General features: G+C 43.5%; 2 protein-coding genes across 2 annotated transcripts; both read left to right on the forward strand.

Annotated features, from left to right (window-relative positions):
- Positions 1 to 15951: 15951 nt before the first annotated feature.
- Positions 15952 to 52128, forward strand: LOC147888423 (UBP1-associated protein 2C-like). Its single transcript, XM_087392550.1, has 7 exons — positions 15952 to 16071; positions 16177 to 16337; positions 17117 to 17237; positions 17494 to 17637; positions 50769 to 50965; positions 51133 to 51208; positions 51431 to 52128. The coding sequence occupies exons 2-7, from the start codon at positions 16195 to 16197 to the stop codon at positions 51797 to 51799; spliced, it is 1050 nt and encodes a 349-aa protein (XP_087248676.1). The 5' UTR covers positions 15952 to 16071; positions 16177 to 16194; the 3' UTR covers positions 51800 to 52128.
- Positions 52129 to 67430: 15302 nt separating this feature from the next.
- On the forward strand, positions 67431 to 69341 carry LOC147888424 (BTB/POZ domain-containing protein At5g41330-like). The gene has a single exon (XM_087392696.1). It carries the CDS (start codon positions 67711 to 67713, stop codon positions 69103 to 69105), a length of 1395 nt encoding a protein of 464 aa, XP_087248822.1. The 5' UTR covers positions 67431 to 67710; the 3' UTR covers positions 69106 to 69341.
- The last annotated feature ends 2748 nt before the right edge of the window (positions 69342 to 72089 follow it).

A 72089-nucleotide genomic window follows, 5' to 3' on the forward strand; every position in this document is an offset into this window, starting at 1 on the left:
CTAATACACCAAAATAGTGTGTGTGTGTGTGTGTGTGTGTGTGTGTGTGTATGTGTGTGTTTTTTTTTTTGGGTAGAAAAAGTAGTGTGTATTTATTGCCTTATATCATGTCATACATCAAAAAAGGATAGCACCATAACTGACTGTTGCTAAAAGAGCCCTTACATCCTAAAGATCAACAAAAGTATGGACTCCTAAAGAAGACATCTCAAGGATGAAATGAAAAGCTGGAGGTATCTTCCTTGAAATTTAAGGCAGCAATAGCAGAGATGTCTGAAGGTGTCCCTAGGCAACAGTAGTGTCAGTAGAATGACCATGAGCAACAGAAAGGCCCTGTAGAGGGTCAATAGACATGGGTGACAGCTAGGTAAGATCAGCAGGGATAGGAGTATTCTGAGCAGAAGAGCCAGAGCCATGGATCTGGGTTTTGGCTCTTGGAGAGGAAGCTTGAGGCTATTTGGATGAGTCAACAGCCACAAAATGGGAGTTGATGGAGAGGCTCCCAAAAGTAGAAGTAACCTGTATGGAACCAGTAGCAGAGCAAAAGTAGAGGGAGCTTTGCTTGTAGAGGCATGAGAGTTGATCCTGGGGAAGAGGGAAGGGGTTCACCAGTTGTGGCAGATCTTCTTTGAAGAAAATGAGGAATCTTTGCATGATCATGTGAAATAAAATAGGAGAGCTTGTGTTTGGCAATATCTGCACTTAAGCTTTGATGTTCAAGGTTGTATGCACTAATGATGAAGTCGATTCTCCTTTTTTCCTATTCCACCATGCAGCAAACATAGCATCAATAGAAAGATCTTTATGATTAAATTGGAAATTATTCCTAGATATCCAATGAACCAAAGTGCATGGGCCCTGATGATAAACTAAGGCTCAATGCCTTATCGTACAAGCATCTCCTAATAGAATAGCTTTCCAGTTAATAGGTTTACCACATTCCATCTGAATAAATTTCCATACTTTCCTGGCATGAGGGCAAGCAACAAAAAGGTGGAAGACATCTTCAATAGGGTTTATACATCTCATACACTTGCCATCCCCTTTGCCAATGATGAGTCCTCTTGAATTAGACCAAACAGATTTATGAAGTATTAGCCAGGTAAGGTAGGTTATTTTCTCAAGCACATTCCTAGTCCAATTCTGTGGAGTCTATAGTACCATTTGGTTCTATCATCATTCAACTTCCACCTTTTGTTAAGGGTTTTGAATAAATCCTCCATATCAGTAGTAGGGGTTGGGATGGGTAACTTTGATGATCCAAGTGGCAGACAGATTTTTGGCAGCAAAGGAGATATCAATCACCGCTAACCCCCCTTCCTCTTTGGGTTTGATACAAGATTCCCATCTAACCTTAAAGATTTTGTTAGAACCCCCCCATAAGAAGGATCTACATAGCTAATAAATCTGTCCAGGCCAGTTTTGGATGGAGACCAACAAGATAGATAGAAGATAATAATAGGATAGAGACAATGATTAAGAACCATTTTCCTACCTGCCAGATTTTCTTGGAAGCTTCTCCATTTGTCTAGTTTTATTGGAATCTGCCAGTCCCACCTCTGCTTCATTGTGACATCAAATTCCATTGGTATCCCCAAGAGTCTAAAAACTGTACCTTTTTTTATTCATGCATCCTAACTATTGGAGGACCCCCTAATCTTCCCCACCGAGAGTAGCATATCTTGTTTTGGAGTAATTAATACATGAACCTAAGGCTTGACAGAAAACCTCAAGGCAGTCCATTACATAGATTACATCTTGATCAGTGTTTCTAAGAGTCAGAGTGGTGTCATCAGCAAACTGTTGGCATAATAATTGTTTACCATTATTGAGTTCAATCCCTTTCAGATAGCTCCCTCCTATATTTCACTTCTAAGGATCCATCCTAGAGAATCTGCAGCAATTGCAAATAAAAGAGGAGCTAGAGGGCAGCCTTGTCTGATTGATCTCTTGAGGAAGAAAGGGTCACTTATAATACCATTAACATTGACTCTAGCAGTAGCATTAGTAAGCAAAAGCTTAACACTAGAGACAAATAAGGGACCCATATGCATATCTTGTAGAGATTCAATGATAAAGTTCCATTCCAACCTATCATAAGCTTTATCAAAGTCCACCTTAAGAAAACAGATGTCCTGTTTGGTTTCTTTAGCATACTCACACCCTTCCCAGATGTTGATGATGGCTTCTAGAAGGTGATGTCCCTTGATGAACCCTTTTTGCTCTGGTAGAACCCAATCCTTCATTTTGGCTTGAATCCTTAGAGCTAAAGCTTTGGCAAATATCTTGTAGCTACAGTTTAACATTGTAAGGGGCCTCCAATTCTTTAACTCATCCTTAGGGCCCTCCTTAGGGATCAGTTTTATAATTCCTCCATTTATATGAAGGGGAAGACAACCTTCCTTGGCACTTTCCTGCCATAAGAGTAAAAGGTAAGGCCCAATTAGTTCCCAAAAGGCTTTGTAGAATTCAATAGGAAGACCATCTTCCCCTGGAGTCTTCCCATCTGCCATAAAATTTACAGCTTCTTTCAGCTCTTCTAGACTAAAGGGTGTTTCTAGATAGGGGAGGTCAAAAGTTTTAATAGCCTTATCCCTTATTATTTGGCAGAGCTGTCTTGCTCTCTGGGTGTCCTCATTTGGGGGGCAAGTGTTGGAGAGTAAATCCTTGAAGTGGTTCTGAATATACTCAATATTTTCCTCAAGATTGCTTAATTGAGAGCCATTTGGTCCTTTAAGAAGAGGAATCGCCTCTTGACATCTTTTCCTTCTGATAATTCTGAAGGTTTCCTTAGTAGGCCTGTCAATCTTTCCTGCCCACCAATCTCTGCATCTTCATCACCCTCTCTGGCTTTCTGCTCTAAAGTGCTGAATGTAATCCATCCTTTGAGCCCTAATTTGTGCTCTTTTGTTTTTTTGATGTTCTTAAGATATTCTGAGTATCCTTGATAGCCAATTTGTGATGCTAATGTGTGCTTAGAGAAAGCTCTATGCCAGGCCACCTTTATTAGTTTTTGTACACTCTTAAACTGAAAGAGTTTAGGGTCAGCTTTGAACCAGGAGGGACTCCTCTCCCTAGGTTCAAAATCACATCTCAATAAGATGGGCTTGTGATCTAACAAACTTAAATAAGAGTATGTTACAACTCTTAGAGAAAGCTATCTGTATAAGAGGTTTTGGGAAATATAGAATCTATCAAGTCTAGCCTCCCTTCTATGCTCCCCTATCTGGCTGTCACACCAAGTGAACTCTTTGTTATTACTGACATCAACCATTTACCACTGCTCTTTACAGTCTTCCCAAGCAAGTAATTTAGATCCTCTAATGCATGTGCCCTTCCCCTTCCATCTATCTGCTTTGCTCTCTACCATATTAAAGTCCCCCATTATTATGCAATTGCCATCTGGGTATTGTAGAGATTCCCATAACTCCCTCCTATTTGAAGCTGAATTGGGAGCATAAACAGAAATGACAAAGATATCAATTCCTTTCACACAACATTGCAGCATTACCCATCTGTTGTGAGCATCTGTAATGACTTGAGAAATACAATCCTTATAGTGAGACAAAATACCTAGAGCTATTCCCCCTTTGCCATCCTCATGAGAAGTGAAAGACCAAATCCTTCTTCTATCTATTACTTGTAGCCTATCTTCAAGAGTAGACCTACTTACTTTGACTTCTTGTGCTAAAAAGAGAGGTGAGAGTGAGTTAGCTCTTAGCCAAAAAGCTAATTCTTCGCTCCTACATGGATCCATTAATCCTCTGACATTGAGAGTCAAGAAAGTCAATGATTTATCTAACATTCTTCTTCTACCCCTTTTTAGCCCTGGGGTTAGGGCTGTTAACTAGCACTATGGCTACCTTGGATTGTCTTCTCTTATGCTGAACTACTGTGAATGTCTTGCCTTGACTAGTGTCTTCTTGAGAAGGTATAATATCTCGAGTGTCCTTTCCTAGATCATCCTCTGAGTCTTCTTCACTAGCTTTTGCCTCTTCCATGGCATCTTCCCTATTAACATCCTCCTCAAATTCTTTGGACCAACTAGCCTCTATGACCATGTTATCATCTTGGTTGACAGTGACCTCCTTCTCCAAACTCTCTTGTTGTTCCTTGAGAGGATCAAAGAAATTTTTATTGATTGTTTATATCTATTTGTTGTCTTTTTCACTCCTTTTATTGGAAATCTGGCCAGTAGACTGGCCCTTAATAGGAGGGTTTTGGGTAGGAGGATCCTGTTTTGTAGCATTGGCTTCTAGCTCCTTAACTTTGGGTCTCTTTAGAGGATAGTTCTTGACCACATGTGTGGACAGACCACACAAAAAGCAAGAATGAGGGAGATTTTTATAAGAAAGGGGTTGTTCCCTAAATACACTACCATTTCTATTAAGAATGGTAAGGGTTTCAGGCATCTCTTCTGCTATTTCCATTTTGATGCAAATCTAAGGATTTCCTCTAGGGTTGATAAAATTTTATTGCTCTACTCCAAGGACTTCTCCCAGCCCACTACATAAGGAGGGAAGCTGGTTACATAAGTATAGAGGTAGGTCTGGGAGCTCCACCCACACAGGAATCTTGGTTGATCTAGGCGAATCAGGAGAAAAATCTTTGGACCACCACTCAAGATATAAGGGCTGATTCCTAATAGTCCAAAGACCATTTTGCATGGCTCTAGAAGCCATTTCTGGCTTCTCAAAAAGAAAGACAAAAAAGCCTTTCTTGAGAAATCTTACATTCAAAACATTCATACCTTTCCTAATCCAGTTCATCCTAATCTAGGACTTAATGAAAGTAAGTGGGGGGCCTTACTTCAAGTAGAAAGCCTACTAAAGCATGACTCCTAAGCTAGACTAGAGAGTCTTGAAGTAAATTGTCATCCAAGAAAGCCTTTACTGACTTACCTTCTCCATCTGTTGGATTCTCTCCATTAGCATTTTGTGCTCTGTCCTCATTTAGTTGTGTAACATGCCGAGGTTCTGTGATGCCCGATGGCAGGAGGTCTTTAGCTTCTTCCTCACCGGTTGAGAGTGGCCTCTTATCATCCATAGTCTGCCTAAGATCATCTCTATCTCTTCGTGAGTCCTTGCTAGAGGAGCCTCCATTGGGAACTTTGTTTGTTGCACTTGGTCGAACTCCATTGTCTCTTGCTTTATCATTTCGAATGGTTCCACCTTCACGTGGAAGTTTGAAGGCAGAGCTAGCACCGGTGCCTGCAGCTCCTCCTTCACTATTGCTGCCTACTTCTCCTCACTGGAGAGACTGCATGATGTCTGCTTTGTGTAAGTATCTGGCCACCAAGGTCCCGTCTACATTGGGAGAGCCAGCAGTAATATGTGTTCCCAGGGGGAGGCTGAAGAAGCCACCCCGTGGCTTCTGATCTGCATGCACATAAGAGGGGTGCATAGGTCCTCCTCTTCCATGGTGGGATATTGAGCAAGCTCCATACCTCAAAGTTGACGTTTCACGTTCCAAAAACTGATTGGAGACAAGAGCAGGAAAGTGGCTTTCGTCTGCTATATTGAGGTGGTCTGGAAGCTGAGGCAAGTGGGTGTCGACGTCGCTCGAGAAGTCAGACAAGAAGTCAAATTTGAAAAGGCATTGAGATAAGTCAAAGGAGATGTCAAGTGGATTGATGGGAGTGGAGGAATATGGACGGAGGGATCTAGCATCACCCTCATGGTCTCTGTCTCATTGTCACCATCGTCTTTAGTCTCCATCTCTCCTTCACTTGTTTGCCTCTCAAATTTCTTCTTCCCCTAAGTTTCCTTGTTGGACTGCTACCACAATCCAAGCTATGCATCAAAAGTTATAAAAATTTAGTGTTTGTCATGCATGACATAGTGACTTATCTAACTTGTTTGATACGTAGGACTTTCATAAGAAGAAGGATCAAGTGCCAGTAGGGCATAGCCATAGTCATCCCACTGCTTCAATGCCTCTTCAATGATAAGCTGGTTTATGGGAGTAATTCGTGGCGGCGGGGGTCATGGACCTAGAACTGTGGTGATGGCAATGGCATGTTTTGAGCCCATAGTGGCTCTTTGTTGGCCAAAGGGGCTCCTTGTATGGCTAACTAGCCTTGATTATATTGATTTGGTAGTGTCGATAGAGACAACGGTTGTCTTTGCTAGTACATGGGCAGGGGCATTGACTTGGGTTATCTACATTGTGAAATCTCGTGTGTTTCCCCATCTAGCACAATAGGCATAGTAAAGTGATGGCCTTGCCCATAAGTGAGGGCACTCATTTGTAGGGTGATTTCCCATGCATATTCCACACCACACATTGTCTCACCTCGAAAACAAGTGCATATTTCTAGGGCCTTCTCTACTTAGCCCACCCTTGGGCTGTTAATCCACTTGATTTAGTAGATCCGTGGCTACCTCATCTATGTTCATGCCCTTAGCCACATGAGTGGAATCCTTTGCCTCGATGGTGCTAATTGTCTTGCCAGTATGAGACAATTTAGAAGGAGAGCCAAGTGATTTTTTCAGTTGTGCTTTATCTTTCATATTGTCATCTAAGAGCATTGCGGTCTTGCTGCACAGTTCAAAGGATGTGGGATTTAGGTTGAATAAGTGATCGTGCAACTTGGCATCCCTTAATCTAATGAGGAATTAAGGTAGAATTCATTTGTCGCTCATCCTCTCATGTGGTTCACAATGGAAATTTATGTGTTCAATCCTAGCAATGTATTCCCATAGGGTTTTGTTGAGATATGGTGCCATGAACACATATTAGAGGCTAAGGTATGGTATAGGAAAGAATTAAAGTAGCCACCGTAGGTGCATGATGTGGAGATGTGGATCAAGGATATCCACAATACCAATATCAACAACTATCAATGTTTTAAGACCACCATGTTGTAGTCCCACTAGTTTGGATTCCAAAATTTTAATCCATTTTGGTTTTCAAGAAATCAAAAAAAAGTTATGGAGTGTGCCCTCAAATCGGTGTGCATCACTTTAGCTCAACATTGGAGGCCCATTAACCCATACCTAATGTTCTCATTTAGGTGTGTCCTTGGGTTGAGGAGAAGCTCATGTAGTGTCCTTTTGAATGATTACTTGGTTGCATGTATGTAAAGAATAAAATTTTGATGTTTTTGAATAAATTGCTAGATCTTGTACTCTTCAGGATGCATGCTTCTCATGTTCAAGTTTGGAAACTTGAAGACAAAATTTGTCGAATTCCGTTGAGCAATGCATAAGTTATGGGTCATGCAAGATACCTATATACAAAAAATTCCTGGAACCTCAACAAAAATGGCTACACCCAAGTAAACAATGACCCTGATACACTCTTGGATAAGCCATCCATGTAGGTAGTGTCTCTTATATCCATTCGTGTCAGAATCATCAACACATAAGACTGATGGCCATATTAAAAATTACCTTGGAGAGGTCCCTGAGGGAACCATAGCCTGCACATCAATATGACGTTGTTGTAGGGCCTAGTATACTCACCCATGGCAAAGCCATGAGAGTTTATGAAAAACTTGCAAGGCTAAGAAATAAAGAGTGTAGGGAGGAGTTGACACATGTAATATCGGCTGAAAGGTAGAAGATGCCTATAGTCAATCCCATCTCCATTGCCTCTTAGACAGAGTGTTCCTCCCTTGGCGCCAGGTTTAAACCTTCATCCCTTGCAACCAGAGTGCAAGAGGAGTAGGCTACTGGGGTTGGCGATATGTGCTACCACTGAATTAGAAGTCGATGACAACTCTCTCGCAACAATGAATCGCAAATCTAATCTCTCACAATGGAAACTGCTGTGGTGAGATCTATTTATGTAGCTCAGTTGTTTCGGCATCCAAGACTGTAGAAGTTCCACGAAAAAAACTTTGAATGGCCCTTGGTGCAACCAGGACAACCCTCTCACATCGTCACCAAATTGACCCTAGATGGCACTTTTTCTAGCCCCCCTAGCGCTTATCGCCGATGCCTCCAGCTTCTCCAATCAGGCTCTTCTATTTCCTACTCCCCCAATATGTTTAACGACGTATGTGAAGCCTTGGAGCTCCTCTCTGCTGCAGATCATCTCCTCCTCAGAGAGTGCGCTGAAGTTTGCATGCAGTACCTAGCTACCGTCCCTTGGTCTTGGGCAGAGGAGACTTCCATCTGGTCCATGGTTTCTGCTCTAGGTTTGGAACCATCGACTTGAGAAAGGTCGACGCTGAAGAGGAGCTAGACTTTGTCGATGCGGAGAAGTGGTGGTCTCATCATCTGTCATACGTTTGAAATCCCAAGTTAGTCGCCCAAATACAAGAAAGTGGTCTCTTCCTCCCATCATGCTCCATTCAGGTTGTTTTCGGAGCCGACGATCGAGAGCCTTTGGAAGAAAATTCTGGCAGAAACGTTTGCACCCCAAAGGTTTGGGAAAATGTTCACCACGATTTGCTAGGCCATGGAGGACGGAAGTAGCGAGCTTCCACGGTTCTCTTGGTTGCCTGCGCATTTACCAGGTTCAGCTTTGCGATGTTGATGCTACGAAAAGGATAGATGTGGCAAATGACTTCCTGACCCCACTTCAGAATCCCAGGGGCAAATTTTCATGCCACAGACCCCCGTCCCCTCCGCCCCCGATCTAAACCAAGTGATTGTTTTTACCGATTGCTTTTGCAACCAGTTGAAACCATTTAGTAAAATAGAATGGGAGAACGAACGCTGCCAACCGAAGAATTCTCTAAAGACTGGCTTTACGAAGGCATCACACTGATCGGGAACGTTGTGCAGTGTTGAATTCAGCGTGAGCAGGAGTGGAAGAGTAAGGGCCTTGCAGCATTTGCTCTAGCAATTTGGGTGTCATGCTTCCCTTGTAGCTCCGCGGCTGTTTAGTTGTGCTTCTGCTTCTCATATAATATAAGGCTTAAGCCATTCTTTGAATTTATGGACGGTCTTTCAAATAAAAACAAAGCTTCGAATCATTACTTTATTAGACATGCATGTGTTATTTTTTGGGCGTTCTTTTATTAGACATACATGTGTAATTTCTTTACCCGTTCCTTTAACAATTTGCTAGCGTAACGATTTGCTTTTTAAAGTAGATAAAATTTTTGAGATAATTTCTTGTTGTTGTTCTAGGTTTGTGATTCAACCGAACATCCGCAACGACAGTAGTTCGCACGGATTCTCAAGATAGTAAGCTCATCAAGAACCAAGCATTCAATAATGACTTCATCAACTAGCACGCAAGAGTCTAGCAATAAACCAAAGCTCAAGGCCTCAAACAAGAAGAAAATGGAGACAATTAAAAAAAAGAATCTGCAAGCTCCGAAGAAGAAGAAAATGAAGTTTGAGAGTCAACCCAATAAGCAGAATTACCGTAATAAAGTTCCTTCGTCATATCTTGATGTCTGTCACCTATATGGCGAAGGAAATTTTGACTTTCCTTGTATGTAATCGAGGGAAAAATATATACGCTTGTGTGTCGACGATGACGAGCCAAGCATTACAGATATTGAGCAAAACTACTGTCTATGTTGTCTATATTGAGCAAAACTATCGTCGATATTAAAAATTTTGAACATGCTAATTCAATATTTGTTAAAAGTAGTAAGAACAACATTGTTCTTTAGATATACAGTCCATTTTCAATGTATCTTTTTGCGCTTTGCAAAAGGATACCCATTTATACGTACTAAATTTGACTTGGATATCGCTTTCTCGCAGTGCAGTACAAGACAAACGACTAACATTCAAGTACAAAATCAACATCATGTACATTGACGCTACGTCTTTGTGAAGCTACTAGACGCTACTACTCTCAATGCTTAAAAAATCGATGCCCAAGGAAGGGCCCATTCCCTCGAATTATAACTCTTTGGGGAAGGAAGCGCGCCGCCTCCCCACCCACATATGTGTGGTTATTATAATTATACTATATATTATCAGACGCACGTCTTTCATTCCTTGTTCTTATGCACCTTCTTATTGTTTCATGATCTCACTTTATTTCATTGCATTGCTTGAGGTTGTTTTGCTCTCCTCCAAGTTCCAATCATCTTAGCATTCTAGCAGTAGCAGGAGAGAAGGTACTTTATTGCTCTTTAACTTTGTCACGCAATTGTTATTGAATTCTACAAAATTAACACAGTACGTGTGCGATATTCATTTCGCCTAGAATGTGTACTGATTAGTTTAACAAATCCAAAAAATTTAACTTCTATGCTTGCACCTGCCGATAGGATAGCTACACATAAAGTGCCTCAAACATGAGGCGATCGATTATCGAGAGGCATCACCTTGCTGTACGAAGAACGTTTGAAATGAAAAAACATAAACTACAGCCATCGACAAGAAACTGGCTCTTTCTAGATCAAACACTGGCAAACTGGAATAATGATTGCTCTCAACGAATTAAAAAGCTCCAATTTTGTGCTTCATGTGGAAAGTGTGAGCTTTGGACTCGCAGAAGTCACAAACTTTCACAATTCTAGAATGCGCTGGAATCAAACATAGTCCCTCCTTATTGCTTCTCCAATATCCTAATTCATGTGCATGCAGAGAAAGCACATGGTGACCTGGCATCACAAATGTTTTGCAAGGGGTACGTCTCTCAGCCTTTTCAAAAGCTATACTCAGTTCCATATGAGGTCGAATATATACAAGGCATCCTTCGCACAAATGTCTTCCACATGCAGATGCTATCGCTATTAGATATCAGTATAAATATCACCAAAGTGATGCAGTCATTGGTAGTAGGGCAATCGACATCAAGATATTTGTTAGATAATCCTCTCATTTGCTGGAATCAACAAGAGCAATTCTGTCAAAACACTGAACATTTCTTGACGGCCACTAGAGACATCCTCTCTTTGAATCTCGCGTCAAACCCGTTGTTAAAGCAATACAAGACAATGCTGGAAAGACCTCATCCAAGACTAGGGATCAGTGTCGTCTTGTCAGATGCTATCCCAACAACACTAGAAAAACGCTCTGCCAATTCTCCATTCAAGGCGATGGGTGCTGCACATGAAAGCAACTACTTGTCTATATTGGAACGCATTGACCAAGTTCCCAATAAATTACAGTTCTCCAAGCCTGCAACTAGAGAGGTTGGGTCGATCCTCGTACATACAGAAGAAAATCCAAGGGAGCAAGCGGTTGTCGCCCACAAGAAACGGAATGATTGAAGGTGAGGAGCTGACGATCGAGAGTGCCCTCTTTCCATTTCTTTTCCCTTTCAACCATGGTTGGCACGATGGATGTCTTTTCTTCCAAGAGTATTTAAAAATGAGGGTGTCTACATTCCTCTCGCTATTCACATTGTACAAGCCATATCTCTTGCTAATGTATCAACTCCATCAAGCATTTGGTGTAGCAAACGGGACACAAACAACTATCCTTCAAAGAGACATCGATCAAAAGCATTGTGAAAGACCAAATGCAACAACTGAGGAGTTGATAAGAGACATGATCAAATTCAAGATCCCAGCAATAATCCCAGGCTCTCCCTCCTGGCATTGAAGAAACCTGGAGGATCTAATGGCAATGGTGGATCAGTAGGGTGTACCGCATATATTCTTGACATTAACGGGCTGATGAGGTTATTGACACACGATGGCTAGAGTTCGACAATCTCGAGCAACTTGTAAAGCAGTACAACCCAGAGGTCACTTGGAGAGATCGCCCTGTCAAGTGTGCCATGATTTTCCACCTCAGGTTGCAACATTTCTTGCACCAATACATTTTTAGCAGCAACGGCTTGCTGGGAAGAGTCAATCATTACTTGATTAGGTATGAAATCCAAAATCATGGATCACTTCTCACGCACACATTATGCTATGGCTCCATGATGAAACTATGAAGGTTGGTGCAAAGAAAGCAGATACATTATTGCAGCAATTCTTGCAAGCGTGAACCGCAGATTTCAGGCAAGTGCAAGTATGGATTTCCATTTAATGACCATCCAAGCACAAAGCCATTAGTAGATCCAAAGACACATCGATGGTTGTATTTCCACCCAAAACAAAAGCATCGAAATGTCGTCCCATATCATGCTGCAGTACTGTTACTATGGCAAGGACATATGAATATTCAAAGAATCACAAATACCGGTCTGTCGTACTATCTGGTTGAAGTATGCTATGAAAACAAAACCGGTAGGTAGATTAAACCAGAATCTCGAGGACGCAAAGCGACTGGGCCTTGACATGCTAGATCCATTGAAGCTAAAGATGATCTCTGCATACATCTTACCAAAGCCGACGTCACTAACCGAGGCAACATTGGCATGCTTGCAAGTACCAACAATCCATCGTAGCAAAGCTATGTATTGGATTGACTCCTCCCCTCCGAAGCTTCGTCAAAGATACTTGCGAAACTATTGTGTCGCAAAATAATGTATCCAATTGACACTTACTGCGCGCACCCGACAGTACTAGAGCACCTCACATTTCAACAGTATTGGAAATCCTTCACACCCCAAAAGAAATGAAGGCATGAGAGAACTCATGCAACGATGAAGGATTTATTCGAGAACTACGTATATCCCAGCACACAACTTGTACGCTTCACCGATTACCATCCCACCCTTTGAGGGCTTCTTCTTCAATGAGTTGCTAAAGAAGATTCCCTTTAGGAATGAGAACGAATTGCTCTTGACATCCAATCAGACAAGGTTGTACTTTTTGGAATGTCACATGCATGGGATTATCCAAACAGAGCAAGACATCGATACACTCATCTCAAATTACTGTAAGATTCATATGCTTGTCAATGAGACAAGACAACAAATTACCAACATGATCTTGCAAAAGAGCCCTATGCGAGCTATGGATGATACTTCTCTAATCATTTACGAGGATGGGAGTGACAACACACTCGAGAGGAGCCGACGAATTAGGATTCTGCAACTACTAGATGAATTCAAAGGCATGGGAGATAGTACGCTGACAGAAGATCAAAGTGCTATCTACAAAAACATCTTCGAGACAGAAGGAGGGCTGCACATTGTTTGCGGAACACCAGGCTCAAGTAAGACATTCATGATCAAGTACATTACATACAATCACGTTCTACAAAAAAAATCCATAGTTCTGTCAGCGACAATTGGTGTTGCAACACTACTCTTGAGCCGCCTAGCAACAACAGTCCATCATCAATTCACCCTTCAGAAGAAGAACGATATGTTTCATAGTGCACTTGCCAATTCTGATGAACGCTACTCTACTTGACTTGCAGTAGACACAATCATGATCAATGAGATATCTATGATGATGTCCCAAATGATGAATGTGGTGGTTCGACAACTATGTGAGGTTTGCAAGAACAGCACGCTAGACCCATATTAGTCTAAGAAGGTGATTCTTTTCGGCGACATGCAACCACTGCCACTAGTATGCAAATGTAGGGTTGCTGCAAATGATTATTGCTGAAAATGCCACATCAGTAATTCGCCCTTTTGGAGCATGGGAAGATTTCACTACATGCACGCCTCCATACGGCACTTGGAAGATCCAAATTTCAATACATTCTTAAACATCATTCGCACAACACCACCAACAGAAGAGCAGATCGAATGATACCTCAGTGGTTTCATAATCATAGAAGAGGAGGTAGCAACATTCATGGACACAGACACGACTATTCTATGCACTCACAGATAGGATCTACATTGATTTAATGACGCAATATTGACATCACGATTCACAGGCTCCGACATCATTCCAGTCCAAGTCGTGTCAAATGCCACCAACATTGATGAACTACAAGACTGGATCATGGACCCAGATTTCCAAGAAGTTCCTCATGTGGTAATCGGGGCAAAAATCATGCTAACAGAGAACATCAACTTGATGATCGGGGCGACCAATGGAGCAACAAGAACTATTCAAAGACTGGAGTGGGACGAAGCAACATCCACATTGATAAAGATACATGCTATCCTCTCCTCGACAAGAGAGCGTATAATCCTTAGACGCTCAAAGCACACTCGAAGGGTCTTGAATGGAATGTGGTACCACAAAACCACATTCCCAATCACGCTTGCATACGCCATGACTGGCCACAAATCACAAGGCGCAACACTACAAGGGAAGGCAATAATCATGATACGACAGTCGTTTGCTCTAGGACTAATGTATGTCATGCTCTCTCGAGTGACTACTTGTCAGAATCTTCGGATCTTGCATGGCATAAAATCGATTGACTTTTTAGCGATGCCATACATCACACCACCTGAATACATGAGCAGTTTCTTTTAAAAGACAATAATATCCACTCTTACATTTCCACTAGCAATTTGCTAAGAATAAAATAAAAAAATAACTTATATGACATTCCTTGTTTTCACAGATCAAGCAGCCCCCCCCAAAAAAAGGTGACGTCAAAGTTAGGGCTAGCGCAAAAGAGGTAAAGCGATATGCTTTAAAAATTCCACTTTGCTACAACAAACTAAACATGCCTCGACGATATTCAACAAATTTAACCTTCACTACTTTGCAGCTCTTCCAACAATCTAAAAGAAAGGCAGTACAAAAGATAGATGAACAGGAACGTGCCTCCAAGACACAAAAAAAAGAAACAAAGATATTCTTCAACGACAAACAAATGTGAAGAGCTAACATAGCAGGGATACTGCTGGCAGAATACATCTACGGATTCAATTCTCACGAAGAACATCATCCACTAATGACAAGAGTGACCCGGATCTTGCTAGATAAACCAAGAGGGTCAAACAACCTCGCAGATGGGCTAATTAAGCACATTATACAGAAACTCTCACATGGAAATGAATCAGCCAACGAAGAGATGACTCGTTCCATGGCGTAGACGCTCCTTGATAAATATGCCAAAGGAATATCAACTTATTGCATGATAATGCTATACTTTGCATTCAACGTCACATCGAAGAGCTCTCCCAATTGGACAAGCAAGAGGTGGATACCATACTTGAGCAATTCAAAGACGTATACGATATAGAGGCAGGTCAGTGGCCAAAAACTATTGAGAAAGTGGCATACAAGGTAGACCCCAAGTTCACTGAAGAAAGGCGGAAACAATCTTTCCAGCACCAACAAAGATCAAAACAGAAGGTAAAGTAGAGTTTACATAATTGTCTATAAAATTGCTTTCATAACAACATGAGATTAAACTAACACTTCTCTCCATTGTATCCACAAACCTTGCAGAGATGTACCAAAGTGGCAAAAACGAAAACGACACTTCGGTAATGAATTTTATCTACTGCATCACTTGTCTTGACAACGGAAAGAAATACATTGGACAAACTACAAACGCCGTAAAACGACTACAACAGCACAAGACTAACCCGCCGACTAAAATAATCGATGATGTATGCAGGTACGCACCATTTGAAAGCCACTTCAAGATGGACATAATAGCGTCGACTGCAAGCAAAAAGGAGGCAAATATCTTGGAGCGCTTGCAAATTCTACGCCTATGAACAACATCAACCTCTAGAGGATACAATAACATAAAAGGAAACCCAGCATGCCTGAGGAAGTATTACTACTTAAAGCGGAGGAAACTTATTTGAATGCATTTTTGGGAAAGCTTGAATCGAACCTACATTTTTGTTACACCGTTACACATCTTTTACAAATACATTGACTAGATATCAGCAATTTCGGCTACTTTTCAATAACTCTATTTTTTAAATGACCTACATTGATCTTCCATAATTCATTGCTATATAGTACATTATTTTTGGAGAAATCTTTCGTTCTTTGGTCTATTGTGGAATCGGACTATCGTACAAACAAACAATCTTTATCTTAACTTTCTTTCAAGCTTACTGTAATTAAATTATAACTGAATTCACAAAAAAAAGTTAATACTCAATGTCTACCTACGGCGGATCTAGTTTTTTTTGGGTTCTTTAACACACCCACTCGCCGTGGTCCTATGAGGGGCACCCGCCCTAGATAGGTGGGCACGGGGGAACAGCTCTAGTAATACACTCACACACATGCTAGGACATCGCAAGATTTGAATATGAGACCACTAGGCCAAAGCTGTGGAGGTGGAACTCGCTAAGTTAACAAAGCTAGTGCTGTGGGACGACCTCTAAGAACTCGTACATCTTACCCACCTACATTTTGTTGAGGTAGGCCATATGTACTCAAACATGGGCAACAAAAGTTTGAACTTTGAAGCTTGTGTGAATTAGGGTTCCGGAGCTTGGGCATCATCCCCTCCATTTGTCGATTAGGTTTTGCAGAGCTTCACAATGGATTACCCCCTCGAAGAAAGCAAGAAGCGTAAGCTTGAAGACGACAGTAATGGCTCTGGCTTCCCCTTGTCTCACGATGAGCTCAGAAAGCTTTTGGAGCCTCTTAACAAAGATCAGCTCATCTCGCTCCTCATTGATGCGTAAGTTCTCGTTTTATGACTTTTGTTCCTCCTGCCTTTTGCGCTTCCGGAAGCTCAGCTGCTGCTAGCAGTCCAGACGGCTTTTGCCTGGTTTTTGGCCTTTACAGTTTTTTGAAGTCGCTGACTCGGCCTTTGGTGTAGGATTCCGTTCTGAAGTTGTGCGACACATGCGTGTGTGTGAGAATGCGGAGGCTTCACATGTGCTTGACGTGTGCATTCATTTAGTGTTTTACTCTTGGAACGCTCTGGCCTGGAGGCCGACGGGAAGTTTCCAGTCGTAGTTGGCAGTGTTGTCAGTTTATTGATTGTGCCGATTGATTTCTCGTATTTTGTTTCTTTTCCTTTCCATCTGTTGATTATGCATAGTGCTAATTTTCATGTCTACCGATCAGGTATTCCCTTTAGTTTGAGATCTGTAACACCTATTTCTAGAGCAATATATGTTTGCCTAGAGTTTTGGCATTTCTTATATGGTTTTACGTTTCTACATGCTGCTTGAATTTGGGGAGGGAATTAGGATAAGCTGTTTATATCTCTTATCCTCTCCTGTTGAGGTTTGCATCTCAATAGACTAGGTGAAGATCTATTGGCCTCCTTCGAATGAGTTTCATACCGTAAAATTTATAACTGGTCTACAATATATTATGCGTGACAGGCTGACGGTGGCATTAGTTGATGGTGGCCAATGGATTCCTGCTTCTTATTCTGAAGCAGACTTGCGTGTGTTTTATAGTCATGATTGGATTGACTGTGAATGCTTGTGTGTGGGGATCGTGCAGAGGGTCTCAATACCCTACGGTTGCAGAGGAAATTAGGGATGTTGCAAGCAAGGATCCTGCTCATCGGAAGCTGTTTGTGCGTGGGCTGGCTTGGGAGACTTCTTCACAGGCTCTGCGTGATGTGAGTGCTTGGATGGTTGGTTTGTTGTTTGAGCTGAGTTTGTCATGCTACCCTCACATCTTAGCCTGCGTTGTCTAGTTAGTTTATTTATAGCTGAGGATGCTGTCACAAGGATGCAGTCGTTATGGTGCTTTGGGCTTGAATGAAATGAATTGTCCGTTTCTGGCCTGGTATCACGAAGGGTAAAGTCTTGTTATGTGTGTTTGCAAGTTGTTTATCTGAGGTATTGAAAATTGTAATGCAACTCAATTTCCAGGCCTTTGCTCAATATGGTGAAATAGAAGAGGGAGCTGTAATTGTTGATAAGGCAACTGGGAAATCTAGAGGGTTTGGTTTCATTACTTTCAAGCACATGGATTCGGCTCAGAGAGCTTTGAAAGAGCCAAGCAAGAGCATTGATGTAAGTAAACCCTATCATTTTTGTTGGAAATTTTCTTAGAACAGCCTGAAATTGTCTCTTGATGAGAGAAGTTCTGTAGCACGTTTATTAATTTATTTTGGCAGTGTTAACCATTTGAAATTTCCTCCATTTTTACAACGACAAGGTTAAAGTAAGTTATATGAGATTGGACTTCTCCCTGAAGACTATTTGAGTAATATAGAAAGACTTGAGAATAGTTTCCAAGCAAAGAATAGGTACCATGAGGGTGGTTTTAACCTACGTGCATGAGACATGCAGCCACCTTTGGTGTGCGTCATACTAACAATTGATTGTGTTATCGTTGTCATTACAGTCCTTTTTTGGAGGGTGTAGGGTGTACTGTACATGCCAGTTTTGAGTTGGTAGATTAGAGTGACACATGGTGAAACAGGGTTGCTACTAACTAAAGCTATTTTTCAGCCTGTTTAGCTCAAATGACAGCTCTAGGCTAGCCTAGTCACCTTTAGAACAGTTATGAATAGCTTGGATTAGAAAATAGGCTAGATCCATTACTTAGTAACAGAAATACACTTGCTGGAATGTACATTGCAGAAAGTACAATGCTGAAGTGAACATAGAAGTACCTTTTAGAACTGCGAAAGAGAGGATGAGAGAGTAAGTCAGAGGCTGGACTTACAATGGGTCTGTGAGGGGCTGCAAAAGGACAGAAAATGGTTAATTCCATCTTAGAATTCAGCTTGAGCTGAGAAGCCCTGGTAGAATTCCATTTTGGCATTATTACAGTATGGAAATCAAGTTTAGTACAAATGGGGGGGGGGGGCATGCCTCTTATAAGAACTAGGGCAGGCCAAATTATAACTTTATTTATGGGATGGTAAGCCCACACTGCCATGTGGTATCAATCTCGACCCTCAAGTACAAAGTACAAGGCTAATAAAAAGGCCACCACTTTTATTACAGTCCTGCTCACCCAAAAAGAATTTCTCCTCAAATTCTGAAGAGTCACTGTAACAGAAGTGGAACACAGTGAAAAGAGTAAATGGGAAGGGATCATAACCGTGTATCAACATTGCTGGTCAAACACCCCCCAAATTCTGTGTCACCTGAGTAGATACGGCTCCACTATAAATGAGGGCTGCCAAGAGGATTCATTCTTCCGGAAGGCTCCTCCACTTGATGTAGTATTCCACGTATGACTTGTTCTGATGATGTGGTCTCTAAATCCAATGATCCTCTCAGGTATGTACTGAATATGGCCTTCCTCATCCATGGGATGCAGCTTCTCCATGACCTGATCTGTGGTCCCCTTCAAAAGGGATACATGGAATACATTATGAATCCTGAAGCCTTTCTTTAGCATGTCAGTGAGAGGAGCAGTAATCTTGGCAAAGTGCCTAATGAATCTCCTATAAAAGGAGGAAGGCCAGCAAAATCCCTCAACTGAGTAACATTTGCTGGTTGTGCCCATTCCACAATGTATTTCACTTTGTTGGGATCCACCCTAATTCCATTGCTGCCCACCATGTATCCCAACTACTCTACCTTATTTGCCATGAAGGTACACTTACTTGGCTTGGCAAAGTGTTAGTGAGCTCTTAATACCTCCAAAATTTGCTTCACATGTGAGACATGGTCCTCCTTTACTCTTGCTGTAGATCAGAATATCATCAAAGAATACCAAAGCAAACTTGTAGAGGTAAGGCTGCAAAATTTTGTTAACGAGGGCCTGGAAAGTGGTGAGGCCAAATGCCATCATCCTAAATGGATACAATCCCCTTTCAGTTCTGAAGGCCGTCTTCGGTTCATCCTTCTCTTTCTACCGAATTCGATGATACCCAGATCTGAGGTCTATCTTAATGAAGAACTTAGCTCCCTTCAATTCATCTAGGAGATCATCAACCCTAGGTATAGGATATCTGTTCTTTATGGTCATTTTGTTGAGGTCCCCATAATCAATGCACATCCTGTAAGAACCATCCTTTTTATTCACCAAAAGGACAAGTGAGGCAAAGGGGGACTGGCTGTGAGTAAAAAATCTCTATCCAATAGCTCCTTCACTTGCGTAGCCATCTTGCAACAGGACTGCTCCTTGCTGATAGTAAACACACCCAAATTCGGTAGAATATGCAGGAAGGTAGAATAGAGCAGTACCTTATGTTTTAGGAAAAGGGTAGGGGTAGAAGGTCATGGGCTGGACCTGCAACAGAGACTTGTGAGGGGCTGCACAAGGACAGGAGGAAATCGATCCTTTTTAGAATTCAGCTGAGTATTGAACTCTTGCTGTAAGTTCTATTTCAGTAATGAAGTACAAGTCATGAATTGTCTTGCCAAGTACAACTAGAGCCCTTATATAGGTATGGCCCAGGGTAGTACAAAGCAGTATTGCTTATGGGATTACCTCCTAGGATGCCACGTGGCAACTTATGGTATCCCCTAAAAAAGAAGAAAACACTTACAAGCCAATAAAGGCCTTTCTACTAACTTTTAGCCTAAGTAAAAAGTAACCCTCTGTTACAATCCTCCCTCCTCAAATAGAAATTTGTCCTCAAATTTGAAAAGGCTGTAACCTGGACATACAATGCTCCTTGTAAACCTGAACAGCTCCATTCTGGTCATATCAACTGACAATGAAGTTTCTCAGTCAAATAACTCCCTGTAGGCATGCTGATCTGTAAATGGATCATATTATATTCCCAAGAAATCAAGCAATTGGGTGGAAGAGCTATGCTGTCCAATATAACAGATCTGATCATATAATCCAGTGAAAGACATGCTGATCTGAGAAAGGATAGTGAATGCTGGCTGCAGCATGTCCATATGTGCTATATAGCAAGACTTTGTATAAATGGATGCTCAAGTACGTGTGGGTGTGTGGATTTGTATGTGTGAGAGCATATTTTTATACTATGGTCTACACCCACTGTTGGGCGCTGATGACGTCAGTGGGGATGTCATAGTAGCTAGTCCCTGCTATGCATGATGGAGTTTATGGTTTTCAACCTTGTGAGTGACTATCATGAGATTGAAACTGCACTATGTTGTGTTTTTAAAAGATGAGTTTGGGAATGTTCCTGGATTTATCTAGGTATATGCTTTTGCCGTATTAGCAGACATGCAAATTTCACCTTGTGAAGTTTTCGTCCAAGTTGCGGCCTGCTGGTATTGTGATAATTCTTTCTATCTTAAAAGGTGCGTTGCCCTATCAGCTAGATTTAGATTTAGATGCTCGTTGGGGAGAGACTAAAATGAAAATGTTTAGACTTCACAAGCAGTTGTAGCTTGAATGAAGAGATTTTGGACTACCTTTTGATTAGCCTTCTCCTTTAGTGCTAGCCTTCATCATGGCTGAGTCTGCCCTTCACCTCCGGAGTGCCGACAGAAACTCAGTACGAAGACTTTGTATAAATGGATGCTCAAGTATGTGTGGGTGTGTGGATTTGTATGTGTGAGAGCATATTTTTATACTATGGTCTACACCCACTGTTGGGCGCTGATGACGTTAGTGGGGATGTCATAGTAGCTAGTCCCTGCTATGCATGATGGAGTTTATGGTTTTCAACCTTGTGAGTGACTATCATGAGATTGAAACTGCACTATGTTGTGTTTTTAGAGGATGAGTTTGGGAATGTTCCTGGATTCATCTAGGTATATGCTATATAGCAAGAGAAAATCAAATCTGCTCATAAAGAGTCAATTTTGGCCATAGAATTCAGCTAAGCAATTGAGGGTATTGCTCCACAATTGTAGATGGCTGCCAAGAAGACTCCTCATCAGGTAGACCTCTCCATTTGATAAGATATTCCATGTAGGACTTGTTCCTCAACACATGATCTCTAAATCCAAGGATCTTCTCAGGTATATACTCAATTTGGCCCTCTTCATCCATGGGAGGTAGCTCTTCCATAACTTGCTCCTTAGGTCCCAAATACTTCTTGAGCAGCGATACATGGAATACTTTGTGTATTCTAGAGGATGGTGGAAGCTCCAACTCATAAGCCACTTCCCCAACTTTCCTCAAAACCTTGTAAGGTCCATAATACCTATGAGCAAGTTTAACATTGGTATTACCTTCCAAGGAGGCATGCGTAGACTTATGTAATCTGAGAAATACATAATCCCCTTCTTCAAAATGAAGCTCTCTCCTATGCTCATCAGCATAATCCTTCATCCTTGCTTGGGCCCTTACCATATTATCTTTACATTGCTGTAATAGAGCAGTCATGTGAGCCAAATCATCCTTGGCTTGCTGGCTTGTCAATGCTTGATCAATAATGGTTGATGGGACATGAGCTTTACAGCCAAACATGGCTTCAAAAGGGCTCATACCTATTGAAGTATGCTTGGTGGTATTATAACAAAATTCAGCTAGATGCAACCATTGATCCCACGATGCTTGGGTATCAAAGCAAAAATGTCTTAGATACTCTTCCAATCAGCGGTTAACCCTCTCTGTTTGCCCATCAGTTTGAGGGTGATCTGCTGTACTTGGGGTAAGAAGTGTTCCCATAGAACTGAAAAGCTCTTGCCAAAAATGCCCCATGAACTTAGCATCACGATCACTCATAATTTTTTGAGGGAGTCCATGTAATTTAAACACATTCTCCATGAATTGCTTAGCCACCTTGGAAGCTGTAAATTGGGTCTTAGTAGGAATGAAGTGGGCAGCTTTGGTAAGTCTATCAACAACCACAAAGATACTGTTCCAACCCTTAGAGGTCACTAGTAGGCCTGTAATAAAGTCCATGCTGATATGTGTCCAGACTCCATTTACCTTGAGGTATAGGTAGAGGTTGTAGTAGACCAGCTGGCCTCAAATTCAACTCCCTGTTTTATTGACAGGGCTTACAGCTTTGAACATAAGCAAGAACATCCTTCCAAAGTCCCTTCCAGTAAAAACTCTGTTTTACCTTATCATATGTCTTGTTGAGGCCTATATGCCCAGCCATAGGAGATGAGTGAAATTCCTGTAAGATTAGCAGCTTATAGGAGGAATTTTCAGTAAGAAATATTCTATCATTATACCACAAGAGCCCATTGTGCAACTTGAAATTGAGATATTGCTGACAGTCAGGATCTTGCAAGTCTTGGAACATAGCAGTTGCTTGAGGATCATTGAGATACTCTTCTTGAATGCCATGGATCCAATCTTTATAAACCTCAGTAATAGATGATAAAGTACAAGCCCATATCCTGGAAAGAGAATCTGCCACAATATTTTCTTTGCCCATCTTGTAATCTATGTCAAAGTCATAGTTTTGCACAATGGATAGCCATCTCCTTTGCTTGGGTGATAGAGAAGACTGAGATAGAAAATATCTGAGAGTCTTATGATTAGTCTTGACCTTGAAATGGCTGCCATAAATGTAGTGGTGCCACTTTTTGATTGCATGAAGTATTGCCAACATCTCTTGGTCATAAATGTGGAAACTTGACTCCTTGTCATCCAATTTCCGACTTTCAAAGGCAATAACTCCATGACTCTACTTTAGGACAGCTCCAATGCCCCTTCCACTAGCATCAGCCTCAATTATAAAAGGTTGAGAGAAATCACGACATACCAAGATAGGCGCTGAAGTTAATGCCTCCTTTAATGCTTCAAAGCTCTTATTGGCACTGTCAGACCATTGGAAAGCATTCTTTTTTAGGAGATCAGTGAGAGGAGCTGCCAATTTGGCAAAATGCCTTATAAACCTTCTATAAAATGATGCTAGACCAAGGAACCCTCTCAGCTGGGTGAAATTCTGAGGTATAGGCCAATCCTTTACACACTTCACCTTGCTGGGATCCACCTTAATGCCAGTACTGCTGACAATATGGCCCAAATATTCCACTTCTTAAGCCATGAAAGTGTATTTACTTGATTTGGCATACAACTGGTGTGTCCTCAATACTTCCAATACTTGCTGGACGTGCAATAAATGCTCTTCTTTTGATTTGCTGTAGATCAATATATCATCAAAGAATACCAACACAAATTTATAGAGGAAAGGCTGCAATACCTTGTTCATTAGGGCCTGGAAAGTTGCAGGTGCATTGGTTAGACCAAATGCCATCACTTTGAATTGATAAAGCCCACGTTCTGTCCTGAAGGCAGTTTTATGTTCATCTCCCTCCTTCATCCTTATTTGATGATAGCATGACCTTAAGTCAATCTTTGTGAAGTACTTTGCCCCTCTAAGCTCATCCAGTAGATCATCAATTCTAGGGATAGGAAACCTATTCTTAACTGTCATTTTGTTCAAATCCCTGTAATCAATACACATTCTAAATGAGCCATCCTTCTTCTTGACCAATAACATAGGAGAGGCAAAGGGTGACTGACTGTGTGCAATAAATTCCTTGTCAAGGAGTTCCTTTATTTGCCTTGCCACCTCTTCCCTTTCAGCTCTACAAAGTCTATATGGAGCTTTGTTGATTGGCTTAGATCGTGGCTCCAACATAATTGCATGATCCAGATCTCTCATGGGAGGGAGATGGTTAGGAAGATCAGCAAATACATCAGAGTATTGCTGTAATAGGGACTGCATGTCTTTATCCTCCACTAACAACCCATTACCTTCTTAAGACTTGGTCGCATAGACTCCACAAACACTTTTGAGGTCTCTGGTCATTCTTCTTGCAGATATTAAGGACAATTTAGGAGATTGGTGACCCATCAAAGTGATGTGCTTACCTTCATAGGATGATCATCATCATCATCTGAACCTGAGTCTCCATCAATTTGGGGATCCACAGGTCTCTTCCCATCATAAATTTGGCTTCTCTTGAACTGGTCCAACCTTTTATTAAAAGTGGCAGACATGTTCTGCATCCTTTGGTCAATCCTCTGATTATTGGTCTTAATCTCATTAGTTAGCTCCTTGAATATCTGTAGCATTGGGTCCATACAATTCTTTATGACCTGCTCTTGGTTAAGGGATGTTTGTACTTGAGGAGTTGCTGCCAAATCCCCTTGAACATTGCCAACATGAGGATCATTGGGTTCAGAAACTACAGTCTGATCATCAATTGCTTCCTTCTTTGAGATGGGATCAAGGATACCCATTGTCTGCTTACTAGCTTGACCTGTAGACCTCTTTACAGGCATCTTTAATGACTCAAATCAAGAGTAAATGCACTGTGGGTGCCTGCTTGTTTGCATCAGTAGGACCATCTTTGACTAAGGATATGGCCAATAAGGTCCTCTCCCTTAGATTGTAATTTGATTCATATAACTCAGCCAACTGCATGGCTTACTTTGAGTTGCCACATCTGAGGCAATACTAGGATGTGGTCCATGGACGAATAGAGCAAGTTTCCAAAACTGGCTAATTTCAAATCATACCATTTGCCAATATATTGATCTCTGGCTAGAGGAGAAATAAAAGTTTGAAACATCTCTCTTTTGAATCCCTCCTAGGTATCAATCACCACACCATCCTGGTGCAAATGCTTTCAAATCTTATTTAGGATATAGTAAAAAATATATATACCAAGTTGCGGCTTGCTGGTATTGCGATAATTCTTTCTATCTTAAATGGTGCGTTGCCCTATCAACTAGATTTAGATGCTTGTTTGGGAGAGACTAAAATGAATGAAGAGATTTGGACTACTTTTTGTTGTAGTTGTAGCTTGAATGAAGAGATTTGGACTACTTTTTGATTAGCCTTCTCCTTTAGTGCTAGCCTTCGTCATGGCTGAGTTTGCCCTTCATCTCCGGAGTGCCGACAGAAACTCGGTACAAAGACTTTGTATAAATGGGTGTGGGTGTGTGGATTTGTATGTGTGAGAGCATATTTTTATACTATGGTCTACACCCACTGTTGGGTGTTGATGACTGTTGGGGTAAAGGCACTATGGCCACCCAAGTACAGTTAGTACACTTAAGTACAGTTAGTACTTTTATTTGTTAAGTACACTAAGTACGGTGTACTTAGTGTTGTAACCTTATCCTTTCATATAAAAAGGTTGACTGTGTGCTAGGGGAGGTACACACACATACTTCTTATCCCCACACTCTTGTGTCCATCCTGCTCGTGTGTTGGTGTGCTCTCTCTTTCTCACTCTCTCCCTCACCACAAGTGGTATCAGAGCCTGCCTACCTTTCTTCCATTCGTCCAGCAATAGCGCCAGCAGCAGCCTGATCTACTGCACTTCGATGTTAGCAGCAGCATCGATTTGCTGCTTTCAGCAGGGTCGGCAGCATTCAGCGCTGCCAGCGCCATCAGCCATCGAGGCCAGCCGTCGCCAGTAGCAATGCTACCAGCGACGCCAGCAACATCGCTACCGGCGACGCCAGCATAGGTGACGCCAACAGAGGCGACGCCAGCAGCGACGCCAACAACGACGCCAACAGCGGCGTCGCCAGCAGCAGCGCCACATAAGCGACGCCTTCAAGGCCCAGCGTTGCCCATACATGCGACGCCTTCAACGGGTCGCCAAGTTGTGGCATAGGTGACGCCACCAGCGGTCCGACAAGTCGCCACATAGGCGACTCCTCCAACGCACATCCAAGCCAGCCCGCCAAGCCTACGAGCTCTCGCCAGAATTTCTTCAACTGCTCCGACAGTGTTATAGGTACAGGTGCATCCTTCGAGCTCATCGTGAGCATTACTGGTACTGGGGGAAACAGATAACTGTCTATGCCTAGTGTGTGAGGAAATCCTCAACATTGAATTGCAGAATCAAGGGGCTTTTGTAGCCAGTGCCAAGTATTGGCTTGTATACGCACGCATTGCGTTTATCCTCCTATTTGGAGTTGATTCTTGCAGGATTCGTATGCATTTGTTGATCCACGGGACAGTAGAAGCTGCATTGAGTACTACATTGTAGACTTGAGCACTGAATGTGCCAGTCAAATTGGGGGTTTTGCAATTGGATGCATATCAGTGCTGGGGGAAGCAATTTAAATGCCTTACAGTGGTCAGTGAAGCAGTAAATGCACTCAAAATTCTGAGAATTTTGCCTCCAGTCAAGGGGCTTTTGCTTAAATCCTACTCTAAACTGTGTTATACAGTTTTAGTGGTATCTTGAAGCTTGAAGTTAACAGGTTTGAACAGTCAAACAGTCATTTACTGATTCTGTACTTTCTGGTACAGTCAGGTACTGTTCTGTGTCAACTGTGGGGCTGATTACAGTCATTGTACAGAAGTACAGAGTGCAAAATACACTGCTGTTTTTCACTGTAATTGCAGGGCAGATGCTGCTTTAATATCAGAGTATTGCTGATTGTACAACAGTGCATTTAATGATGCAAACACAGTTGCTGTTCGGATACTGCAGCAAGCAGTAAACAGTTATAATTTTCTGTTTAATTGGGAGAAATATTTGCAGGTGCAGTTCCTGTTGTTCCAGGAATTAAACTTTTTGAGCACAGTTCAAGTGCCTGTGTGCACTTGGTTTGCAGGGAGTCAGGCACCCAAGTGTGGGTTATATTTCTTGCTGATTGTAATGGCTTCATCCTCGGAATCTTCTCTTCTCAATATTAAAAAGTTGCAGGGTGCTGCTAACTACCCGATGTGGAAAAAGGTGGTCCTGAATGTGCTAATTCTCAGGCAGTTTCATGCTCCTATTATACACAAAGGTGTGAAGCCCACTGGCACATCTGATGATGCTTGGGCACTAGCTGATCTGTCAGCAAAGTCCATAATTGAATTGTCACTCCATGAGAGTGTTGTTTGGAATGTGGATGGTGAAAAAACAGTCTGGGGTGTGTGGAAAAAGCTACAGGACACATATGAGCAGCAAAGTGTAGCCACAAAGATATATTGGTTGCGCAAGTTCTTCAATCTGAAGATGAAGGAAGGGACCTCCATGGATGCACATCTCAATGAGTTTAATTCAATTGTCACTCAACTTGCAAATCAAAAGTATGTGGTGGATGAGGAAACCAAGGGTATGGCACTCTTGATCTCTCTTCTTGAAAGTTGGGATACATTCACCACAGCTGTAACAAATGCTCTTCATGCTAAAGTATGTAATCATGCTGATATTCATGCCACCGAGCTGCCGAATATTTCTATGTGGCATAGCCGGATGGGACATATGAGCATTAGTGGAATGGAGCAATTGGCTCGCCTTGGCTACTTACCGTCTCTTAAATTTTCTGATTTAAAGTTTTGTGAGCACTGCATATATGGTAGACAGTTACAGTGTCCTCATAAAAGGAGATTAGGACATAAAGATGCTCAACTTGAGCTTGTGCATACAGACGTGTGTGAGATGCCTAGTCCTTCACTTGGAGGTGCACGGTACTTTGTCACATTTATAGATGATTCCACAAGGAAGGTGTGGGTGTATCCTCTTCGATTGAAGAGTGATGTCTTTTCAGTGTTCCAGAAATGGCTTGCTATGGTTGAGAACCAAATAGGCAGAACACTGAAGGCTTTGCGGTCAGATAACGATGGGGAGTATATGTCTAATGCATTCAATGCATTTTGTGATGCTAGAGGTATTAAAAGAGAACTCACTGCTCCTTACAGTCTAGCGCAAAATGGCACTGCAGAGCATATGAATAGAACCATACAGGAAAAGTCCCGCTCTATGATGTCACATGCTGCTTTACCTCATGGATTTTGGGCTGAGGCTGTAAAAACAGCAGTACACCTCATCAATAGGTCACCAAATAAAAGACTAGATGGCAGAGTGCCAGAGGAGCTTTGGATAGGAAAACCTCCTTCCTATAAGCACTTGAGGGTCTTTGGCTGCACTGCGTATGTGCATATATGCAGAGAAGATCGCAGCAAGCTTGATCCTAAGTCTCTTAAATGCATTTTTCTTGGATATGGTGACAGTGGTGAGATGGGTTACCGCCTATGGGATCCTGTGAATAAAAAGCTAATTCGCAGCAATGATGTCTTATTTGATGAGTCATGTATGTTTAAGGCAGTAGATAAGCCTTCTGATGCTACAGAGGTTGACGTTGATGACTCGGGACATCCTGTACAATTCAGGCAGGCTGCAAATCAGCCACAACAGCAGCGTAATCAGCCAATACATGATGCTGCAGCAGGTCCAAATGGACAGCCCGCAGTGGCGGAAGATGTACTACGGGACATGCCACCTTTAGAAGACCTCCCAGGCATAATTCTGCAGCCTGATTTACTGGAACAGCCACCTGTTTTAGGTGAGCAGCAAGTTGGACAGCAAGACCAATGGGTCCGAAGGTCCACTCGACAAATGAAACCGCCAGACAGATTTGTTCCAGGAGCAGATTTTATTATGCTTACAGACTGTGGAGAACCTTCCTGTTACAAGGAAGCCGTACAAATGCATGATAAAAGGCTATGGGAACTAGCCATGAAGTCTGAAATGGACAGTCTCCATAAAATGTATAGGGTAGATTATGGCAAGATACTCATCTTTCATATGCCAGTCTCCAAGTATAGAGTAGATTCATCTTTGAAATGTATAGGGTAGATTAGGAAAATTCAACTTTCCTCCTATGTAGTAATCATAGTCTCTCCTGTGTCCTAAGAATCCTAAACTCACATGTGCATTGGCACTTGTGCCATTATCCTACTTCCAATAAAATCAGTGGAATGCCAATCTACATGTTCAATTTGTGCAAATTGCCATGAGTGGAGAATGGCAGTGATGCCAATCTCATAAAGTCACACTTGGAGCTAAGCCAAGGTATAAAGCCAGGTTGGCTGCCAAGGGCTTTAAGCAGGAGTATGGCATCGATTTTGATGAGATCTTTTCTCCAGTGGTTAAGATGACCACACTCAGGATTGTACTTGCTTTGGTTGCATGTGAGAATTTGGAATTATGCCAAATGGATGTGAAAACCGCCTTTCTTCACGGTGATCTTCATGAGGAGATCTACATGCAGCAGCCAGAAGGATTTGCAGTCAAGGGGAATGAGTCACTTGTATGCAAGCTTAAGAAGAGCCTTTACGGGCTGAAACAGGCACCAAGGGAATGGTATAAGAAATTTGATACCTTCATGAAGTCCCAAGGTTTCAGGAGAAGTGATGACGATCATTGCTTATATACCAAAAGGGCTGCAAATGGCAGCTTAATCATTCTCATTTTATATGTGGATGACATGCTTATTGCTGGTAAAGCTCGTGAGGAGCTTGATGACCTTAAGAAAAGATTGCATGAGGCCTTTGATATGAAGGACCTTGGTGATGCAAATCACATACTGGGAATGCGGATACGGAGAGACAGGGGACAGCGTTTGTTGTATTTGTCTCAGACCGAATATATTGGCAAAGTATTGCACATGTTTCATATGGAGGGGGGGAAGACCCTTAGTTCTCCATTGCCTCCATATGTGAAACTCAGTGCAATGGACAGCCCACACTCAGATGATGATAGGGCTGAAATGGCCAAGATTCCGTATGCTTCAGCTTGTGGCAGTCTCATGTATGCCATGGTTGCTACTAGACCTGATATTACGTTTGCAGTGGGAGTGGTTAGCAGATATATGGCAAATCCAGGCAAGAAGCATTGGAATGCAGTGAAAGGTATCATGAGATACCTAAAGGGCACACAGGAGTTGTGCATATGCTTTGGCAAGCGAGATGCAAAGGTTTATGGTTATGTGGATTCAGATTTTGCTGGTCATCCAGATAACCGGAAGTCTACTACCGGTTATGTTTATACATTCACTGGAGGTGCAGTGTCATGGATGTCAAGGATGCAGCAGTGCATAGCCTTGTCTACCACGGAAGCTGAATATATGGCAGCCACAGAGGCATGCAAGGAGGCCTTATGGTTATCTCGGCTAGTGGGAGACTTGGGCATTACAGGTGATATTCCATTGTTGCATTGTGACAGTCAGAGTGCTATTCAGTTGGCACACAATCCTATCTTTCATGCAAAGACAAAGCACATTGATGTGAAGTATCACTTCATCAGGGAGGTAATAGATGATAAGCTGATTCAGCTTGTCAAGATTCACACAGATGATAATCCAGCAGATTTGTTGACAAAAGGCTTGCCTGCAGAGCGGTTTGCACATTGCCGACAGTTGATGGGTATAGGTTGAGCGTCATTTATTTTTACTTGAGGGCATATTGCCTTTAAGTGGGAGGTTGTTGGGGTAAAGGCACTATGGCCACCCAAGTACAGTTAGTACACGTAAGTACAGTTAGTACTTATATTTGTTAAGTACACTAAGTACGGTGTACTTAGTGTTGTAACCTTATCCTTTCATATAAAAAGGTTGACTGTGTGCTAGGGAAGGTACACACACATACTTCTTATCCCCACACTCTTGTGTCCATCCTGCTTGTGTGTCGGTGTGCTCTCTCTTTCTCTCTCTCCCCCTCACAACAGATGACGTCAGTGGGGATGTCATAGTAGCTTGTCCCTGCTATGCGTGATGGAGTTTATGGTTTTCAATCTTATGAGTGACTATCGTGAGATTGAAACTGCACTATGTTGTGTTTTTAGAGGATGAGTTTGGGAATGTTCCTGGATTCATCTAGGTGTATATAGTAAAAAATAGTCTTCTGATTTACTGATCCATTCTTCCAATTCACTGGGTGAACCTGTCTCCCTTGGAAAGGGTAATCTTATCATTAACCTCACTGCCCTACAGTAATCCTCCTTTGGTTTTTGAGGGTCTCACAATTTGCACATATTGCTGGAATCTGAGAACTGACCTGAGGTCAGCAGGGAGGCTCTTGTATTCATTAAATCTCTGGTATAAAGCTTTAGTTTCAGGGCTTGGAATTTTCTGAGCTGTCCCTTGTGGAAGGTCCTTTCTTTGGATGCAGCCTCATCATACCTATGGTGAGCGCTTCTCCATAAACCCTTCAGCCTTGGTCACATGCTCAAATTCATCATCAGAATTAGGACTTGTTTCAAGGGTAGCCTCCATAGGTCTCTTTCCCTCCTGATTTGGCTCCTTTTGAGTTGGTCAAACCCTCTATTCATTGTTGAAGATAAATTCTGCAATCTCTGGTCCAGCCTTTGGTTGTTCATCCTGATTTCATTAGTCAAGTCTTTGAATATCTGCAGCATAGGGGCCATACAGCTTTCTATAACCTGCCCCTGACTGTGAGGCATTTGCACACGAGGGGAGGCTTCTGAGATCCCTTGTGTATTATCATGAGCATCATCGAAATGAGCTCCTTCACCCTGATCATCATCAATGTGGCCAATGTCAAGAATGGCCATTCCTCCTGACCTTACAGCATCACCCATAGCTTCAGTATCGGTGTTAGTATCAGGGTCACCCACGGGATGCTTCCTGCGTTGACTTCCAGTCCTCTTGTTAGGCATTTTAATATCCCGAACCACTGAAAATGTACTGAGACACCTCCCGCCCCCGCTGTCCCCCTCTCCACCTCTGTAGCAAGTTCCTCAGCCTCCCTTCCCTCTCCTGCTTCGACACCCCTGCCAGCAAGTAAGGGTAAGACGACGTCCCCTTTTGCTCCCTCACCGCAGCATCAGGTCCATTCAGGGAGGGAGCCAGAGGGATGGGGCTCATCCTCTAGGTCAGTTGTCCCCTACCTCTAGCCTCGGCGCTTACTGCGGGACTTATGAAGGTTGGGACCATGGAATTACTTGGAGATCCCAGACTCCTATCCTTTACCTTTGGAGTTAATGCTTATGATTCTGCAGCCACGGAAGGGGGTTTGATCAACGCAGTGGGCTCTCAGACACACCCCGTTTAGAGTTTCCAGTTTGCCTCCACAGGGTTGGAGAAGTGGACCCCGGAGGTGTTTGATGCTATTATGGGAGACCATATTTCACGCATGATGGATGAGTGGATGGGAGCATGGGGACTTGATCTTTGGTATGCCCATGGTACGGAGGTGAATTTTCAGCTGAGCTTCACGCGAGAGGAGCTGATGTGTGGTTTGGTGGTAGGAGTTATTAGATTGCCGCTTGAGGCAACAATGGATCATGTATACTACTGGCCCTTCTAGAAGTGTGCGGAGCGATTCGAGGTGGAAGTCTCCTTCATGATGAAGTGGGCACGGAAGATCGGCATTGAGCGGATCCACCCTAGTACGTTGTCGCACAGACACAGACTATTCGCCTTCAAAACCCCCGACAAAGTCACATAAGGCAGTCTTTCTGGAACGGGCACCCACTCACAGGAGAGCCTTGTTCTTTGCACCCCCGTCCTCATGAGTTGGACCATAGTGAGTTGGAACGTGCACAGGTTCCACGATCGTGCTCGGAGTCAACCGCAGTACTTGATACTCCGGTAGGAGTTGCAGAGGGCAATGGTAGGGCGGACAGTGGACATCCTTTTGATCCATGAGCATATGTTCTCAGCAGCAAACATTAGACCGCGTCACCACCTCCTCCCAAGGAGAGGTCCGGAGGAGTGGTCCCCTGCAGTAGGACGGACCGGAGGGGTCTGTATCTCAGTTTCACATACTTTGGCTCCAGAGGTCTACGATCAGGGCGAGCTAATCCCAAGACGGGTAGTTTGGATGGGATGGGAGTCAGAACTGGAGAGTCCAGGATTGGGATCTTGAACGTGTATGCCCTAGCGTGCAGACAGCATTGTCCGGTCTTTTGGAGGAGGTTGACAGAGTGTCTTTCGGATGTAGACTCTTGGATTGTTGGAGGGGACTTCAACAACCTGGAGTTTGGGGAAGACAAGCAAGGCGGTGCCTCCTCTGAGATGCGAGCAACACAGCGTAGCACTTGGGAGCAGTTCATTTTCATGATCAGTGGCAGGACCCGTCGTGAGAGCCAGATTTCAACAGGATACTTGGAAGCCTCCTCTTCTCTTTTGGACAGAGGAGACATGATGGACTGCTTGAGAGACTAGACCGTTTCTACGTTGGGGATTCGGCACTGCACAGAGACGGCTCTATCAAAATTTTGGCAGGTATCACGATGTCAGACCGCTTTCCCGTAGTATTTCATTGTCGTGGACGATGTCAGTAAGATGGGACTGTAACCACAAGCTCAAGACCTTGGCGAGGATCTTGTAAGCGGTATCAAATAGAGTGATCGGAATCCACTGCCGGATGTCTGACCTATCTCCCTCTTTCAGGATAAAACAAATCCACCTCCTGCTCAAGGACTGAGGTAGGGAGCCCGTGTTGAAAATCTCCTAGCATGCTAGTGGGAAAGGGGTGGAGATAATCTCCCAGAAGTTTCGGAAGAAGGCCGGAGTCAAGCCATCCTCGCCAGGACACTTTTGGGATGGGAGAGCCTTGAGGGCTTCCCAAAGCTCCTCATCTGTGAAGGCTCCTCTAGCCTGCTGCATAAATTTTGCAAGGCTTCTACCAAAACGTGATCCCAAACTACCTTTGGGGCCACAATACCAATTGGAGTTATCCTCTCCATCTGAAAGAGCTGGCTGTAAAAACCTGTGGTCAGGTCTAATATCTCCTGCAGGTCAGTGTGCATGATGCTCTGCAGATCCCGGAGACGGTGCAACTGTGTGCCTGTTGATCGGGGCCCAGTGGTTTGGAAGAATTGCTTCGTCATCATGTTCCCTTGCTGTATCCACTGGGCCCAGAAAGAGTGATAGGAGAACTCAGCCATGTCCTGAAGCTCAAGGTGAGCGCTCTCGAACCTATCGCTAAGCCACTGAGAACCTGGGTTTCGCTCCCTGAGCTGCTTTATGGAGGCGAGGTCCCTCCTCAAAGCCCGCTCACGCTTCTGAAGCATCCTCCACCGCCTAAGCACGTGAGCCTGTAACTCCTCACTGCTTCTGTGGATCGCATCGGCCACCCACGAAGCCCAACCCTCACCCGGTGTCATCTCTAATTGCTCCCTAATCCCTGCCATGATCTGCTGGATCTCCTCGTCCTTCAAGAGGTCCTGTGGACCCCCTTCTGGAAGGGAACCTCGACAGGAATGATCTAACATAGACATGGTTTGTCTAGGAGTGCAGCATCTTGGACAACATCTTTACTTTTTGGGAGGCAGTGGATTGGTTTAGGGAGGAGTCACAGCCATTGTCTGTCCTTCTCTTGGATTTTGAGAAGGTCTATGATAGGGTGGAGTGGTCTTTTTTAGAGGGTACTATGCGGAGATTGGGTTTCTCAGACAGATGGGCTAGAGGAGTTTTAGCGCTTTATGCAGGGAGGAGCTCTAGCCATATGCCTATTGGAGGACACACGGACGAGGCCTTTCCTCTCTCGCGCTCGGTCCGCTAGGGCTGCCCACTCGCTCCCTTTCTCTTCTTGTTCGTGGCGGAGGCTTTGGGCTACTACTTGAGATAACAGGTGGCGAGCCTCACAGGGTTGAGGCTCTGAATCCGACAGGAGGAGGAACTGCTTAACTTTGAGTTTGCAGATGACACGGCCTTGTATGTTGAGGGCACCACCACGAGTTTGGAGAGAGTCAGGGGAGCCTTGGCTATCTACTGCGAGGCCTCGGGTAGGGGGATCAACTGGACAAAGTCTATAGGTTTGCTCACGGGTAATGAGGAGACACAGGAGATCCGTGAGTGGGGGAGTGACTCTGGCTTCAGATGGATACCGCGGGGCCAGACAGCAAGATATCTTGGTTGCCAGGTTGGTATTGATATTACAGCAGAGCCGCAGATTGCCCCGGTCCTTGAGTGTGTTTGGTGCAAGCTTCTCTACTAGAGCTCAGTCAAGCTCTTCCATTAGGGCGTGCCTTAGTGGCAAACCAGGTACTTCTCGCCACGGCCTGGTATATCGCCTCCTGCCGGTGCTTTCACAGAGGATGCATTGGGTAGCTCTGACGGTTGGTTTGAAACTTCCTTTAGGCAAGATCGGATGGCACGCGGAATACTAGAGCTCAGGTCGCTTGGGAGACGATGATCATGCCACAGGCACTAGGAGGCTTGGGTGTCATTGATCCGGAGATGCAGAGTAGAGCCCTTCTGGGCAAGTTGGTTGTTCGCGGCCTCACCCTAGGTGCAGAGCCTTGGAAGCTCCTCTTACAGAGAGGGCTTCTCAGGAAGACCCCACGCAACGGAGGACAGTGGCAGCCTTCACACAGGTGGATCTTCTTAGAGGCCTCCCTTACAAGGAAGGGTTCCCCCTTGATGCAGAGCCTTCACAAGGTTTGGCAGAGACTAGCAGGGGGTCTCATTCGTGCTCCGCCCAGATGCAGAGAGGAGTTTGAGCGTCAGTCCCTTATGTGGCACCCAGAGATCCGAGATCAAGAGGGGCGTATGCTTGGACAACGGACGTACCTTGGTTGGGCACAATGGGACATGGTTCGGTTGGGTCTTTTGGCAGATGGAGCAGATTACCCATGGAGGGAGAGGCGAGGCTTGGTGCCGTAGTGTGCATTTGCGAGGGGCAGGGTAACGGATGAGAGAGATCGACCTAGCTATTCCTGAGTTCTAGTGGGAGGGACTTCGCACTTGGAGGGACATTATTTGGTTGGGGCAGTTTTCTCGAAGTGGTGTTCCTTTGAGGATGATGTTGCAGCGAGGCAGCACGCACCCCAGCTTCTACCGTGTAGGACTTGGAGACCTACTTCATCCGCTCACTGAGAGGGACCCTGAGATGGATGGGAGCCTTGATGGGATTCACTGACAGATGATCAGAGTGGTGGGATGTTTGGGGAAGGAGTGGCACATTGTATTTTAGAGCAGGATGCCCCCAGATGGCGCCTTTGGCTGTGGGAGGGCAGACCCTCGAGAGAGGTCCAGTGGGATGTGGAAGAGTGGTTTTGGCCCTCTAGGGGTGGCCTTGCCGAGCAGACAGATGAGATGTCCTTTTTTTCCTACACCACACGGATTGGCAGGAGGCTTTAGGTGGACTCTTCGAGGTGGACCCCCTCGAGGGAGCAGCATTGGGTTGACCATAGGGTGCCCCGAGATGTCCGTTCTAGGTTTTGGACACGGTTATGGTCCAGTTTGCAGCCAAGGAAGATGTCACGGGGACGTGGTGGTGATGGTGAAGTGTCTAAACTAACCGTCACTGAATTTGGCCTAGGGTACCAGGCTAGGGGCCTTAGTTAATGCCCAAAAGGTACCTATGATTTTATGTGCAACAAGTGCAACTCCTGGTGCTATTAGAGTGGTTTCATTCTCTAAGGTCATTGGTTTGGCTCAATGGGGTCATCCTTTAAAAACTGACCCCCTAGAGATCCTTCAAAATAGGGTCATTGGTTCCTTTGCACTAGGGTCATGGTGTGCCATCTGACCCCCTAGGGGCATTAAAAATCCCACGCCTCATTTTGCTTAGGTGTTTGCTGGTGGCCTATCTGCTTGCCTTGTGTCACCTCTGGAAGCCCCTGGATCCCTTCCTTGGCTTTCCTTTTTGTTTTGAGACTTCACCCCTACCAGAGCAGCCTCATTCTCTTCATGGCGGATTTATGCAGCTCTCCCTTTGCTTGCTGAACTGGAATTTCATGCTTTCTTCGCGAGAGTTCTCCTCCCCTTGGTGCCCTCTGCTGTTGGCATGCTTCTGGGACCTGGACGCCTTCATTCTGGGCCATTTTTGAAGCTGTTTTCGACTTTCTTCGTGACAAAACTTCTCCTTTTCTGCATTTGAAGCCATAATCATGGGCGCCTCTCTTCCTGCTCCTGCCTAGTGCAAGGCGCACTGAAAACGGAGCTGTTTGTGGGCTGTAAACTCTGTTTTGGTGGACACATTCTTGGCTGATCTGATACAGCTCGCTGGACGCACTTCTTTCTGATCTTTTCTGGTGTTGGAAGACACTCCTAGGCAGCTCTCTCCTACCAGAGTTTGCTGTCTTCTTCTCATCCCACTTTTGGAGCTGTTTCGGGCTGAAACAAGCTCTTTTTGTTGGCTGAATTCTTTGCTACAGCCATTCCTACTGAGTTCCTGCTAGGTTGGATGCCTTGCCGTTGGCCCGGGAGAGGATTGGGGCACTGGTTGTGATACTCTCTTCCTAGGGGTGCAGTAGTTGGCCTTGGGCTCGGTAATGGCTTGGAATGGGAAAATGCATTGCTTGGCATGCTGTCAGACTGGTCAACTTGTGATTATGCTTGTCTGTTGAAAGGAATCAAGGTAATAGCACTGGCTGTTGGTTAGTAGCACAGCCACGGGCATTGTATTGGGTTGCACCTGCGGGTGAGCTCTTGAAGGGAGTCCCTTTGTATCTTTGAGCTAACCAGTTTAAATAAATACCGCAAGGGGCGCCAAGTGTTGGGGCCAACATGTGTCACTCTCTATGTTTCTGAGTAGAGGCATTCTAGCCTCCCTTGTCTTGAATGGTTACATGATGCTGTGCAGTGAAGTTCTATGCTTTGAGTTTTGTTTGTGAACAAAGGCAATCAATTAAGTGGGCTGTATTTTCACCCTTGTGAGATAGTAGAGACAGATACACTGCCCCTAGTGATCTAAGGCCGGTTACAGAAGATATCCTACTTCTAGCTGGCCGGATGGCCCACGGAGGCTTGCCCATCGAACTATGGTTGGAGTAGATGCGAGTGGAGGGGCAATGCCATTCTTGCTCTGGTGGTTTTCTGGAAACGATTCCGCACTGCCTTTACAGCTGTTACAGAGCAGCGAGGATCTGGATAGGAGCCCTCAGGATCATGACCGGTATGCAGAGTCTTCAGAGGGACTACACGTGGGGGATGGTGGTTTGGTTGATGGAGGGAGGACACGTGTTCTAGATCGATGAGATCTCCCCCGCCTACCGGATACAAGGTTAGAGCATTCAGAGGATAGCGCTCCATGAGGCAAGCCCTCCTGATAGCCTAGCTTCCCTTTCTTCGGAGGACAGTGTTTGGGAGGTGGTAGCCAGTATCACTGCATGGAACGTTTCGGTGGCTCGTTGCAGTAAAGTGATCATCAGGTTCCACCCTTGGCTACCATGGTCGCCATCTGGCAAGATATCTTCTATACTCTACGCTCCACCTGGGAGCGTGGGACTCCAAGCTCTAGAGCGACTATTGAGCGGCATGCTCGATTCTGCAAGGCTTGGCCTGTAGGAGTCTTCTACATCTTCACTCCGCAAGGGATTCGCTGGTTGTATAGTCCCCCCACTTGGCTGTTAGCCCTAGTACGAGAGACTCCCTAGGCAATGAGCTGGGTTTCTCTGAAAGTGGCCGGTTTTTCTTTTCAGCCTTTTCCTGGTTTTTTCCATAACACCTTCAGGGCTGCTGTTTTGTATGAAGTCTTTCAAGCTTTAATAGAAGGTTCCTTTCTTTGAAAAAAAAGAAGGGCTACTAAAATACCACTTTTGTTACACATGGGCCATCGATCATTGCCTTGTCTCATTTTAGTTTGGACACTTGTACTCTAGTTATGACTCATTGTCATTATAGTTGTTAATGGTCTTGACATGAGTCGTGTTTATAGTTGTTAACAGTCTTGACCTTGTCATTTATACAATTTTCGGAGATGCTTTTATCTCTTTTTCATATTGGACAATTATTTCTAGCAATTCAGATAACACCGATATTCTTGCTCTTTGCTATCAGTAGTTTCCTTTCTATTCCTCAGCAGCTCATTAATGATATTAGATTACTAGGATTTCTTATATTGGTATCAGTGCAAAACTCGCTTCTATGTGTAGAAAATGCCCATCATCTGCTATAGATGCCCATCATCTGGTAGCCTCTACCTGATCACAGAAGGTGTTCCGGACATTGCGCATGGAAGAGATGGAGAGAAGCAATGAAAGATTTTTCACCCCTAACCGACATGATCTCATAATGGCCTCTCTAGACCCTCTGGTCACCAGATGATGCTAGCCAAGACCATGGGATGCAGCCTTTTGCCAAATGGGCACACATTATTAACAAAGAGTCACATCTTTTCAACCAAGGGACACACCCATTGCGAAAGTGATACCCTTCCACCCAAGGAAAACACCCTGTGTACACCTTTCATGAAGGTTCACCTCTTCACTTTTGAGACTCATCTGCCGTTCGCAAAAAAACATACTTATATGTGGAAGGGCACACGTCTTTTCTCGAAGGGACTGACCCCTTTCGCGAAGAGACAACTGTTCAAAGAGCTTCGAAAGTGAACACACCACTTCATGCCATGCACACAAACAGGTGCCTACTTGCACTCTTTCACGACTATTTTTTACAATCTGCCAAGTTACACGTCAAAATTTTCCCAAATAAGTATTAAGATTCCATTGCACTTTTTGTAAAGAATAACATGACAGAGTTGGAATTCGGTGGTATAAGCCGGACCCTGAGGAGATCTTGTTGCAGATGTCAGCCTCCAGTCTACTGTTTTCACATCATAGGTACAGCCAGTCTTTGAGGAGGGGTTGCAGACTTGGGTTCTGTTCTAGCTCAGCAGAAGAGGATTCACTGACATACCTCAGCCGTGGACATCTGCCTAAACCTAGGGCAAGTCCCAGGTCAGACTTGAGCAGAGAAGAGACCGGCCAGCAGATCTGGGCTGGAACATCAGCAGACCAGTGCAGTCCTGCCACATGGACAGTCCACACCAGTGGGACCCTTCAAAAACCCTGCAGGGCTAGCAGAAACCTTTTATAGGTTCAGCTCCAATCTATGAACTTATAGACCAAGTTGGATCTGTGGACAGCTTAATTCTGTTTATGGAAGTGGCAGGTGCAAACTAGTCTGTGGAAATGGCCATTACAGACCAATCTGTGAATGACAGTTACACACTAGTCTGTGAAAAGGCAGTTACAGGAGCCAAAGCCTCATTCTTCCAGCATCAGCCAATGCTGTAGCTTCTGTAGGAGCAGTGGAAGCAGTAGTCTCTCCGTCAGCAAAAATACCTAGTCCATGCAATCCATGAGCTAGCCCCTCAGTCTCTACTGTCATCCTGCTTCAACATGTATCCACTTGCTTGGTACTATTTCTTTTTGTTTTTCAATAGTATGCTTATTAAGAAATGAAATGTTTTCCTTCTGTTCAGTTACGGACCAATGGGGACTAGGTCTAGCATTTGAGGGTGGACCCCCTTGCTTGGGGTTATGGGCATTAGTGACCCACAAGAGTGATGGCCTCTCTTTGAGAGGGACATCTAGAAACCACACCCCACCTGAGTACCCAAACATGGGACCAATCAAATGCACAGATTGCATACCGACCTAGGAACCATTCAAGAGAATGTTCCCTGAGCTTTGGGTGTGGGCCTGGCAGCATGCCAAGAGTAATGGAGATACAAGATAAGACGACAAACAAATGAGCTCAGTATGGCTCAGTTATGACCTTAGAGTACGTCAATAGATAGTCTAAGCTGTTAGGAACCCGTGGGTGCGATCAAAATTAAATTCTGACAACTTTGAAATTTTAGGGTTTTTGGGAGTGACGTGGCAGCTGACACGTGGCAGACTGCCACATGGAATCTGAGCTGGCAGGTCAGTCCACCTGTCCCACACATGTGGCAGCATGCATGGCAAGTGGCAGGGCATGCAGGCCAAGTGTTTGGCCCCAAATCTGGTAGATTTGGGGCAAGTGGTGGGCTGTCCTCTTTGGGACTGCAGCCCACCTAAAATCTGGGACAAGTGTCCACCTTCCACTCTAGGTCTAGGGGGGGGGCTGAGCCTATAAAAGAAGGCCTCTCCCCTTCATTCCACACATGAAAATTTCGTCACTTTTCTTCTTCCTCCTTTTGGATGATGCTACAGAACCTCTCCAGCTCCTTGGGTGCAGCCAGCTTCTCCCCAGGCCATTCTCTCACCTCAGCAGCACTTTCTCTCTCTACAACAGCACATTCTCTCTCTACAGTTCCAGCCCCTTCTCTCCAGAAATCTGCCCCCTCTCAGCTCTTGTGAAACAGCAGCAGCATCCTCTCTCCTTCACCTGGCCTGGAGCAGCCACAGCCCCTTTCTCTCTCCTGCTGCAGTCTTTCTCTCTCTTCTGCAGAATTTCTCTCTCTACTGTTCCAGCCCATTTCCCTTGCAGAAATCTGCCTTTCTGTGCACCTCTGGAACAGCAGCAGCTCCTCTCTTACATCTCCTCCCTTGGGATCAGCATTGGCACTCTCTCTCTACAGCTATCACTCCATAAAAGCTTTCTCTCTCTAGCCTACAGGCTGTTTTTCTAAGCTGTTCTCATTCCAGCCCCATTTCCACACTCCCCTCACCCAAGGTAGCTTCAGAGGCATCAAGGACTTCATCTACAAAAGGGTCAAGTCACGAAGGGAGCCTGTATTGTCAAGTTTATCTCATTTACAGCACTATTTCATGTTGTTTCTACTATCTTTCTAGAAACTAGTGTTTGTCTCTAATGTTGGATGTAAGTGGTGATTGTTGCAGGCTTCTTCCTTGTGGATTGGGCAAGCCAAGAGTTGAAACCTGAGCTTGGAGTCCTCCTTTTTGTTGTCTACCTTGTACATATGCTTTTGAGTCTTGTATCTAGGTCCTAGGTTTTCACTGAGTTCATCAGTTTGGAAGGTGCATTGCACCTTGGTCTTGTATCTCCGTTTTCAAGAATAAAGTGAGCCTGGATAAGGGGGGGGGCCCGTCTTGGCCCCTCAATCATATTGCATTCTCCAATGATGTCACTTTGTGTTTAAGCTGTATAACTCTTAATTCCAGCTTAATTGCAAACTCTTAAGTTCAAGTATATGTGTTTGGCAACTCGCAATCATCTCATTCAAATGCCTCTGCAAAATCCGTTGTCTGAATTGATAGAAAGCACCGAGTAGTTTACATTGCTCTGACTGAATTGATAGAAAGCACCGAGTAGTTTACATTGCTATCAGAGCAATGTAAACTACTCGGTGCTTTCTATCAATTCAGACAACGGATTTTGCAGAGGCATTTGAATGAGATGATTGCGAGTTGCCAAACACATATACTTGAACTTAAGAGTTTGCAATTAAGCTGGAATTAAGAGTTATACAGCTTAAACACAAAGTGACATCATTGGAGAATGCAATATGATTGAGGGGCCAAGACGGCCCCCCCCCCTTATCCAGGCTCACTTTATTCTTGAAAACGGAGATACAAGACCAAGGTGCAATGCACCTTCCAAACTGATGAACTCAGTGAAAACCTAGGACCTAGATACAAGACTCAAAAGCATATGTACAAGGTAGACAACAAAAAGGAGGACTCCAAGCTCAGGTTTCAACTCTTGGCTTGCCCAATCCACAAGGAAGAAGCCTGCAACAATCACCACTTACATCCAACATTAGAGACAAACACTAGTTTCTAGAAAGATAGTAGAAACAACATGAAATAGTGTTGTAAATGAGATAAACTTGACAATACAGGCTCCCTTCGTGACTTGACCCTTTTGTAGATGAAGTCCTTGATGCCTCTGAAGCTACCTTGCGTGAGGGGAGTGTGGAAATGGGGCTGGAATGAGAACAGCTTAGAAAAACAGCCTGTAGGCTAGAGAGAGAAAGCTTTTATGGAGTGATAGCTGTAGAGAGAGAGTGCCAATGCTGATCCCAAGGGAGGAGATGTAAGAGAGGAGCTGCTGCTGTTCCAGAGGTGCACAGAAAGGCAGATTTCAAAGACGAAGACAAGGCGAAGATCCGGTTTGTCGTCCTGCACATGCAAGACCGTGCTTCACTCTGGTGGGCAGCTATGGTCAACACTGGACAGCAAGCCCACACCTGGAAGCACTTCAAGAAGAACTTGATGAGGCACTTCTTGCCTAAGGAGTTTAAGAGAGATACAATGGTGCAGTGGGACATCCTCCGCCAACGCCAAGAAGAGAAAGTCAGTGAGTATGTTGATCGTTTTTGGGATACTTTGTTAAAAGTTCAAGCATTCAGTAGGAAGGATAAAAAAGAGCAGCAAAGGAAGTTCTTTGCTGGCCTACGGTATATCGTTCAGCATGAGGTGGACATTGCCACTCCTACTTCTCTCGAAGACACCATCAACATCGCCTTGAAGGTGGAGAAGAAACAATCTTTCTCCAACAAGCGGAATGGGAGCAACAACAAGCGAAAGTCTCAGGGAACCTCTTCCAAGGAACAAAAGGGTAAGGAGACAGCAAAGGACGCACCAAAAGAGCAAAAGTCAGCCAGCCAGCCTCCTTCGAAGAAAGCAGCCCGCACTTTCAGCTCATTGTCTCCACAACAGAAGCAAAAGTATTACTTCGGAGGGCGTTTGCAGTGAAAGAAGGCCAATGGGTCTTATTGAAATTTGAGAAAGCCCGGTTAAAAACCAAAGTGGGCAAGAAGCGCATCTACTTCAAGCTATCCTTTCGATATTATGGTCCTTTTCAGGTGTTGCAGCTAATAAATGATGTCTCGGTCCGATTGAGACTTCCAGAGCATTGGAAGATCCACAATGTCTTCCACGTAAGCTTGGTGAAACCCTTCATTGGGGAACCACCTCAAGAGCCCACACTGGACGATGCACCTGAAGTAGAGGACACTGAGATCTTGTTGATCCCAGAGCAAATTATTTTGCATAACTTCACTACGGGACGTCGAGGCACGACTCGCAAAATGTACCTTTTGAAGTTCAGAGGGCTCCCATCCACCGATGCCCAATGGGTGGACAGAGCTACATTTCAGGAGTGTCCTGAAATCCTTGATGCTTATGAGGAAGCATTTCAGTTGCGGACAACCGAATGAAAGACGGAGGGAATGTCATCTTGCTTCAACATGTATCCACTTGCTTGGTACTATTTCTTTTTGTTTTTCAATAGTATGCTTATTAAGAAATGAAATGTTTTCCTTCTGTTCAGTTACGGACCAATGGGAACTAGGTCTAGCATTTGAGGGTGGACCCCCTTGCTTGGGGTTATGGGCATTAGTGACCCACAAGAGTGATGGCCTCTCTTTGAGAGGGACATCTAGAAACCACACCCCACCTGAGTACCCAAACATGGGACCAATCAAATGCACAGATTGCATACCGACCTAGGAACCATTCAAGAGAATGTTCCCTGAGCTTTGGGTGTGGGCCTGGCAGCATGCCAAGAGTAATGGAGATACAAGATAAGACGACAAACAAATGAGCTCAGTATGGCTCAGTTATGACCTTAGAGTACGTCAATAGATAGTCTAAGCTGTTAGGAACCCGTGGGTGTGATCAGAATTAAATTCTGACAACTTTGAAATTTTAGGGTTTTTGGGAGTGACGTGGCAGCTGACACGTGGCAGACTGCCACATGGAATCTGAGCTGGCAGGTCAGTCCACCTGTCCCACACATGTGGCAGCATGCATGGCAAGTGGCAGGGCATGCAGGCCAAGTGTTTGGCCCCAAATCTGGTAGATTTGGGGCAAGTGGTGGGCTGTCCTCTTTGGGACTGCAGCCCACCTAAAATCTGGGACAAGTGTCCACCTTCCACTCTAGGTCTAGGGGGGGGGGCTGAGCCTATAAAAGAAGGCCTCTCCCCTTCATTCCACACATGAAAATTTCGTCACTTTTCTTCTTCCTCCTTTTGGATGATGCTACAGAACCTCTCCAACTCCTTGGGTGCAGCCAGCTTCTCCCCAGGCCATTCTCTCACCTCAGCAGCACTTTCTCTCTCTACAACAGCACATTCTCTCTCTACAGTTCCAGCCCCTTCTCTCCAGAAATCTGCCCCCTCTCAGCTCTTGTGAAACAGCAGCAGCATCCTCTCTCCTTCACCTGGCCTGGAGCAGCCACAGCCCCTTTCTCTCTCCTGCTGCAGTCTTTCTCTCTCTTCTGCAGAATTTCTCTCTCTACTGTTCCAGCCCATTTCCCTTGCAGAAATCTGCCTTTCTGTGCACCTCTGGAACAGCAGCAGCTCCTCTCTTACATCTCCTCCCTTGGGATCAGCATTGGCACTCTCTCTCTACAGCTATCACTCCATAAAAGCTTTCTCTCTCTAGCCTACAGGCTGTTTTTCTAAGCTGTTCTCATTCCAGCCCCATTTCCACACTCCCCTCACCCAAGGTAGCTTCAGAGGCATCAAGGACTTCATCTACAAAAGGGTCAAGTCACGAAGGGAGCCTGTATTGTCAAGTTTATCTCATTTACAGCACTATTTCATGTTGTTTCTACTATCTTTCTAGAAACTAGTGTTTGTCTCTAATGTTGGATGTAAGTGGTGATTGTTGCAGGCTTCTTCCTTGTGGATTGGGCAAGCCAAGAGTTGAAACCTGAGCTTGGAGTCCTCCTTTTTGTTGTCTACCTTGTACATATGCTTTTGAGTCTTGTATCTAGGTCCTAGGTTTTCACTGAGTTCATCAGTTTGGAAGGTGCATTGCACCTTGGTCTTGTATCTCCATTTTCAAGAATAAAGTGAGCCTGGATAAGGGGGGGGCCCCGTCTTGGCCCCTCAATCATATTGCATTCTCCAATGATGTCACTTTGTGTTTAAGCTGTATAACTCTTAATTCCAGCTTAATTGCAAACTCTTAAGTTCAAGTATATGTGTTTGGCAACTCGCAATCATCTCATTCAAATGCCTCTGCAAAATCCGTTGTCTGAATTGATAGAAAGCATCGAGTAGTTTACATCTACAGCCTCTCCTCAGTTCTTCATCATCATATGTAGCTTCCTTAGCTTCTTTATCAGATCTCACAGCCCTTGCAGACAGCACATGCTCTTCCTAACCCATCCTTTCATATGTACAGCTCCCTCAGCCCTCTACACATAGCCTCAGACCAAGAGCAACTAGCATAGCCTTAGCCCTATATTTCTAGCCCTTCAAGTCTACATAAAGCTACTTGGTCTCTTCTAGGAAAACCAACAGTTGTATGCCATGGGTGTCTGGTGATTGCCAGGCCTAAACATAGGAATAAAGATATTAATTAGCATAACTGTCAGTAGTGCTTAATCAAATGAATTGAACAGTGCAAAATTCCTTAATCTTAGGATTACCCAGCCTAAGTGCATTATGATTAATTTGGCCAAGCATATGGTTTGTGAATAATAGTGAGTAAATCACGCTTCATGGTGTAGATAACACACCTGATAGTAGTAATGCATGAGGTGGGAGCAAAGGTCTCCTCAAAGTCAATGTCGTATTGCTGTGCATATCCCTTTGCAACCAAGCGGGCTTTGAGGCGGTCAACACTGCCATCAGCTTTCCTTCACACCTTGTAGACCCACTTTGTGCCAATGGCATGCTTGCCTGTTGGCAAGTAACACAACTCCCAAGTGTTGTTGGCATGAATGGATTCAAGCTCAGCCTCCATGGCATCCATCCATTCCTTGCTGTCAAAGGCATCCTTGTGACATGAAGGTTCCTCATTGTGAGCAGTAGCAGCCAAACTATTGCGGTGCATCTGTTTATGCGCACCTCTAGTGCCGGCTGGCAAAGGCTCAGCTTCTTTGCTGTCCCTGAGTGTGTCCAAAAGCCATCTCGGGACTGATTTTTCTGTTTAGACAGCACTCTCCTGTGCAACTGCCTGTTCAATAGCATGATCATCAACTAAAGGCATATCAGGCTGAGCAGGAACTATTGGAGGAGGATGTGCACTGGTAGAAGTGTATGGCACAACACTCTGCATTGGCTGCTATGGATCTGTGGGCGACTGAAAGAGAGGTAACAATGTATCAAAGACATCTCAGGAATCAACAGTAGGCTGTTTTTGCATTCCAGCCAATGACCTTGCCCGTGCTGGGTTGATGCAACCTGTATCCCTTGCTCTCTGCGCTATAACCAATGAATATGCATTTTACAGCTTTGTCTTCAAGCTTGTGCCTGAGTTGAGATGGCACATGAGCATAAACCAATAACCCGAGAACCCGCATATGAGAAATTTCAGGTTTGCGACAGTGCCATGCCTCCTAAGGTGTGATACTCTTCAATACCTTTGTGGGGCAGGTGCCCTATTGAGCACATAGTTGGAGCACATGACAGCATCCAACCAAAACTTATATGGCAAAGACTTTCCTTTGAGCATGCACCTGCCCATTTCCATCTCTGATCGATTTTTCCTCTCTGCCAGCCCCTTCTGCTGTGGAGTAAAAGGCACTTCAATTGATGAATAATACCCCGAGCTGCCAAAAAATCATAGAATTCACGGGACATGTACTCTAGCCCAAAACAAGGGGCAAATGTCTTCAAATGTATCCAAAGGTCAAAATGTCCCAGATGGAGGCTGCATGCCTCAAATTTGACAAGGCAACAAGCCCAAATGAAGGGGCAAATGCATAATATACCCAAATTGAGGTGAATAAAGCAAATGTCATTGCAATGGTTAATAAATATGGCAGAAGCCCCAAAATTTGAGAGTGCAAATATGCCAAAAAGAGGGCAAATTGGGAAAAGCCCCAAATGTGCTGCAAGTCCATGGGCTAAGGGTCCCCTAGCATTTACTCAATTGGCATGGGTACCTTTATTTTGAAATTCATCAACCTTGGCCCTTGGATAGAGGTGGATAGTGGACGAATCAAAGGCCTAGGATGCTCAAGTTCTTGTACCGAAGACTTTAATAAACTTTCTTTCTTTCTTTCTTTCTTTCTTGTGCGTTGTGCATTTACTGTTTGCACATCTGCATGGTACATACTAAGGAATATCCTCCTAAATAAGGTTTGGTTATTTCTTGAGGACACACACACACACACACACAATTGATTAGATATACATAGAGCTTGATAAGCTTGTGTGTGAAGATTCTAAACGTGTTTATATTTACATTTGCGTGTGAATGCGAGAGCCATGCAAGATTTGTTATGCATCATCGCGCTGACATTAGATGCTTTGGAGTGATGGACCTTGATGTGATTTACATGCATTCGTTTGGGGGGAGGGTAGTTAATGTTGTATAGAAAATTGTGATTTATGGGATGATTTAATTTTTCTTTATGTTGGATTTGAGTTCTTGGGCTATCTCTTTGTTTACTGCGTGAGGGGAGTGTTAGCCTAAGCAAGCAACCTCTCCTACTCTCTTTTTTAACATGGTATCAGAGCCTTGAGGAAGATTCAAGAGTTGTGGGAGCTCGAAGGCGAGAGCCTTGGGAAAAAGATATCTTGGTTCAGCTTGTAGAAATACTCCTGCCCTTGTGAGAAGGAGGGTGACCAAAATTGAGACAGGCGTACAAAATTCTTAGCATGTATTCTTTCAAAGCCTTTACAGCAGCTGTGGGCAGATCTGTTCTTTATGTTTCCGAGTTGCTGAGGGATTGAAAAGTGTATGCCTTCTTGGAAGGCATAAGGGGAAGCGTTGGTGCTTCTTTGAAGCTAGGAAGCAAGTTGAGGGGCATAGTGAACTTGTTGAAGCCTTGGTGGAGATAGGGACATCTATAGGAGCAAAGCCAGATAGAGAGTTCATTGGGAGCTCATGGTCCAGATATTCTGGAGTTATACTTGGGTTGGGAGATCTACGTGGATCATCCACAAGGGTTTCTGTGCTTAGGATGGTTATATGGATGCAGACCTTGCCAGGAGGAAGACAAGTTGAAACAGACCTCGAGAGTGTGGTCTTGGAAGACTGCAGGCTGTTTACTTATTGTGAGAGGGGCAGCTGGGTTTGCATCAGGTTTGCTTAGAGTCATTGGCGGGTTCATGATAGAAATTGTCAAGAGGGAGTCAAGGGTAGAGTCTAGGCCTGGTGCCATGGACGTGCCATGGACCTGTGGTGCTGCCAAGGTTGGACCTGTGTACCAGGATGGTTAATTTGCATGGGATTGGACTTGGAGGAGCAAGAGCTAGTGGTTGAAAGACCAATGAACGATGATGGCTCCAGGAAGCTGATGGAGCATTTGCATCGCAAGTAGGGATTGACCCACGATGTGGTCGGTGAGAGGGGCCATTGGAGTTTAGGTGGTCACCTCCCCATTTGTGAGCCCCCAAATGAGAAGAGCATGGGGGAGGTGTATCAGATTCGATTAGATACCACATGGGCAGGTCTAACAGGAAAAGAAAACCGCCAGCACATGGGCTGCCATGTGGGCAGCAAGTACATAAAGTACTAAGAGAAAACAGGGCTGCCACATGGGTAGCACAAGGAAACATAGCTGGTTGTTATGGGCCACGGCTGCAAGCAGTAGATAGCTGTGAAAAATTTAGCAGGCGCAGGCACATCTTTGTGGGATCTCTTGGAGCAGGTCGAGGTAGACTTGTGGGTCGAAGCAGCACCCAGGAGAAGCATTTGGAGAAGATTAGGTCAAAGGTTGGCTGTGTGCAATGTTTTGAGCTGTGACAGGGACCTGAAACAAATCTGGAGGAGTCGACAGAAGCTCGCAGCAGTCAGGATCCTCTGAGATGATTGCTTGATGTTGGTCGAAGAAAGAACAGGGCAGAACAGTGGCACAGAGAGCTGGACAGATTTGGGTTAGGAGAACTGGCCTGGAACAGAGTCGAACCAAAGAGGGCCAGTGGCAGTCTGCCACTTGGCCAAGTTGTGCAGCTGTGGGTTGCTGTTGCAGGTCGGGTCAGTCTGTGAACTGGTCGGCCAGCTCACAGACTGAGTCGGCCAGTTTAGGGCTGGGGACTCCAGCCTATAAAAAGGGCCCATTGCTTTGGGCATTTTATCCATTCATTGAGTCCACATTTTGGGCAGTCCAGCCTGCTTCAAGGAGCAAACCAGGAGGCTAAGGGAAGTGGCTGATTGCAGGAAACAAAGAGCTCTTCACAGCAGCATAGGAAGATGGGATCAGGGAAGATTTGTGCAGCCCCAAATATCCAAGATGGTTACATCACTTGCCCTTACAGCAGCAGGGAGGTCGAGAATCCACAGCAAGCACTGCCTGAGGATTGGCTGTCCAGAGGAGCAGCAGGGAGGCATGATTGTGGGGCACATCATACGAGGCCCACATATTCTCTAGGTGAGCAATGAAGACCAAGTGTTTTGGAGGTGCCAACGGTTAGGAGAACAGTCCTTTGAGTGTGCAGGGGTCCACATCTAGTCAGCACTCTGCTGATAGAGGGTGGCACACTGAACCTCTTTTGTATATGATTTGCTCTACATTGGACAGATACATACATTTTTCTGGCTCTACATATCTCTCTTGTGCATCGCCCATTTACTGTTTGCACATTTACGTAGTACACACTAAGGAAAGGAAGTTGGATTTGACTATACCACTGTGAGTTCCTTTTCTGTTTTTAAGCTTCCACTACATGAGGGGAGCATTCGCCTAAGCATGCAACCTATCCCACTCTCTTTTCTAACAAAAACCATAGAATTCAATTTGAGAATTGAAATTGTGGTGTACAACCCATAGGTTTGAGATATGGGTGGAGTCAACATGTTTATAAAGTCACTCCTTGAATATCAACATTCCATGACTTCAGCAGTTTATTTGTCCTCTTTAGGTGGAAAATATAAGTTTTCTGCTTTTTATCCTGTTTTCACTTAGAACTTGGCTTATGAATGATTCTAAATGGATTCCACAGTGTGTGACCTTCACCTATGTATGTATAAGGATCTGATTAAGTATTTAATTCTTTGATCTGGGCTTGAGATAGTCGTGATGTCATTTGAAATTAACTGAGATCTTTGGCAACCTGCAGGGACGGATAACTGTTTGCAATCTAGCCACATCTGGCACTACAGGCACATCCTCAACTGCAGATATATCGCAAAGGAAACTCTACATCGGTGGTCTTTCCTTTGAAACTTCAAGTGAGACACTTTTAAAAATTTTCTCTCAGTATGGAGAGATAGAGGAGGGAGCAGTCGCCTATGATAAGAACACGAACAAGTCCAGGTCTGTGATGGAATGACTGTTTTGACTTTCAAACGTGGCTTGTTATTGCATTCTAAGATAAAAATATAAATTATAATTAAAAAGGCATATAGTTTGTAAATTTATGGAAATTACACTGTTGTTTCTGACAATTACTTAAACTCTGGTCAATTTGCTGTTTATGACAGAGGATTTGCTTTCGTGACATTCAAATCTGGGGAGGCTGCCAGAAAAGCAATAGAAGATCCAAGCAAGACCATTGAAGTATGATACTTTAATTTGTTTGTCCTTGGATACATTCTACATAACAAGCTCCTCAATGGTTGACCTCTCTCTGCTTGTGCAACAGTTATTTTTCTTAACATCTTCGTGCTCCTGTGTGAAAGACCTTTGCAGGATGATTTGTGGGTGTTCCAGTGTGACAAAATTGTTGAGTATTCTAATAATTCTGGCTTGTCTCTGTTCTTTCATAATTGATTTGAGCAGGGTCGGCATGTTACAGTCAAGCTTGCCTTAGATGGACAGAGAGAGAAGTCAGGGGGTCCAGCAGCAGTACACCAGGGACTTCCTATTGCTCAAGTTCAACATGGATATGGTGCAGTCAATCCTAATCTTGCTAGCTATCAGAGACAACAGGTCGCAGCACAGGCTGGTCCTCCTTTGGGCTTGTCTGGTTATTCTCCAGGTCTTGCTTATACAAGCCAACCTGCTTATGCTGGACTGACTGCCTCTCAGTATGGTACAGTGATTCCTGGCGCATCACAACAATATGCACAGTATGCCTTTCAGACACAGCCTGGGCAAGCTGGACCAGGTGCGGGAGGGGTTCCTGCATATTATGGCGGGGTCCCTTGAAAGCAGTTTTAATTCTTATTTGTACAATATGTAGCTGTGGTTGCTTCATATTTCACACCGCACCCGATTTGGCTGTGAAGAAGTGCATTTTTGGGTTTGTTATAAATGGAATGATCTAATTATCATGCTTATGGCAACCTCCTTACACATCGGCATTAAGGGTTGTGGTTTAACGAAATTCAAGAATATACTTCAAAAAGAGAGGTGGAGGCAATTGGTACAATGTCCTTGGAATTTATAGACTGCTTTCTCTTTGCTTATCCAGTTGACATTTATCGTTTGCAAAGCTTACTTCCTTTTGTGTTTTGCTCACCTTAGGTGAGCACTATTACCTATCAAAGATTCTTCAAGGTTTCTTGTACTGTTCTGTGCCATCTTTGTAGTGTCCTAATTTGGTGTGTGTTGAAAGTATTCCTTAACAGATCAAGTTATCGTGTATTGTCTGTTTGAATTCGTTACAACCACTTCTTTAGGCTCTACCTGTCTGTGTGTTGATTCCAAATTTCAATTCTGAGCTTGAGGCAGTAGGGACATGGGTAGTTGTTAGCTATGATACTCTCATGGTAACTCTCTATCTTGACAAAATTTGGGTTTTATATCTGGGTAGTCAAACCTGCCTGTTTTTTAACATTCACATTTACTTATTTCTGAGAGTGTATATTTGTACATGTATCTGCCTGATTGTAGGATACTAGAAACTGATGTGAATTTTCTTTGGGCCTTTCTGGAGTTTCAACAATTTATTTATGAAGTCAGAATGTTCCATTCAGTCTTTTAATTTAATGAGACTCGTGCAAAGATCTCACTCAGGCACAGATACTTACCTGGGCGCAAGTATTATTGAGCATTTAAATTGATGATATGTCCTTGCATTTCACTGTTGGTCAGTGCAAACTGATATGGTGGCTCTACTCTCTTCCTCCATTCAATACTTGGAATGTGGCATGCCATGTGCAATGTTTGGATTATTATTATTGCTCAAAAGTTTATGATTAGTAGTGTAAATTCTCATTTTAATAACATGCGAGTCTACCACCTTTTGCAAACCCCATCATTGGAGCTTGAGTCTGTTGTTGTGGTCATCATGTGCGGTCATGCCATCTTTGTTATTATGCAGGAACCTTAAATTTTGTAGTAGCTATATTTGACACTTACTAGGTGCATGGCTATCAATGGTAAGATTCCACTTTGAGACTATCACCCTATCGACATGTAAAAGAATGAGATCTACGTGCATGATTATTATTTTTGCTCAACAGTTTATGATCAGTAGTGTAAATTATTTTTGCTCAACATGTAAGTCTTCCACCTTTTGCAAACCCCATCATTGGTCATTATGAGCTTGAGTCTCTTGTTGTGGTCATCATGTGTGGTTATCTTTGTTATTATGCAAGAACCTTAAATTTTGTAGTAGCTATATCTGACACTACGTGCATGACTATCAATGGTAAGATTCCACTTTGAGACTTTCACCCTATAGACATGTAAAAGAATGAGATCTATTTGTAGGGTTCTTATACCCGTCCTACCCCCTTCATAGTGGCCTTAAAGGTGAGCCTTGGTGCATTATGTAGTGACGCTTCACTTAAGGAATGTTGAGTGATTGTAGAGTCTTGCAAGGAGTGGAGCCTTATGGGATAAGAGCGTTTGTGCTTTAGCTTTAGCTTCTCCAACTACTACTTTTTTTCTTGCTTAAAAACCCTCGTTCAGTCCTCTTCTCCCATTCATTTCATATTTTCTTTTAGCATTTTGAGAGAATTAGTGTCATCTTTCATGATCTTTCAAGCACAGTGCATGCATAGACACGTTGCACTGCAGCTTGCATCTTGACGAACCTTAAGCCCTTGTCTTGAACTAAGCTGTGTTGAGGCTTCAAATCCTTAGTCTTTTGCTATTCCTACACCTCTTGTCTAATTGTTACTAATTTCTAGATCTGCTACTAGTTTTTACTCTTGTACTTGAACCTTGTTGGTATTTAGATGTCGGAAAGTGCATTTGTGTGGTTATTTTGGTATAACTTGCTTGTCAAGGTTTGAGTTTGCGCTTTTGCATTATCTTGGAGAGATCTTGTGGCACATTGAGTTTTAGCAAGTCCATAGGAGTTTCCAACTAATGTTTTACTCTTTTGGAAGACCCAAGACACTTTCAAGGCTTAGTTTTGCCCCTAATTATCTCTTGGATCATAGTCGCTTTGGTCTAGAGTCTCTTTTGATTGCTATTTGCTTCTAGGATTACTTTGAATTGGGTCTAGCTACATCTTGTTATAGTTTGGGAGTTGGTAATTTGGTACTACAATGTTATTTTCTATACTAAAGCATAAGATGTTGCTAAAGTCGAGAGTGGAATACATGTGGCATTGTAGATTGTCATTAGTCCCTTGGGAGATTTGACTCAAAGTTTAAGAGTTTTGGCACCTAACAATTTTGTGGGAGAGCTTGATCCTTGGACTTCGCTATAACTTTTCACAAAGAATCTTCATTGTTATTTATGTTACCGAATTGCTATTTCAAGGAGGGATAAATGTAGTTTAATTGGTCGTTTTTCATTTATAGGTTTGGGCTGCGAAAAATGCTATTGTATTTTCAATGGGAATGGGTAGTTTTGTAGAAAGGAAAGATGGAACAACCCGTTATTCACTGGATTTGAGAAGATTTTAGCCAAAAGATGCTAAAGAAGAATGGAAAGAAAAAGTTGAAGAGGAAGAAGAGAGGATCCCATCAAGAGACAGAGAAGGAGCATAGGAGATAGTAGGTGCGACTCTCCTATGTCGTCCAATTTGTGAGTTCTACAATCATCATCAATGTTGGACTAATTCAAGAAATCGAGCTACGAGTTTTACCAAAGTCTAGGTGACAACAAACCTTGAGGAGTTGCTCGATAGATATTACATTTTGAGGATAAGAGGATTGATGGAGGACACTTTGGTATGTGTAGATATAGGATTGAGTTTACGAGATTGATACTTCATTTTAATAGACCTCATCATTTTCAACCCAACCAATGAATATATTGAATCCTAGTCAGGTAAGAAACCAAATCCTAAAAAGCGACCAAAACCTTGCAAAAAAGGATTGATCTAATAATTGACTAGAAATGACAAAACACATTAGATGAAGGGTACAAAGGATTGGATATTTGAGGAGCTCACTTTGATCCAGCACAAACAAAGAAACAATGAACTCACGAAAGTAAAGGAAGCATGCAAAGAAGGCATATGGGCGTATATTGAGATAGACAAGCATTGATTGAGACTTCAAACCCAAACCCAAAGACTCCACTTACGATGGTATTAGAATGTAGTTATGCCCTATAATAACTCCTATAATAACTCAAGAAGAGTTGATTCATGTATACTCCCTTGATTCTTTGGTTCTCCAAATGGAGCAAGTCTCTTTTTGGTGTCTGTACTTTGTCCCACATTATGACATGGTTGGATCTAGTGTAGATGTATACGTCACATACTTTTTTTTTTTTTTTTTTTTGGGGACGAGGAGTTCCCCACCAAGATCCAATTCTATTGTGACCACTTATTGAGGGTATCAGAGGATGTTACGATTATCAGACCCTCCTATCTGGCTGATGGGCAACCTTGAAGATTGCCATCAGACACATGCGGGTTTCGTTCCATTAGTTAAGTGTCGAGGTAGAAGAGCCACAAGTACGCCTAGAGAACAGTGGATTTGCAGGTTATGGAGACGTTGGCAGAGGTAGAGACAGGAGCATTTCCTATGTACCTGCCTAATTTACTATGAGATTTGCGGATGGTACCACTGTCTCTTTTAAGAGGGGCATGGTTTTGGACCTCTCTTGGTTGATGCACTTTCAACATGCACCACGTCTATGTTGGCCTCTATCTAATGGAGATGCGATGACATAGGGACTTTGTATTGTATCAAAGATGGATCGAGCTTAGTGACACGTCATATTTCTACACATTCGAGTTTGCTCCTGGACATAGTGGAGTAGAGGAGGAGATAGCTAATATGAAGGCAGCATGGGTCAGTGGGAAGAGATGAGAAGAAGTGACAGAGCTAGAGATATAGGGACAACATGCTATGCAAAGGTGGACTAGGGCATGCATGATGGATGTTTAGCCCATCACAATTCTACTTGGAGGGGACTACCTAAGTAAGGGTGTCACTCTTGATGTGGCCCATCAGATATAGAGGTCACGAAGATGGCCACAATGAGCGCTGACTTGATAGACATGGATACAAGATATATTCATAGCTCATAGGAGGGCTACCATGGCACCCCTCTATGTGTTTTGACTTTTGACTTTAAGATTAAGTACTAGTTTTGAGTTTAGTTTAGGATAGTACTCAACAAAGGGCCTTAGCAAGCCCTTTGCTTCATCCCACATTGGCTTGTATTGGGTTACTCTTGGATTGTAATACATGTGTGTGTGTGTGTGTGTGTGTGTCTCTCTCTCTCTCTCTCTCTCACACACACACACACACACACACACACACACACAAAATCCCTTTTTTCGTTTTGACTCCAGAATTGTTCCCTCACTCTCTCTCTACCCTTCTCTCCCCTCTCTTTCTCCTAAAAATCCATGTTCACCTACTTTTCTCCGTTTAACCTCATTTTTCCTAAATTTCCATAATTGCCCCCAAAAAAAAAGTCCTTATATCCCTCCCTCCTATTTTCCCCTACTTTTTCCCAATTTCCCCCAAAATTTTCCTATTTTCTGCCCATTTTTTCCAACTTTTTTCTAATCTTCTTCCTAAAATTTTCTTGTATTTTTTAAATATTTTTCCTACTTTTCTTCATTTTCCTAATTTCTTAAAATTTCCCTAATTATTTCCTACTTCTAATTATTTCCTAGTTTCTTCTTAAATTTCCCAAATTTTCCAATTCTTTCCTAATTTTCCCTAATCCTCCTATCCCTAGTTTTTTCTATTTGTCCTTATTTTCTCCTCTCCCTAAATTCTTCCTTTTTTCTCTCTCCCTACCTTCCTTAAACTACATTCAGTTTCTAAACTACACTTTTTTCTTTCGAACCCCCCCCCCCCCCCCACTAGTCCTATTTTCCCCTTTTCACTCCCTAGCCTAACCTTTAGTTAAACTACACTCCCTAACCACACTCCTAGCTACCGTTCTAAACCTTCTTCTCCCTTGATTGCCCTGCTTACACATTGACTAACTGCCTTCCACCTCCCTTCTCTTTAGCTCCACTTCTCGTCCCATCTCGACTCCCCAACTAAGCATCATATTTATACCCCTCTCATTGTGGTTGTTGGGCATTGAGCTATTTTTGTGTTGCTGGTGACTGAGTGGCCTTCTTTATTGTTGCCCTTTGCAGTCGGCCCCCTCCTCACAAGCTCTCCCATCTGGGAACATGCACATGATGATTGCCTCGACCATCGTGCTTCAAGCTCCCGCATGCTACCCTTTACATGCTCCTATCGTTGACACATCCCTCTACATTCTGCTACCTGCCACCTCCCTCCTTTATTCCCTCATGACCCCTACCTCGTACCTCCTTCACCCCTTCATTTGCAGTGACCGTGCCTGTGGCTCCCTCGGGTCCATCCTCTAGACTTTGGGCTCAGCCTGCCATCAATGCATTAACTCCCGTGCTTCTCAACTTGTGCGAACGGTCTTTTTGCTCGTGTCCTGAGTCTCTATACCTTGACTGTTGCGCCCCTTCACTGGCTTCACGATTTCTATCACTCTATGGACTCTCAGGTCCCTTTTCTCCCCTTTTTTACACATGCCTCATTCATGCTTTTTATTTTATACTCTTTGTTCCCCCCCCCCCCCCCCCCCAAATACTTGCTTCTTAATTTTAATTTTAATTTTCTTCTCTTTTAAACCTTAACCCTTTACTTTATCTCCTTCCCTTTTTTCCTTGATTTCACCCTTATTTCTCCCCTAGGTTTTTCCTTTATTTCTTTCTCCTTTAAAAATTTCCCTTAAAATTTTCAATGAAATCTCCCTCATTTAAAACTCCTCCTGCTATATTCTTATTACACCTCTCCTTCCCTGCTATTTTTACCACATATTGGTTAAACCCACCATTTTCTCAAAATGGTTCATCCCACTCCATAATCTATACTCCCCCCCCCCTCTTCTCTATTTATTAAAAACACTCCTTTCCTCTTTATATCTTCCCTTTAAAACCTCCCTTTAAAATTTTCCTTCATAATTTCCCTCACACAACACTCCACCCTCCATGGTCGTATTATTTTGTTTAATTAATTTTATTACCCCCCCCCTCCCCCCCCCCTTCCCCCCCCTCCTTTTTTATCAAGTTGGTGTACCCCACCACCTCAAGATGGTTCACCCCACTCCATAAACTTTAAACCCATTTTTTTCAATTATAATCCTAGATCAAGCTATTTAAGTTTGTGATTAAGCTTCTATTTTATTGTGACCCCGATAACAAGGGAGGGGTGTTTATAATACCTTTCTTCCCGATCAAAATTAAGCTGGTTCTCACCATGTTTTCTTGTTGGACGGTGGCAGGTAGGCAAACTCCCCTCTTCAATACAAGTGATGCTTGCCAGGACTTATCCAAGCTCAACTTCTATACAGTTTCCACAAATTCATTTCTACAAAATGGCCCATTGCTGGTTTCCTTTACGAACAGGGATTCACTGACTTGTACAAACTTTTCCGTTAATGCAATTAGTCCTATTCCATTATCTAGTTTCGCTCTTTTGTCTTTTCACTATGCAAAGGGGTGTTGTCAAGTCTTCCACTCTCTCTCTCTCCTCTCTCTCTCTCTCTCTCTCTCTCTTTCTTTCTTTCTCTCTTCTACTTCCTTTTATACAACTCTCTCCTACAAGCATGGCGGGTACCACCTGGTATTATACACATTTGACTATAGCTATGTGTAAGGAGAAGGTGTCTTCAAGGCTAGTGTTGAAATTCTTTTTGATAAGGTGGGCCGCCACCATTCTACTTGACACGTTGTTCTAGATTAATGGCATTACTTGGGGTCAGCCCAGACTATGTTGACTTGAGCAAATAGATCTAATTGCACTTCGCTTGGACTTCTGTTTCGTTGTGGTGCATTGCTTCTCTCGCTTGACTTCGTCTCTTGTTGAGGCTCTTCATTCAGGGGGTTGAGCTCCCAACTTGTAGAAAGATCCAACCTAGAATAGCCCTCAAAGCAAATTACAATTAAGAATAAGTGCTTTGGAACAAAGTGTCTATGATACCAAAGGTGGTTTTGTGCAATATGTGAGTTTGGGAAATGAGTTGTATTGCTAAGTTATCTAAAGAGCATTCTCTCTCATTCCCATTATCTTGAGCAATTTTGTCTTTCCTTTTTCAATTTTCTTACATTTATCCATTCATTGCAACCATCTTCTAACACACACATCCCATTATATGATTGCTTTATTTTGCAGCAGCTCGGAAATGATAATGTCTTGCAGAGCTCAAAATGAAGATGAATGAAGAAAAATGTTATCTGCAATTCATATTCAAAAATTTGGCAATCCTCTTGGTGTTATTAAATGGTTTGTGATGGTTGAGCCATTGAAGTAAGATGGGTAGCAGTGTGAACCAGCTTGCAAATGAATGCTAGGACCATAACTGGTTGATGACAAAAATATTACTAGAGGAGAGAAAATAATAGCAAGATTTGATTCCCAAGCTAGCAAAATTCAAATGCTAAATGAAGAGGAGACCCAAAATTGGGCAAACTGAGCAATTTGAGACAAAAAATGATGTTATAAAAGACATGGAGGAGCAGAAGAAGACAAAAAGAGTTGAGACTCCGCCTCTCAAAGAGGTTCAAACAAATTTTGGCAAGAATCGAGAAGCGAATCGCCCACCAGAATTATGGAGGCAAGGGAGAAGTCCAAGTTCAGCAGTGCAACCCATAAGGATGGATTTGTTTGAAAGCCCATTGCCATATCCCTTGTGAACTTTGTGGTCTACTCTTCAAGGATGGTCGCATTTAGTTCAAGCTTGTTGTTGTGTGTCTAGAGCCTACTTTCTCAGAGCTCGACAACCTATTCATCATGTATTAATACTTGGGCAGGTACCCAATGTGTTTTTATGTGTTGTAGGACTCGCAACACCTTAGCTCCCTCGTGGTTGAGCTAGTGTCATGTCTCTTTGACTTTGCTTCTTGTGAGGAGCTCCAAATTGAAGCAAAAGCGGCTCTGTACCCTAGGACTCCTCAAGCGAACCGATGTTTTTTGAGCATGGTTGTTGATTCGATGAAATTAGCTTGTAGTGTTCTTCCTTGTCCCTTATGAGATTCCTTGTCTTGTTTTGGAGGGGAAATTGGTTCCCTTGGTTGCTATGTGCCTTGGGCATTATTTTGGGATATGCTAAGGTTGCCTCAGTTTCTTGTCATGTTGCTTGTTCACGTGGCGTGCTGCTCTGTGCTAAATTTGATATCGGATCCTTTGCTATTGAGCCTTGGTCAATGGATCTTGTCTTGGTTGGAGGGTCAGGTAGGTCTATCCATTGTCCTTGTCCTATTGTCAACTTACGTTTAAGCATGCAAAGGTGTGCTCCTAGCTTGCAGTGGGCTTTCTCATGGGCGCATGCTCAAAGTTGAGATACAAAATGTAGTAGAAGGGCATTGCCCAATATACTTGCATAAGGTCCTCATACACAACGATGGTTTTATCATGAATGCCCTTGGGACATTTTCAATACTCGTCTTCAAGTTGATTTATCTAGACAAAAACTTGAAAAGTGGCCTCACTAAGGTGTCTTCCACTGGATTGATAAGGTACCCTTGCAAGAAATTGAAGATGACATTTGGATTTTGGTGATTGTGAGCCATGTAAGGACGTTTGAACACTTGCTCAATTATGTACTGGTTGATCATGACCTACGCCACTTTCTCCATAGCTATGCAAGTACAAGAAGGGGCAAGCATCCCCTCGAATGCATTATCCTTGGGTACAATACCTTCTAGCCCATCTGAAGAATAGACACCATCGCATGAGTTTGATGCTGCTGATGATCAAACGATTGCTGTGGAATTCCATGAACAGCAATTGACCCCCAATAAGTGGTTTGCAAAAGAGCGGCTCATCATGGAGCCTAAATCAGGGTGGAGCAAGTAGGCTCCACAATTTTGGTTGACGGGAAGTATGGGTCGATTGAATCCCTAATGGGAATGGGCGTTTCAAGTAAGACCATTGTGCCTCTCGATGATGATCGACAAATCCCCATCATCATAGGTACTGATTATCCTACTTCATTGAATCATTCCTCCCACATGAAAGTCATTCGACCTTCTACGAGTAGTTTTTCTTGAGGAGTTTTCACTTCTACGTTGAGTCGATCAGGTGTGGTGGAGCTACCTAGGATGGTAGTTGTCATGGTCTCTTCTTGAGAGGCATTGGGTTTGGTAGGGATTTTGAAGATGACTTGGTGAGGGGTGTAGGGAGTGTTTATGGGGAAATACCAGGAGGCTACATAGCTACAAGCACGGGAGAAAGATACTATCTAGAGCTAGATGTGGTGGAGCTTGTGTGCAAAGTGGATGAGTGTGGATGAAAGTGTGATTTGCATGACAACTTTTCTTTTATTATTAGAACTAGAGGCATTGTTTTGGGCTCTATACATGCAATGCTTCTCCTTTGAATAGTGGCATCCATTTTGCAAGATTATGCAATGTGGCAACTTTGTTGTGCGGTCCTTGCATATGTGATTTTGCTCTCTCATAAGAATGGCATAAAAGTAAAAATTGAAAAGCAGTTGCATGGTAACATTTCATCTTACTTCCCTTGAATAAATCGGGAAACAAATTCCCCTGCAAGTTAGCCAATTGGACTATGCCATTACTGAACACTTATTTCACCTCAATGGACCATTCCACCCAAGCCCGCAGTTTGGTTTGAGGTGGCTGAGTTTGTATTGTAGAGTAAGATGAGCATGTTCTTCATCAAATTCTTCTTTATAATGTGTGATTTTGCCATGCCTTCATCTTTGGATGCCTTGTTGTGCCCATGCTGCTCAAACTTGAGTTCATCCAATTTTGCTAGCTGTTGGACTCTTTTGGTGATAGCTTCTTGTTCATGCTCTATAGCTACTGTGAAAAATACAATAAGTGATCACACTAAGCCTAGTGCACACAAGATCAATGTATAACCTAAAGGGGATCAAAGCATACAAAGAATATCCATGAGAGGGACACAAGATGGGCACATTCAACTCAATCTATTTCAATGAGATATCAATCATACAATGGGAGGCCTCATTTATAGATAGCCTTAGGATCCGCTTTACACATCATTAGTCCATGTGGCATCCTCTGATCCACATATCAACTAGTGGTAGTCCTTGCTCCACATCTCCTCATGTAGTCCACATCCCTTGTGTGGCTACTATAATTCATACAACACCATGCCTTTACTCATACCTTTGCCTCTATACATGTACTCAGGGCACCACAACTCTGAACACGTCCCCTTAGTTCCATGATGCATTGGCTACTACAAGGTGGTCATATGTGAGTTTACAAAATAAAAGTCCAAATCACTTCCCCTTAGTGCATACTTGTTATTGAAGGTGGTCAAGCTACAACATGATCAATACCTCCCTCTAGCTACTTACATAGCTACGCTTAGGTGGCCAGGTTTGATAATTAGAAAACAAGGTCTATCATTTATAAAACATGGGCTAAAGGTGGTAAGGATCTCACCTTTGCTGATGCATGATCCTTTGTTCACCATGTGCCTATAATGAATTATGTGTGGATGCCATGTGCTATGCTATGGTCATCTCATGCACTTGTGCTTTTGGCATTCTTATGATAGTGATTTGTGCATTCATGCTTTACTTTGCCATTTGATGCAAAAGTACAGAGGACAATACCTGGGTGATGCAAAGTGGCACAAGAGCCAAAATGCGACAAAACCCGTGGTTTTTGCAAAGAAAAATATAGCTCAAGAAGAGCCAAAGGGATTTACACAATGTCAAATTATGGCAATTAAAAAAAAAAAAGCTCAAATGGCAAGTTGGAAAAGAGAACACCAGTTTGTGTAGCTTGCACATCTAGATAATGTTGTTCATGGACTCATTGAGGAAGCCAAGAACTCTATGGAAGATTGTAGCTTGAAAGTGGAAAAAGAATTGGAAGCCAATAAAGAAATAAGTGAGGCGAGCAATGACCTACAAGTCATTGATGACCAAGCAGACAATGTAATAGCAAAGGCGGTAGTAGTGCTGGTGGAGCAAATGACTCAAGAGCCACAACTCATAGCAAGGCATGTCAGCAACACACTCATCATGTCCAATCATCATGGCCACATCAGCAAACAAACTCAATAGTGCCACCTACATACACACACACACAAAATAAAAAAATAAAAATTGATTTGTAAATGTCTCTCTCTCACACAGACACTTATTTCTTTACACACACACACACACACACACACGTATACTTTCCCAACTATGAATTATTCTTTTATGTAGCTTGTGAAATCTCCCCTTTACACTCTCTTTTTAACCACCTCACAAATCAAGCCCACTAATCTCGTCCCACACCTCCCCTAATCCCTTCTCAACCCATGCACTCATTTGCTCCTTACTCCATTTGTGACTTAAACTTCACTTGTGGCTTAAAATTTTATTTATTTTTCTATGAATCCATATGGTTGTCCATCTTCCTAGGTAAAGCAATAACAAGCCGGGGAAAACAAGCATTATGTTTACCCAAATGTAACTATGATGTTCTAACACCTAGTTTATTTGGATGGTGGCAGGTAAGTGGACCTCGACCTCAACCTCGGAACTTGGACTGCTTGTCGACATCTTTTTTCAATATTATGTTTGTCAAACTCAATATTATTAAAAATTCTTAATTTTGATCAAATTTTTTGCAAACTCTAGTTGCTGCATTTTTCAACTTCGACATCTCAAGCATTTAAAAAAAAAAAACTTTTTATCCAATTGATGGAATTAATTGTATGGCTCAATTATTGATGGGAATCTTTAATCAAAATGCGCGTGCACGCATGCACACACAGAGTTGTACATGCACAACTTTGCTAGCAGCATGTGAACTCCCTGTACCACATCATTAATTGAGAACTTTTGTTGACCAAACCTTTGCAAGCCATAACTTTCAATCCATAAAGAGTTTACACACGCTACAAATAGGAAAGATAATCAACTTTTTGAGCTCTATGAATTTGTCAACTCAAAACCATTAGAAGAAATTAAATACTACCAATATTGAAAGAGATCAATTGGTAATATTCGAGGGAGAAAATTTTGTATGTCCCTCATAGCCTTCTCCCTTGGAAACTCTTTGTTGTTGCTGTCACAGGAGCCTGGAGCATGTCAGTTCACAAGGTCATAGCTGGTATTTGCTTCTCCAAGGTATGTTTAGGATATACTTGGTTGCATAAGGCTATATGCCAAAACAATCCATTGCAGCAACTCCATTCTTTGTCTCTATTTTGTAGCAATGTTTACTTTGTAATAGATTTGGATCTTCCCATAGCATCAATCATTGAATTGATGCCACTTTCAGTTGCCTCAACCATGGGTAGCCTGATCATCATTTCTTCAACAATCATGCCTTGTCCATGGGCAGCTTCATCCTTGTTTCTTCAACAATCATCATAAGAACTAAAGATCACATATTCTCCCTAATGGTAATACAAGTGTGACATTATTTTCTTCTCAACAAAGTATACCCAAAATGAGAAATAACAATATATAAACAAACTAATTTAGAAAGCTAGACTTCGTGGATTACCAAAGATTTGATACCATGCAAAAAGTTACAATAAGTGGTCGCCACTACACCTAGTGCACACAAAATCAATGTATAATCTAAGGGGGACCAAAGCATACGAGAAATTTCATGAGAGGACACAAGATGGGCACACTCAAATCCATATATTTCAATGAGATATCAATCATACAATGGGAGGATTCTTTTAGAGACAGCCTTCAGATCCACTTTACACATCATTAGTCTATGTGGCCATCTCAACCAGTTGGTCCTTGCTCTACAACTCCTCATGTAGTAGATATCTGTGGCTACGATTATTCATACAACACCAAACCTTTACTTACTCAACACCTCCCCTTGGTTCCATGATCCTTTGGTACTGCAAGGTGGTCAAATGTGAGTTACAAGATCAAATCTTCCCATGGGTGCTTACATGGCTACTCTTAGGTAGTTTGAGGAATGTGTATCCTCGCTTCTTGAGAAAGAAAGAGAGTTGAAGGCATCGACATCGACATCGACATCAACAACAGCAATAATAAAGAGCAAGCATTGTTCAGTAAAACATCAATGAAGTGTTACCATTGTGGAAGGATGGGTCACTATCAAAGTGACAGCAGATTAAAGAACAAATCGAAGTGTCACCGTTGCAAGAAGCTAGGACACAAGGAAGAAGATTGCAGATTGAAGAACCAACAGGTCAACTACCTGGAATCATCATCAAGCCATGAGCAAAATGACAAGAATAACATGTATTGAGAAGCACCATCCTTTCCACCTTTAGCTTATATTCTTGTAATCAAACATCCTTTCCACCTTTAGCTTATACCCTTGGAAGACAAATTCCCACAAGCCATGGTAACCAAGTTGATGGAGATGAATATCTTACTAGTAGAGGAGAATGATATCTTCCAAGTGGTAGCCAAAACGAAACAAAGGTGAAAATAGGAGCAACTAGTAGAGAAAAGGCCTCTGCACCAAGCATTAACTCCAAAGTTGTAACATGAGAACGAAGTTGGAAAAATCAAAGATGAAAATATGTTCATAGCACAAAAAACTTAATTTCCAAGAAAGTCAAGATTTGAACTAAGGCATTGAAGAAGAACCTCATCCCATAAAGATGAGTTGAAATGTGACAACAACTCAACTCAAGAAGATAAAGTCCTTACAGTTTTCAAGGATGTCTTTGCATGGAGCTACACTAACCTAAGAGGTGTACCTTCTTACATAAAATCTCCTTAGTATTGGATGCCAAGCTAGTACAAAAATAGAGGTATAGGATGAATCCTATTGTGTCATGAGCACATATTAGAGGCTAAGGTATGGTATAGCAAAGAATTAAAGTAGCCACCCTAGGATGCGGACTACATGCTGTGAAGATGTGGATCAAGGATATCCACAAGGAGAGATGTGGATCAGAGGATCCCACAAGTGTTGACTATTCAAAGGGTTCTCTCTATATAAGAAGCCTATCATGTATTGTTGATTATACTGGGGCTTGGATTGTATCTTTACTCTTTTTGACTGTCATCAACTTAGAGCCATAATAATGGAGTACATTGGCACTCTTTAGCCAAGGTCTTCCCAAAAACTAGTGGACATGCATTTTAATCCGTGACTATCACAATGGGATCATCATCTAGTGGAGTCCTCTTCTTGTGATTACCATGCCTAAGAGCATTCCTTGGGGATCCATTGGATGTTGATCTACCATTCTAGCCCAAATGGTAGGGAGGGATCCATTGCTCTTAAAAATAATGTTAACTCCTAATCCCGCATCAACAATATGTCTTGAATGCTTTGCTTCCATATTTTGATTATGATGATGGGAATTCCTCATCTACCATGGCTTACAGCCAACCTCTCCACAGGAGCGCATTCAGCATACAGTAAACAAAGCCTTAAGAATACTGTAGTACGCAGAGTGTTCCATGAAGTGAAATGGATGAAGTGCAAAGGAGAAGCCGGCACGATTGCAAGAAAATTAAAGGAGTTTGTGGTCTACACAGCATATGGGGCTTTTCAAACAACCAACTGATTAAAACGAGAAAACTTTCTTGTTTTTGCAGTGCATGCATCATAGGGGATCATGATGATTGTGAGAACATTGCAACTACGAAGACATGGGATCGAGTTCAAGTTTTTCCTCTACGTTCAGATGGAGTCACAAACAATGGAGAGACAAAGGACTCGCCACAGTTTGGGGAGAGTTTCGATGACCTCACTGACTGTTTGGAAGAGGGGGATAACTTTGCAGTTGTCGCAGATTCTGGGGAGAATGAGGAAGATGACTCATACTTTCTGTTGCAGTGCACAAAACCGAAGTACAAGGTTGAGGAAACATTTAAGAATAATTGGGGAACAACCTATGAGAATATGCAGCTCAACAGCAACACCCTCAGTGGGCGAGTGCCTTGAAACTTGTGGAGTTCCCCTTCTCTTTTCTGGAACTGAGCAACAAACGTCTTGAAGGGAGTAGCTAATGGCAGGCTATCCATCAATGGACATGAAGTGTTCGAGAAAGCGATCCCTGAGGTCAGTGGTTTCGATGGTGTGATTCTGTCAACGTATGGTGATTGTCCCAGTGTGCAGTGCATGCGGCTCAACAGCAACAGCCTCTGAGAAAGGGATAACTCTGCCAAGTGTTACAACTCCTAATGAATTGCTAAATGCCGAGATTATGAACTATTGTTAGATGTGTGAATGTATACATCGTTGATAGGGACTGGCGTTACTAAGAATTAATCGGATAATGTGGCAATGGCTTACGTGGCTTGATGGAGTTGAATCTCCTCTATGGCTATGCTAGTCTACGGCTAGACTACACGTCGAAGTGTCAAATGTAGCAAATGAATTTGATCTTGATTTATTTTATGTGCTACCTACACTACAATGGAGCATGGAATCCTGAAAATCAAATCAAATTGTACATGGGGTCAAACGAAGAACTTCCCTGCTATCGATCGATCTTCCTACTTAAATTGTTTGGCTGTTTAGCTTTGTCAAGATTCTTCAAGAATGGAATGAGAGCTCCGACGAGATCGATGCCAGCAGCTGCAAACAGTTGCATCATCAGCTGTCGCTTGGAGGATTAGTACCTCAATCGGTTGATTGCTTGATTCCGCTGCCATTGCATTCTTGGATTGATTGATTGGAGTTGCACTCAGCTGCCATCGCATTTTTTGCCTCCGATTATCAGCCTTCAGTAGCACTGATACGCAAAGGCATCGCAGCCATGCCGTCTCACAACCCGCTTGCTAATTCGCTGCCCCGCATCAAGCTCAATGTGGGTGGCACTCGATTTGAGATCAGCAATTCCGTTTTTCAATCTGCAGCGGATGGCAATCTGCTTGCAGGCATTGCTCGCGATATGTACAGAGACAGGGAGTCCGAAGTGTTTTTCGATCGGGATCCTGAGCTCTTCAAAGCGCTTCTTTTCGTCTTACGCTCCGAGAGGCTCCCCTCGAAGTCAGAGGCCGTAGACGTAGATATGCTGATCAACGAGGCCAAATACTATGGCATGCTCGACACTCTCAGGGATGCCATGGCTCCGCACCTGCTGAACGGTCTGGACCTCGAGAGGGTTGGGGCTCTATACACGAATGGGCGAGATTTTGCTTCGGTCCTCGGTACTACCCCAAATGGTTCCGTGTGCTTGGCTCATGGAAGCAAGGTCACGTTCTACGATTGGACTCTGCGATGCCGTCGCACCACACTGACAGAGTTTTCCAGCATCGAGTCTCTGCACATGTTATCAGAAAGTCATGTAGCAATCGGAGCTGCCAACCTGCCAGGAGTGCACGTATATGACGTGGTGGAGAGTAAGCACAAGAAAAGCATCATGTGGACCGATGCACAGGATCCCAGGGTAAGCCATCCAAGTGTGCACGCCATTAGTTCAAACCCTACGATGATTTTTGTGAGTTTCTGCAATTCCAAAGCTGGAGAGAACACCATAGCTGTAGCGGATCCAGAGAGGCTAGAAGTTGTCGGAGACATGGGTAGGCAAAGGGGCACGTCGACGGTGGCGACCAAGCTGGAATGGATGGAAAAAAGAGGGCTGCTAGTAGCAGGGTCGAAGGGGGGGAATGCATCGGAGCACACGGGGCACTTGAGGTTGTTTGATGTGAGGAGTAAGGAGCAGATATGGGAGTGGAAGGAGCCAAACGCGACGGTAAGGCCAGGGCAGAGAGACAGCTTTGCAGATTGGGCGACAGCAGAGGAGGCGGATGCAATCTTTAAGGTAGGGGTGGAATCGGGAGAGTTGGAGCTACTGGAGCTGAGGATGATGAAGGAAGAGCAAGATCCATGGCTGCCATTGGAGGAGACGAGGCTGAGCTTGGCAAAGGGGGAGAGGGATGCCTCAAACTTACTGTTGGTGAGTGGGAAACAGGTCTTCTGCAGCAGAGGAGGGGACTTGGAAGTGTGGAACGAGGTGCCCTTGCAGTTAGCGCCCAACAAAGGATACTGGGAGACATCCTTCAGAAGGAACTATGTGGATCAAAGACGCAGCATGGGTGCAGGCCATGTAATCACAGCCATGGCTGCAGGAGGCAACAGATTGCTTGTTGCCCGAAAGGACCTACAAGGTGTGGAGGTCTGGGAGACGAGGGCTTTGCACAGGTGCTGATGGATTTAAAGCTACATGGTGCAAGGCTTTCACTTTGTTAACATTTTTGTGTATGCAAGTCCACATGTATTTTATTGTCATCTCTGTCAATTTCCGGAGTCTACATAGTCCTTGCTTCTGCAAATTGTATGCTGTAGTATCCATGGATGGCCACTTCAAAATCAAAGGGGCCATTCTGGTTACATCCATTGAATAAGATCTACTGGCCTGCTTCTGTCTGGTGTTTTTCCAATGGACTCCCTTGCCAGTATTATTTTTCGATAAGTTTTACTCTTGCTCCTTATGAAAACTTTGTCGACTGCTTTATTGAATTATAGAGAGAGGAGAGGACACTGTAGATCACACACTATGAATGGGAGAGCATACATCATAGGACATACAAATGTACATAGATAATAAACTTATACAAGAGGGTATTGGGGTTAGGTCCCCATACCCGTGATGTATAATAGACATGAGATCTTCCACTAAAGAGAAATATTAGAATAGGTTAGTATCACGGTCTTATGTTAGTGCATATAGGTTAGTGGTAGGTTGAGTTAGCATAAGATTTTTTCAAGGCTTGAATTTTACCCTTTGCGTGAATTAGGTCTGCCAATTGTTCTTCAGAAACAATCTAGCCATTGGAATTTTCCATGCTCGTTTTGATACCAACAATACACCGTGCTTTCCTGTGATGTTTTGGATTCTTTGCTAAAGCAATTGCGCTCATGTATCACAAAAGATTTTAGTAGCTTCCCCTTAACTAAGTTTTACATAGAAGCCTTCACAGCAATATTACTTCACATCACTTTTTGATAAAGCAATATAGACAAAGCAACACCACTTGTTCTTCTCATTTAATGCATTTCTCATTTAATGCATGTACAGTTGTAGGTCATATGATGTGTGCTCTCTTACTAATTCTAACATAGTATCAGAGCTTTCCTTGCAACGTTGAGAGTCCTGTGTGAGCTTGAAGGTGCAAGACATTGAGAGGTGAGAGAGAGTTGTGGTGGTGGTCACTAAACTTTGCAGTGCGACAGTAGAAGTCGCTAAGCAAAAACCCGCAGAACCCTATCAGATGGGTGGTTTATTGCAACCTGCAGTGGTGTGCCAGTGGAGGACCTTGAGTTCATAAGGTCACAAGGTCCCTCACAATAAAGGCGCTAAAGAAGCTCTAGGCCAGAGTGGCAAGATAGCCCAACAGGGCGGAGCACTCCAGCTAGCTAAGAGCTTGAAAAAGACTTAATGGTGTAGTGCCACAGCAATTGAGATGCAGGCAGTGGTGAGGTGAAAGCTGCAGCACGCCAGCAGATGAGACAACCAGAGGTGCAGAGCTCACCATCATAGAGGAGACCCTGACTGCCCAAGAGGACCCAGCAGACAAGGCTTGGGCAGTCACATTACCGCTCCTCAACTTCATAGCTGAGACTAAGCTCACAAAGAGCGCTGAGTGGCGAAACCTGTTGGGCCTAGGCACAGCTCAGGAGGCATTATTGAGCAAGGCTTGAACCAGACTAGATATCTGTTATGCAGTAGGTTTGGTCAGCCCGTTCATGGCATCAGAAGAACCGAGGGATCTAAAACCTTACTGCATGGGACTCTGTAATGCAATTTGGGATGGAGACAAAGAGGTTAAGTAAAGAACCGATTTTTACATTCTTATGCAATCAGCAAGGAGCACTCACCTATTCTAACAAGGATTAATGGGCTGCTTATCACAGTGTTCTCTATTTTAAATGTTCTCTCGTCTTTGCACTTGCATTTATACAGTAGAGGTTTTCCCCTGCAGTTCTGGGGGTTTTCCCTGAGATCCACTTGCAGTTTTCTCTGTTTTCCCTCTCCCTCTCAGCGTGGTGTGTGAGTCTCTCTCTCTCTCTCTCTCTCTCTTCTGTTCATTTCCGCTGCACTTCTCACATGGTATCAGAGCCACGGTGAGACCCGAGGAGCGGAGGGAGTGTTTGTTGAGAGTTCCCGCTCAACATCATGTGATCATGTGTGCATAGCACCATCACGTGATCATATGTGCATAGCACTAACCTTATAGAGTGCTACAAAGGAAAGGGTTAGATCCCCTAACCCTAACCCTAAATGGGTTTGTATATATTCTATTTTTTCAACTAAATCTAGTGTACAGTTAGTCATTTGTGGTGTGCTCTCTAGCTGTGCCCTCTCTCCTCATCTCCACTCTTCTCCTCTCCCCTCTTCATATTTTGTCATGGTATCAGAGCTTGGTTCTGACTTCCGCTGAGGCGCCATCCTTCTTGAGAGAGTGAGAGTGATTAAGAGTCTGAGAGTTCTCGAGTGATCGTGAGTTCCTTCCCTTCACTTCCGTAGAGAGAATTCCATCCACGTTAAGAAGAAATTTCTGTCCATTGAGAGGAAATTTCCGTCCATTATTCTTTCTTTGAGTTCTTGAGAGATTTCATTCTTGAGAAAGAGAGTATTTCTTGTTTATGAGAGAGAGAGAGATCTAGATCTTAGTCTTTCAGAGAGAGGTTTTGAGAGATCTGTGAGAAAGAGAAAGAAAGGTTGATTTCAAAGCTAAGCCTCTCCAACAAGTCTCCTTCGACGGCCGTCCCTATCAAAAGCTCCTTCTACAACAGCTCCAACTAACGCTACTTTGAGCTCACGGAGCTCACGGCGCACCCACAACTAAGCCAACATATAAGGCCAGCATCACCAGCCGTCGCCGTCCAACAGCACCCTCCTATGTTCATCGTCCGCTCACACACTAAGGTGCATGCTTCAACGACTCTCAAGCCATAGCGGACTGCAGCGACTTCAGCCAAAGGAATCAATCGAAGGCTAGCACAGCACCAAGGCGCATCCAAGACTCCAGTGCCCTGTTCTACCACGCTATGGACTAGTCTCCAACAGCCTAGCTTCGAGCTCCTACGCCTCCAAACGGCTCAGCTCTGCCAGCCGACCTTCAATCAGTCGTCAACCAAGCCCTTCAGCAATCGCCTTACACAGAGTCTCCAACGGCTGCAGCCCAGCAC

This window comes from Dipteris shenzhenensis, chromosome 21, assembly GCF_047967505.1.
Source record: "Dipteris shenzhenensis isolate YYH24624 ecotype China chromosome 21, Dip_SZ_1.0, whole genome shotgun sequence".
Classification (NCBI taxonomy): Eukaryota; Viridiplantae; Streptophyta; class Polypodiopsida; order Gleicheniales; family Dipteridaceae; genus Dipteris; species Dipteris shenzhenensis.

Bases quoted from the DNA above. Each gene is read 5' to 3' on its own strand.
- LOC147888423 (XM_087392550.1), top strand. From the start codon at position 16,195: ATGGATTACCCCCTCGAAGAAAGCAAGAAGCGTAAGCTTGAAGACGAC. The intron at 16,338-17,116 runs GTAAGTTCTCGT...GGGATCGTGCAG, and splicing joins ATCTCGCTCCTCATTGATGC to AGGGTCTCAATACCCTACGG. The intron at 17,238-17,493 runs GTGAGTGCTTGG...CTCAATTTCCAG, and splicing joins CTTCACAGGCTCTGCGTGAT to GCCTTTGCTCAATATGGTGA.
- LOC147888424 (XM_087392696.1), top strand. From the start codon at position 67,711: ATGCCGTCTCACAACCCGCTTGCTAATTCGCTGCCCCGCATCAAGCTC.